This window comes from Mus musculus, chromosome 3 (genome assembly GCF_000001635.26).
Source record: "Mus musculus strain C57BL/6J chromosome 3, GRCm38.p6 C57BL/6J".
NCBI classification, from domain to species: domain Eukaryota; kingdom Metazoa; phylum Chordata; class Mammalia; order Rodentia; family Muridae; genus Mus; species Mus musculus.
Window position 1 is genome coordinate 64,527,071 of NC_000069.6, and position 72,089 is coordinate 64,599,159.

The 72,089-nt window shown below is 39.0% G+C and overlaps 1 protein-coding gene and 1 pseudogene across 2 annotated transcripts; both read right to left on the bottom strand.

Moving 5' to 3' along the window:
• Positions 1 to 10,430: 10,430 nt before the first annotated feature.
• Positions 10,431 to 38,364, bottom strand: Vmn2r6 (vomeronasal 2, receptor 6). 2 transcript variants are annotated; one of them, XM_006501896.1, is made up of 6 exons: positions 37,987 to 38,364; positions 32,473 to 32,764; positions 28,938 to 29,807; positions 20,172 to 20,402; positions 12,815 to 12,938; positions 10,431 to 11,473 (listed from the first exon to the last, which is right to left on the bottom strand). In XM_006501896.1, the coding sequence occupies exons 1-6, from the start codon at positions 38,232 to 38,234 to the stop codon at positions 10,491 to 10,493; spliced, it is 2,748 nt and encodes a 915-aa protein (XP_006501959.1). In that variant the 5' UTR covers positions 38,235 to 38,364; the 3' UTR covers positions 10,431 to 10,490. The 2 variants fall into 2 exon arrangements, with proteins under 2 accessions (XP_006501959.1, NP_001098089.1); NM_001104619.1 differs by lacking the exon at positions 37,987 to 38,364 and having other exon boundaries at positions 10,491 to 11,473; positions 32,473 to 32,748.
• Vmn2r-ps9 (vomeronasal 2, receptor, pseudogene 9) lies at positions 64,538 to 65,825 on the bottom strand (annotated as a pseudogene).

Here is a 72,089-nt window from a genome sequence, read left to right on the forward strand (position 1 = left end):
GGAAAAATTGCTGAACAGAACATCAATGGCTTGTACTGTAAGATCAAGAATTTAAAAATGGGAGGCAATAAAATTTCAAAGCTTCTGTAAGGCAAAGGACACTGTCAATAAGACAAAAAGGCAAACAACAGAAGGAAAAGGTCTTTATCAATCCTAAATCCCATAGAGGACTTATACCCAATATATACAAAAAACTCAAGTAGTTAGACTCCAGAGAGCCAAATAACCCTATTAAAAATGGGATACAGAGCTAAACAGAGAATTCTCAACTGAGGAATACCAAATTGCTGAGAAGTTCCTAAAGACACGTTCAACCTCCTTAGTCATCAGGGTAGGCAATTCAAAACAACCCTGATATTCCATCTCATACCAGTCAGAATGGCTAAGATAAGTTATCAACAGATGCTGGCAAGGATGTGGAGAAAGAGGAACACTCCTCCATTGCTGGTGGGATTGTAAGGTGTTACAGCCACTCTGGAAATCAGTTTGGCAGTTCCTCAGAAAATTGGACATAGTATTACAGGAGGTCCCAACAATACCACTTCTGGTCATATACCCAGAAAATGCTCCAACGTGTAATAAGAACACATGCTCTACTATGTTCATAGCAGCCTTATTTATAATATCCAGAAGCTGGAAAGAACCCAGATGTTCCTCAACAGAGGAATGGATACAGAAAATGTGGTACATTTATACAATGGAGTACTATGCAGCTATTAAAAACAATGAATTTATGAAATTCTTAGACAAATGGTTGGATCTGGGGGATATCATCCTGATTGAGATACCCTAAATCATGAAAAGAACACACACAGGATATGCACTCATTAATAAGTGGATATTAGTCCAGAAGCTCAGAATACCCAATATACAATTCACAAAACATATGAAACTCAAGAAGAAGGAAGATCCAAGTGTGGATCATTTTTCCTTCTTCGAATGAGCAACAAAATACACTTGGAAGGAGTTACAGAGACAAATTGTGAAGCAGACACTGAACGAATGACCATCCAGAGACTGCCCCACCTGGTGATCCATCCCATAATCAACCACCAATACTAGACACTATTGTGGATGCCGTTATGAGCTTGTTGACAGGAGCCCTATATAGCTGTCCTGAGGGGCTCTGCCATTGCCTGAAAAATACAGAAGTGGATGCTTACAGCCATCTATTGGACATAGCAGAGGGTCCCCAATAAATGAGCTAATGAAAGTTCCCAAGGAGCTGAAGGGGTCTGCAGCCCTATAGGAAGAACACCAATATGATCTAACCAGTACCCCCAGAGCTTCCTGGGACTAAACCACCAACCAAAGCAAACACATTGTGGGACTCATGGCTCTAACTGCATATGGAATAGAGGATGGCCTAGTCTGTCATCAATGGGAAGAGATGCCCTTTTTCCTGTGGTGAGCTAATACCTAGTTATTGTCATATGTGTTTAATAATAATAGGAAATATATATTAATAGCAAGAATCTTTTCTTAAAATTTATTCCTAGGCCTTGCCTGTTGGAGCTTTGTTGGAGATATTACCTAACGTGATGTTATTTCAGGAAGATCACCTGCTAGTTATTAGCTTGTAGTATGATGGCTCCTGACACATTAAATTGTGTAATTACACAAACGATTGTGTCCAATTTTTGTATTTTTGCAATGCTCTCCATTTGATGAGAGTAACACTTACCTGTGAGCATAAAGATAGGATCAAGGATTTGGAAAGGTTTTATGCAGGTCTAGCAAAGAGGCAATAGTATATTATTTCCTAGGTCCATGATCTCACTAACCCTGAAAAGTTGGCTAGATTTCTAGTGCCAGCAATCCTTTCACCCCACTGAGTGAGACTTAAGTCCAAATAGATAGCTCTTAGTTACCACCAACATGTGACTGACACTATTATACCATTAGGTATATATAGATGTGTAGTTTCTAAGTCTTTTTTTTTTTTTTGATTTGTATAGAAGGCTTCTGACTGCATATATACAATGATATTTTTTTCATGGTATGTCTTTAATGTGAAGATGGAGGGGAGGGTATAGGCTTGTACATGAGTATTCCTGATGGCTTGATGTATTTTTTTCTGCTAGACACTTAAATGTTTTTATAGATATTTTTCTCCCTCCTTCATAAACAGGAATAATTTAAAATCTGCTGGAGTTGTACTTCATTTTCTTTTATATATTTTTATTAGAAAAGTGTCTAGTGTATTAATCTGCAGAAATCAAATAGAAACACTGATTCCAAAGAGTTACATATTTAAAATATGATACAGATGATCTACAGTTTTTCACAGCAAGAAAATTAACTGGAAATAACAAATTACCCTAGTGCTGGGCAGCTATGTCTAAACCCAAGATATTAGTGAAGCTCAAAATCGTGTGCAGCCTTATTTTTATTATTATTTTATTATTGGTTACTTTATTTATTTATGTTTCTAATGTTATCCCCCTTCCAAGTTTCCCCTCTTCAACTCCCCTATCCCATCTCTCCTCCCCCTGCTTCTTTAAGGTTGTACCCCAACCACACAACCACTCCTGGTTGGCTGCTGTAGCATTCCCCTACACTGGTGCAATGAGTCTCCACAGGACCAAGGGCCTCCCCTCCCATTGATGCCAGATAAGGCAATGCTCTGCTATATATGCAGTTGGAGCCATGTGTCCCTCCATGTGTACTATTTGAACCTGGGAGTGATAGCAGAGGGGGAAGAAAAAGGGGGCAGAATCAAGTGTGGGAGGAGACAGGGGAGAAGTACAGAGAGTTAGGAAAAAGAACAGAGGTGTGTAGCAGTGAGAGATGGGAAACTGGGGTAACTAGCAGAAAGTCCCAGATCCCAGGAAAACAAGAGAATACCAGGATTTAACAGGAATGAGTTTAGCTGAAATTCACAACAAAGAGGAGAGAGAGCCTGTAGAGACCATATCCGGAGCTTTGGCACAGCCCGTTGATGAGGGATAGGGCCACCTGCCCATCTCAGAAATATTAATCCAGAATTGCTCCTGACTAAAGAAAATGAACATATATGTAAAAATAAAGAAAGGGGGCATGAATTTGAAACAAGGACACAGTGCAGCGGTATATGAGATATTTTTGATTGATAACAGTGAATGTTAGAATATATTATATTCTCAACAAGTATTAAAACACTATCTTTAGCATTCTGACACAGAGTGGCATTTTGGGGGTATTTGCTTGGTAGTTACATAAAAACAGGGTCCAATGCATTAGCATTGAGCAACCAGCAATGTATATGGAAGGCAGACAGTAAAATCAGAATCTATAAGGTGATGTTTTGTGTGTTTGTTTTTTTTTTTCCAATAAATGTACTTACTCTTCCCATTACATACAGTTGAGATCCCCAGCAGGGAATTCTACCTTCCATGGTGGACAGAACTTCCTATCTCAGTTAATGCAGAGAGAACAATCTCTCTCTCTCTTTAAAAGTTTGTTTATTTATTTATTTATTTATTTGTTTATTTATTTATTTATTTTAAACTCCAGATTTTCTTCCCCTCTTGATCCACCCTCTGAATGTTCCATATCCCATACCTCCCTTCTAGCCTTCTATCTCCATGTTGATGTCCCCCCCCACATACCCCCCCCCCACACACACACACCTCCTACTCCAACAGACCTCTAAACTCCCTAGGGCTTTAGGGTTAGGTGCATCTTTTCTGAAGACACCCAGATCTGACATTCGTTTGCTTAAGCTGAGGGCCTCATATCAGCTTGTGTATGCCACCTGGTTGGCATTCCAGTATCTGATTTATTTTTTCGTTTCTTTTATTTTATTTTATTTAATAATATATATATATATATTTAATAATATATATATATATATATTATTAAAGATCGATAAATTTTCAATGTTAATTACAAAGCTTTGGTTCATAAATTAACAAATAATATGTAAATAAACATTGTGTAGTCATCTCTTTTTTTTTTTTTTTTTTTCCATTTTTTATTAGGTATTTAGCTCATTTACATTTCCAATGCTATACCAAAAGTCCCCCTTACCCACCCACCCCCACTCCCCTACCCACCCACTCCCCCCCTTTGGCCCTGGCGTTCCCCTGTACCGGGGCACACAAAGTCTGCGTGTCCAATGGGCCTCTCTTTCCAGTGATGGCCGACTAGGCCATCTTTTGATACATATGCAGCTAGAGTCAAGAGCTCAGGGGTACTGGTTAGTTCATAATGTTGTTCCACCTATAGGGTTGAAGATCCCTTTAGCTCCTTGGGTACTTTCTCTAGCTCCTCCATTGGGAGCCCTGTGATCCATCCTTTAGCTGACTGTGAGCATCCACTTGTGTAGTCATCTCTTAAAGGTATGCTCAGAGTTTGTTCCAGATTCTGTCACGTTGAGAACATAAACCATCTTTGTGGGGGGCCAGCCCCCAGCATGGGTTTCTTTTTTCTTTTTGGTTCTTCTTATTGAGACAACAGAGGGGAAAGAGTGTCAGCAGAGGGTAAGACTTTGTCTTATGAAATATTTATGGTTGCTGTATAATAAAAAGTTTACTTATCTAAGTCTAAGTTACTATGCTTATGTAGGTGACATGCCTTCTCTGTTCTTCTGAGTCCAGAGACTGCAGTCTCAGTCACTTAGCACCTCATCCTAAAACAGCAGCAGATTAAGTAAAGGATTAATTCTTAGAGCTTTTCCCTTTTGTTCAGATGTCTCTTGCTTGTTGGGCTAGGGGAGAGTTTGGAGCAGTAAACTTTTATTGAACCAGGAGAAGAGAATAACATTGACAGACAAAACACTTTTACATAAGCAAACATGCATGATCTCACATAAAATCATATACAGACTCATGCATGCTCATTTCCATTCAAACCAGTTAGACCCAGATTGCCTGCATTCTCACAATTACATACTTACACATACATGTGCATACATGCTCACAAATACATACTTACACACACATTCATACTTACATATGCACATGAAGCAAAAGACCAAGCACTGGTGCAGAAAGAATTCACTCATTCTAGATGAAAAATGAGTTCCAATCTTTATTGCATAGAGAAATAAAAAAGCTTCTACCCTTTTAATACTAAATGAATTAAACCCATGTTTGTAAGAAAAACATAGCTTTTTTTTCCATTTAATAAGACTAAGCCTGCTGTGTTATTTAAAAAGGACCTGTTCTGTCCCACGGTCATAAGTCTGCCTGCTCCTTCTGCTCTCTGTAGTTGCTTCTTTTTTCCACTCTTCCTCTATATTCTCCACATTTTTCTGTTAGCTTTTTATGTTAACTATAGTTTTTAAGTTATTCCATTCTACATTCCCCTTCTAATCTTTTTCTCTCCCCCTGCTCTGAAGTCACGACAACGTTCTTACTCTCAATGCCTTTTCTCTGAAAGCTATACTTATACTTCTAAGTTCTTCTTGAGTTCAGTTCTGTCTAAAAAGTGTTCTGTCTAAAAACTTATCCTCATCTCAGTTCCCTTCCACAGCTCAGTTCTTTTCACCTTAGTCCCTCACTCTTCTCTTTGTCCTCAGTACTTAAACATCTTTCAGAATATGTGATCACAAGTTTACACAAAAAGTCAAGTCATAAATTGAAACAGAAGTTTACAACAGAGAATGTTTACATGCATAACCATTAGTAGTTAACATCCACCACCTGTCTCCACTCCACAGATTCACTGGTTATTTAAAACCATAACTAAGTTATTAGTGAAATTTTGTATAGATAAACCCAGAGAATATATGTATATATATTGGGTTTTTTTTTTTTTTTGGTTTTGTTTTGTTTTGGTTTTTGTTTTGTTTTGTTTTGTTTTGTTTTGTTTTGTTTTTCGAGACAGGGTTTTTCTGTATAGTCTTGGCTGTCCTGGAACTCACTCTGTAGACCAGGCTGGCCTCAGACTCAGAAATCTGCCAGCCTCTGCCTCCCAAGTGCTGGGATTAAAGGCATGTGCCACCACCACCCAGCTGTAATAAGACATGTGTTTCATCAACAAAGATGAGATTGACTCTATTTTAGCTAAAAAAGTTTACTCTAAGACTCCAAAGTTACACATGAAACTATTACTACTATTGCTTATGTGAAATAATAGACAGATTATTAAACACATTATCAATGTTGGTCAGTATTTACAGAAATTGTATTTTAACCACTTCTTTCTATCATCTATCAGTCCATCTACCTATCTATCTATCATTTATAAAGTATCTATACCTATATGCCATTTATCTAGAAGATTAGGACACTGAATACATTTTATAACATTGCACAGTGCAATTAAATTCTACTTTACTCTACAAAATTTCATGTCAAATATCCCTGAATTTTTTCCTCCAAACTAGCATCATTTTTTTTGAAGAGACTAGATTTATTTGTCATTTTCAAAGTTTAGGAATATCCAATAACAAAAATTGAAATTAATTTCCTGTCATAATTTATATGAGAATTGAACAAATGTGATCTATTAAATACTTCTAGAGATTCACAATTAATCATACAGACTTCTCAGATGATTTGGCAAGTTCCTAAGGACATGTAGCTCTCAGAGTCAATAGTCTTTGGAACATTCTAGGAGGTAAGCATATCACATCCCTCCTCCCTACCCTTCTTCTACCTGTCTTCCTGTCCCTGTACCCCTCAACTATCCATTCTTCCATTCTTCTTGTGCAAAGTCTACAAATGGTAGGTTTAATTGTGACAATTCCATGTATACAAATAACGAATTTATTTACCGTTTCATTTTTAAATTTTTTAATTAATTAATTTATTTATTTATTTATTATTTTTATTAGGTATTTTGTTCATTTACATTTCCCATGCTATCCCAGAAGTCCCCCATACCCTCCCCCCTACTCCCCTTCCCACCCACTCCCAATTCTTAGCCCTGGTGTTCTGCTGTACTGAGGCATATAAAGTTTGCAAGACCAATGGGCCTCTCTTTCCACTGATGGCCAACTAGGCCATCTTCTGATACATATGCAGCTAGAGTCAAGAGCTCCAGGGGCTACTGGTTAGTTCATATAGTTGTTCCACTTATAGGGTTGAAGATCCCTTTAGCTCTTTGGGTACTTTCTCTAGCTCCTCCATTGGGTGCCCTGTGATCCATCCAATAGCTGACTGTGAGTATCCACTTCTGTGTTTGCTAGGCCCCGGCATAGCCTCACAAGAGACAGTTTGAACAGGGTCCATACAGCAAAATCTTGCTGGTGTATGCAATGGTGTCGGCGTTTGGAGGCTGATTATGGGATGGATCCCTGGGTATGGCAGTCTCTAGATAGTTCATCCTTTTGTCTCAGCTCCAAACTTTGTCTCTGTAACTCCTTCTATGGGTGTTTTGTTCCCAATTCTAAGAAGGGGCAAAGTATCAACACGTTGGTCTTTGTTCTTCTTGAGTTTCATGTGTTTTGCAAATTGTATCTCATATCTTGGGTATTCTAAGTTTCTGGGCCTAATATTCACTTATCAGTGAGTACATATCATGTGAGTTCTTTTGTGATTGGGTTACCTCACTCAGGATGATGCCCTCCAGGTCCAAATCTCTGCTTTTGTCTCTTATAGTTCTGCTTTCCTGACATTAACCCTGGCCAAACATCACACTCATCAAACTAACATCCCCTTACTTGTTCTGGGAAAATAACTGTAAGCTTTCTTTGAAATAAAGACGTTTTCTATAGAAGAAACTACTGCTATGTTGTAATCTTATTTCCCCTTGTTTTTGTTTCTTACAAGAATGTTTTCAAACTGACACTTTTTAACATGGAAAAAAATGGAAAACACAGGATTTCCTATAAAATTCCAGATCAGGGAGCATCCCTTTGAGAAATTTTCTATCAAGTTACCTGTTAAAGAAGGATATAAGTGTGTAAAATATCTTCCTGAAGTCCCATTTATCAATTCTTGATCTTAGAGTATGCACCATTGGCTTCTTTAAGGAAAAAGATATAGTCAATAAGACAGATCAGCAAACTACAGATTGGAAAAAAACTTCACTGACCCCACATTTAATAGAGAACTAATATCCAAAATATATAAAGAACTCAAGAAACTAACCACCAAACCCCCTCCCCCAAAAAACCAATCAAAGAATGGGGTATAGAACTAAATTGAGAATTCACAATAGAGGAATCTTGAATGGCTGAAAAACACCTAAAGAAATGTTCAAAGTCCTTTGTGATCAGAGAAATGCAAATCAAAACAACCTTGAGACTCCCTCTTACACCAATCTGAACAACAAAGATAAAAATCTCAGGTGACAGCAAGGATGTGTGCAAAGAGAAACTCTATACAGTTGCTGGTGGGATGGCAAACTGGTACAATTACTCTGGAAATCAATCTGGAGTTTGTTCAGAAAATTGGAAATAGAACTACCTGAAGACCCAGGTGTTGCAGTAAATCTCTCCATCCCAAGTATGCCCCAGTAATGAAAACAGGACTCAGTTAATATGATTACATGCTGTGCACCTAGAATGGACAAATCTACTGCTAAACTAGTATCTTCCACATCTATGAGACCCCTTAGAACTGCAGTTTCTCCAGGCCATGCGCTTCTGCTCTGCTTTTCTTCTTCCTCCTCCTCTTCCTCTGTGTCCTCTCCCTGGTCCATTTTCTCCTTCTTCCTTCTCCACACTTTCTACTTCACCTTCCTTTTTATCTGCCCAATCGTCAGCTTTCCTTTGTTTGAGAAATTAAGGTAGGAAGCAGGTTTACAGGAAGTCACCTGAGTGCTGACTCATTCCTTGTTCAAAGCCTCTCACAGGAGAACAGTATTAATATCAAATATAATTAGTCCCAGGGCTATCCCAACACCCAGAAATACCACTCTTGGGAATATACCCAAAAGATGCCTCACCATGCCACAGGGGCACATGTTCCACTATGTTCATAGCAGCCTTGTTTGATATAGCCAGGAACTCGAAATAGCCCAGATGCCCCACAACAGAAACATGGATACAGAAAATGTGGTTCATTTACACAGTGGAATACTACTCAGCTATTAAGAATGATGACATCCTGAGTTTTGAAGGCAAATGGATGGAACTAGAAAATATCATCCTGAATGAGGGTAACTCAGACCCAAAAGGAAAGTCATGGAATGTACTCACTATTAGTCGATACCCCCCCCCCAAAAAGTACAAAATAACCAAGATACGGTCCATAGAATTCTAAAAGTTCAACAAGCTGAAGTGTCCAAGTAAGGACACCTCAGTTCTACTTGGGAGGGAGAAGAACGCAACCAAGAGGGAAAGAGGGAAGGAGGGAGGGAACTCGGAGGCAAAGGGGATGGAGGGGAGAGGGAAGCATGATCTGGTATTTTTTGGGGGAAAAGGACTAAAGCCCTGAGGGCCAGCAGAAAGAATAGAAACAGGAAATCTAAGAAGGTGGGAGGATGGGGGACTCTCAATAATGTACCAGAGACCTGGGAGGTGAGAGACTCTCAGGACCCAAAGGGAGGGAGCTAGATAAAATGCCCAACAGTAGGCAGAGGGAACTTATAGATGCCCACCTTCAACAGGAAGACAGGGCATCAAAAGAGGGAGGGGGTTACCATCCCTGAGTCACAAATGACTCAATTGTTCCTGTCTTAAAGAACTTCAGGGATGGAAATAGAGAGGAGACTGAGGAAAAGAAGGTTCAGCAACATGCCCAAAGTGGGATCCAGCTCAAGGGGAGGCCCCAAGACCTGACACTATTACTGAGGCTATGGGGCACTCACAAAAAGGGACTTAGCATGGCTGCACTCTGAAAGACCCAACAAGCAGCTGAAAAAGTCTGATGCAGATATTTGCACCCATCCAATGGACAAAGGTTGCTAACCCCTGTGTTTGAATTAGGGGAAAGTTGGAAGGAGCTGAGGAGGAGAGAAACCCTGTAGGAAGATCAGCAGTCTCAATTAACCTGGACCCCAGGCCTATAAGACCACCAACAGGGCAGCATATATCAACTGATATGAAGCTCCCAACATATATACAGCAGGATTTCCAGGTCTGGATTTAGTCAGAGAAAATGTACATAAACCTCAAGAGACAGGAAGCCCTAGGGAGTTTAGAGGTCTGGTGGGGTTGGGGATGGAGGGTAGGGACACCCTCGTGGAGACAGTGGTACAGGGAGGAGTTATGGGATATGGAATAGGAGGAGCATGGACAGGGAAGGGAATACAATCAGAAGTTTAAAACAAACAAACAAACAAACAAACAAACAAAGTTTTTTTAAAAAAACTAAAATAAATATCTTCCTGAATTTTATTTCTCATTTCAAGTAATATCTGTCATGTCCTCTACTATAAACTTATCATAAAATATTCTATTGAAATGGTTTCCAATTTCATTGATGTCATATTATAATCCATGTCAAATGGCATTTAACAGAATAAGATTTTATTTACTATGCTAAGATTATATTATAAAAGTCCAAACCCCCAATATTACCCATGAGCATCAGCAGCTGCTTGAAAAACAATGTTCAGAGGAAGATTGAGCTATGCCATTATCCAGCTTTGCATGTCACATGGATCTCACTGCTCTACTCATCCAGGACAGTGGACACCGTGGTGCTGTTAAGCTCACTGCTCACAGAAGCTGAGGTCAGCTGGATGCTCCTGTCAACAGTGGGGACTCTTCCACCAACAGTTTCATCAGTGTTCCTCTTTGGCCTCAGCAAGATAATGAAACACTTGGGAAGAAATACACAGCCTAACAAGCCATAGCTGGATGCCAAAATGGCAAATATTTCCACAGCCACATTGAATTTGCCTTTGGTGCCCAAGTAAGCAGGGACAAAAGAGATCCAGACAATGAAAAAGACCAGCATTCCAAAAGTGATACATTTACCTTCATAATAGTTATCTGGCAGCTGGCGAGCCACAAAGGTGGTAACAAAACACAGCAGAGCCAAAAGAACATCAAACCCAAAAATGGAGCACAGAAACTCTATAGAACCTTCATTGCATTCAAAGATGATCTTTACATTTTGAGGTTCAATGTTCTTGAACAGGCTTGGAGGCTCCAACACTAAGTAAGTTGTGCATACACCAATCTCCCCTACAACACAGATCAGCACAATGAGTTTACGAAAAATGGGGTGCATGGATATTAGCCGAGTTTTAGATATGGAAATCCTGTAGGCAAAAAAGAGTGAAACAGTCTTTCCAAGAATGGAAGACAAACAAAGGCAAAAGCCCAGTGCCAGAGTGACCTGACGGGTCTTGCAGGACCAGTTGCATGGCTTGCCTATGAACAACATGGATGATAGCACTGTGATTCCCAGAGACACCTGAATGAGGAAGCTCAGCTCCCGGTCATTGGCTTTCACCAATGGAGTGTGCCTGTGGATCACATACACAACAGTGACTGCCAAGACCACAAGAGCTCCAAAGATGGAAAGGATGACAAGGGTGAACCCCAGGGCCTCCTCATAAGCAAGGAATTCCACATGCTTTGGCACACACTTGTTCTTCTCCGCATTGGACCAGTCATTTTCCCCACATGGATCACATAGCCTTTGACCTATTGTGAAAAAATAAAACCTGCATAATTGACTATTGACTTCAAAAATTTGTCACATTTAACTGTGAACAGTCTGGTTCAGTTAAAGACCTCAACAGGATTTACTGGAAATCTATTATAAAATCTATATAATATCTTAAAATTACAATTATAAAAGGGGCCTTGGTGCAGATGATGTGACAGATTCAGAGTTGTTTTAAATATCAGAAAATGATCACACCTCAACTTGAGCTGTTCTTGAATTTTTTTTCTATTGGTGATGTCCTTTCTTTCTTCTCTATCTGTGGAATAGTGGACTGTGTCTTTATCAAATCGAGATCAGCCCAGGAATGAGAAAGTCACAGCTTTTGATATGAAGCAATCAAAAGGACTGACACACATCGCGTTAAAACCCTAGCATTTTCATTCTCTCAGGTAATATCCCTTCATAGAGGAGACTCGTGAATTTGCCTACTCAAATGTGCCCAACTCTAAATGCTCATTCATTGAGTGATGAGGATGATGATAGGAAGGAAAACAACATCAATCCTGGTCTCTGAGTGAAGAAGGCTACATCTGGAGGGAGGCTCTAAAAGCATGCATTGGTGAAGAAGGAAAAGCTAGTTGAGATGAGGTTATGGCAGATGATGGAATGGTTTGACTCAGTGTTAATTAAAGACCAAGGTCAAACCACATTTACTTTCAACTCCTCTGTCTCCTGGTCTGGACTGTTCTGGATGGAATTCTTTGTAGAGACTGTGGGACCTTTAGCAAGGGAGTTGTGTAGCTTATAGTGTGCTTCATTCCATCCCAGACCATCTTACCATTTTACATGATTACTCTTGTGGGTTATGTGACAAAAGACAAGTGATTTTTTAGTTTCTTCAACAAAACTGAATAGAAATGTAAACAAACCTACTCTAACATTTTTCTAGAAACCAAACCTGTCTATGTCACCTCTACTGAGCAAGCTGTCACAGCAGTCCAAGTTTTAGTCATTGTGCAATGCATGTGCCTTCAGTGCTTGGAACCTTAGGACAATTTGAGGACTATCTCCTAGTTAGTTTTCAGTATAGTTCAAAAACATGTACTTAGAAGATTTTATGATTTTATTCATATTTCCCATTTTATGTGTTTTCATTGGTATTTCCTTATGCACATTGTTGTAAGTCTTTTCCAACTGCAGTAAGAAAAACTATTATTCTTCATTCACACTGCAAATAACATTTAATAACTTGATAGATGTTAATTACTTTGCCTTGCATTGCTTATATCATTAATATAAAAGGATTTCAAGGATGTCTTTGTCAGAAAATAAATAATCTACCTGCATTACTATTTATAAAAATTTACCGTCTCTACCTGGTTTCTCTGACACATATCCATCAGTACATGGGATGCAATCAAAGCAGCATATGGGCTGTCCCTGGTGAATCCCCTTCCGAGTCCCTGGAGGACACACTTTTGTGCAGACTGAATCTGGAAGCTAGAGAAGAAACAGAAGGTGGACATAACAAGGCCTTGAAACATTTCCAGTTTTGAAATGGAGAAAGTTTTGATTTGTATATCCATGGAGACATGTTTCCCATTACAAAGGATACTAAGTGCAGGATATAAGCAAAGATAGCAGACAAATCATGATAATATGGAGAGCCTGGAAAGAACTTCATCTAAAGACAGTCTTGTGATTGACTCTGGAAATGCCAAACTATCTCTAATGAGAGTTGTTCATCACCTTGATGATCAAGACCAAACTACTATCACATGAGATGCTTTAGATGGGACAGTTTCATAAGACTGTTCCTGATTTGATGAGACCTATGACACTAATAAATGTCTTCAGTTCCTGAAGGATATTTTCTTCAGCAATTGCATCCCAAAATATTTTCTTTGTAGTTAGACATCTATCCTCAGTGGCTAGCAGAAAATGAAAAACATGAAATACCTTTTCTGTGTGAACTATTAATGAAGACAGATAATGTAAGGAAAGTTTAGCTTGGCATGTTTTATTGCTCACTACATTTAGAAATCTCCGTAACAAGTATAGGCCTCTTTGTATTTTTATAGTCTACATTAATGTGCACGTGAAATTCAGAATAAACCAGGAATTTACTTATCAATCTGGGGAGATAAATATTTACAAACATATAAAATATGTTTTGTGATTCATGCTTAGTGACAGCTTTAATAACTTAGTAAGACCTCAGCTCAGAAAACAAAAGCAAAACCAAAGAAACAGGAACCAAAATCAAAATCAAAACCTAGAACAGTGACGCCTACATCACTGTAAACCATTTAAGACATAACACACATTTTTGTGCTTTTTATAAATTTTAAACTTGTTTGAATTACATATAAATCAGCTTCATTATATGACTATAGTCTCAATTGAGTCCTCTCTTGAACTCCATAGCCTGAAGACAATGGTAGAAAAAGACTCCTCCTCTAGAGAGGAAAGCTCATAGCACAAAATGCCTTGATGAAAGTAGAAAGATGCCATGATAGTAAATTAACAGCATACATGAAAAATTCTAGCACAAAAAGAAGTAAATGAACCCAAGAGGATTAGAAGGCAGAAATAATCAATATGAGGGCTAAAATTAATAAAACAGAAACAAAGAGATGAATACAATGAATCAACAAAATAAAGAGTTAGCTCTTTGAGAAAATACACAAGACAGACAAACCTTTATCCAAACTACCAGGCAGAGAGAAAAAATTTCTAAATAAACAAAATCAGAAATGAAAAGGGGAACATAATAACAGACACTGAGAAAATTCACTGATCCCTGTCATACTTTGAAAATGTGTATTCCATAGAATTGTAATATGCAAAAGAAATGCACAAATTTCTTGATAGATACCACTTATCAAAATTAAATCAAGACCAGATAAACAATGTAAATAGACCCATAGACCCTAAGGAAATATACATGCTCATTAATGTTTTCCATCTGGAGAAAAAGGAAAGGAAAGAAGGAAGGAAGGAAGGAAAGAAGGAAGGGAGGGAAGGAGGGATGGAGGAAGTAAAGGAGAGAGAGTGAGAGAGAGAATGAGAGAGATAGAGATGGAAGGAAGGAAGGAAGGAAGGAAGGAAGGAAGGAAGGAAGGAAGGGAGGGGAGGAGGGATGGAGGAAGTAAAGGAGAGAGAGTGAGAGAGAGAATGAGAGAGATAGAGATGGAAGGAAGGAAGGAAGGAAGGAAGGAAGGAAGGAAGAAAGGAAGGAAGGAAGGAAGGAAGAAAAGGAAGGAAGGAAGGAAGGAAGGAAGAAAGAAAGAAAGAAAGAAAGAAAGAAAGAAAGAAAGAAACAAACAAACAAAGAAACAAAGAAAGAAAGAAAGAAAGATTAGGTCCAAAAGATTTCAGCACAGAATCCTACTTAAGTTTCAAAGAAGAGCTAATGGTTACTCCTGAAATTATTCCACAAAATAGAAAATGGAAACCTTGATACCAAAAACAAAGAAAGAAATACACACAAATATTCTTCATAGACATATGCAAAAATACATATTACATTATTTGCAAACCAAATTATTTGCCAGTCAAATACATCATTTACCATGAACAAGTAGACTTCATCCCAGGGATGAAGGAAGGTGTTTTAACATGTGAAAATCTGTCAATATAATCTACCATGTAAACAAATTGAATGAAAAAAAAAACAACATGTTCATCTAATTAGATGCTGAAATGGCCTTTGAAAGAGTCCAACACACCTTCATGATAAAAGTGTTGGAGAGATTTGGGATACAGGGACATACCTAAACTACAAAAGTCAATATAGAGCCAACTAACACCTTGCATCAAATTAAATGGAGAGAAATTCAAAGCAATTCTTCTAAAATGAGGAGCAAGACAAGGCTCTCTCTACTCTCCCCATATGTATTTAATATAGAACATGAAGTTCTAACCAGAGCAATAATACAACTAAAAGAGATCAAGAGAATAAAATTTAGAAAGAAAGAAGTCAAAGTATTGTTATTTGGAGATAATATGACAGTATAAATAAGTGACCCCAAAAATTCTACCAGAGAACTCCTACAGCTGATAAACACCTTATGCAAAATGTCTGAATAGAAGGCAACTTAAAAATAAAATCAGTAGCTTTCCTATATAAAAAAGACAAATGGCTGAGGAAGAAATCAGGAAATAATACACTTTATAATAGCCACAAATAATATAAAATATTTTCAGGGAACTCTAACTTGCTTTCTCTATCTCCCTCCCTCCATCCTTCCCTTCCTCCCTTCCTTTCTTTTTTTCCTACAGATGGAAAACATTAATGACTGTGTTTATTTCCTTACAGTTTATGGGTCTATGTAAATTGTTTATCTGGTCCTCATTTAACTTTGATAAGTGGTTTCTATCAAGAAATTTATGCACTAGATAGATAGATAGATAGATAGATAGATAGATAGATATCAAGAATTTGTGCACTTTCCACCATAAATCTATTGTCATTCAAAAAAAATTGAAGTCTGTGTAAAAAGAAACACAAGAAGATATCAGAAGATGGAAATTACTGCAATGTTCATCAATCAGTAGGATCAATACAGGAAAAATGGCCTTCCAAAAGGCATTCTCCATAATACTAGTACATTGCTCAATTATATTTATAGTACCTTTATTTGAAAAAGCCAGAAACTGAAAACAGCATAGATTTTCCTAAACCAAAAAATGGATTACAAAAATGTGATAGGTCTACACAATGTGATTATTGATGAACCATGGCACATTTGTAGAAGAGGACTGACTTGTCTGGTTTGAATGAGAGAGGATACTCTTAATCCTGTAGAAACTTTATGCCCCAGGAAAGGAGAATACTGGCATGTGTGGGGTGGGGTTGTGTGGTAGGATGGGGAGCTCTCTTTCAGAAGCAAAAGTTATGGGAGATTGGGTGAAGAACTCAGGGAGAAGAACCATGGAAAGGAGCAACACTAGAATGTAAATATATAAAATAATTTAATAAAAAAAACAATGACTATAAAATTTGCAAATGGATTGAACTTGAAAAAAATCATCCTGAGTGTGGTAAATCTAAACAAAATGGCCCTCATGATATATATTCCCTTATTAGTGAATATTAGCTCTAAAGTAAATGATGACCATGCTATAGTCCAAAGACATAGAGAGGCTACAGAAGAAGGAGAGCTCAAAGGAGTTCCTATAAATATCCTTGGGAAGGAGAAATAGAGAACATCCCTGATGTGTGGAGGAAGGTGGGAAATGGGAACAGGAGAGTTTATGTTCAGTAAGGATGGAAGGAGAAAATACAGAAACAGAAAAATGGAAATGTGGACCATTTGGGGAACAAGCTAGAAACCCAGTGCAATAGAAATTCCTAATAATCTAAGATAGTGATCCTAGCAGATGGGATTATGAAGCCTTAACTGACAATATCTTTTAACCAGGAGAGACTTGTAGCAGAGGAATTAGGACCCCAAACTAGATACATAAGCTTCAACCTACAATTTGGCCTACCTATAAGATGGTCTGGGTTAAAGGGTGCACAGGAATTTGTGGGAGTGACCAAATAATTCCTAGTCCTGATTGAAACCCATGCCACAAGAGGAATCCCATACCTGATACTGCCTGAAATGCCAGGATCCAGAGGGTGGTGAGATCAGAGACCAGGGATAAAACCAAACAAGATTGGCACCACTCCCCCTCCGAAAAAAAATCTTGGCATTTTCCTTTCCAATTTGTATCTCTTCAACTTCCTTTTGTTGTCTAATTATTCTGGCTAGAACTTTGATTATTATATTGAATAGATTGGGAGAGAGTAGGCAGCCTTGTCTAGTCCCTGATTTTAGTGAGATTGCTTCAATTTTCTCTCCATTTAGTTAGATGTTGGCTTTTGGTTTGCTGTATATTGCTTTTATTATTTTTAGGTATGAGCCTTGTATTTCTGATCTTTCCAAGACTTTTAACATGAAAGGGTGTTGTGTTTTGTCAAATGCTTATACTACTTGAAGTTCTAGCCAGAGCAGTTAGACAACAAAGTGAGGTCAAAAGGATACAAATTGGAAAGGAAGAAGTCAAGATATCACTATTTGCAGATGAAATGATAGTATACTTATGTGACCCCAAAAATTCCACTGGAGAATTCATACATATGACAAACAACTTCAGCAAAGTGGCTGCATATAAAATTAACATAAAGAAATCAATAGTCTTCCTCTATTCAAAGGATAAGTAGGCTGAGGAAAAAATTAGGGAAACGATATGCTTCACACTAGTAACAAATAATATAAAATATCTTGGTGTTACTCTAACCAAGGAAGTGAAAGGTCTGTATGACAAAAACTTCAAATTTCTGAAGAAGGGAATAGAAGACCTCAGAAGATGGAAAGACTTCCCATGCTCATGGAGTGGCAGGATTAACATAGTGAAAATGGCCATTTTACCAAAAGCAATCTACAGGTTCAATGTAATCCCTATCAAAATTCCAAATCAATTCTTCACAGAGACTGAAAAAGCAATTCTCAAATTCATCTGAAATAAAAACAACAACAACAACAACAAACCAACAACACTAGGGTAGCAAAAAAAATATCTTCAACAATAAGAGAACTAGGGGGAAATCACTGTCCCTGACCTCAAGCTGAACTACAAAGCAATAGTGGTAAAAAACTGCATAATATTGGTACAGAGACAAGCAGATAGATCAAGGGAATAGAACTGAAGATTCAGAATTAAGCTCACACACTTATGGTCACCAGATCTTTAACAAAGAAGCCAAAAGCATTTAGTGAAAAAAAGACAACATATTGATCAAATAGTGCAAACTGAAGTGGAGGTTGGCATGTAGAAGAATAACTTGATCTATTCTTATCTCCTTATACAAAGCTCAAGTCCAAGTAGATCAAGGACCTCCAGATAAAACCAGATACTCTTAATCTAATATGAGAGTGTGGGGAAGTGCTTTGAATATATAGGCACAGGGAAATTTTTCCTGAACAGAAGACCAATGCCTTAAGCTCTAGGATAGACAAATGGGATTTAATAAAACTGCAAAGCTTCAGTAAAGCAAAGGACACTGTCAATAGGAGAAAACGTGAACCTACAGAGTAGGAAAGATCTTTACCAACCACACATCTGAGAGAGGGCTAAATATCCAATATGTACAAAGAACTCATTCCAGAGAACCAAACAACCCTGTTAAAATGTGGAGTATAGAGTTTAAAAGGGAATTCTCAACTGAGGAGATTGGAATGGCTGAGAAGCACCTAAAGAAATGTTCAACATTATTAGTTATCAGGGAAAGGCAATTCAAAACAACTATGACAGTCCACCTCACACCAATCAGAATGGCTTAGATCAAAAACTCAGGTGACAGTAGATACTGGTTAGGATGTAGAAAAAGAGGAAAACTCTTCTATTGCTAGTGGTACTGAAAACTAGATCAACCATTCTGGAAATCAGTTTGGTGGTTTCTTAGAAAATTGGACGTAGTACAGCCTGAGGACCCAACTATAACACTCCTAGACATATACCCAAATATGTTTCAAAATATAACAAGGACACATGCTCCAGTATGTTCATAGCAGTCTTATTTATAATAGCCAGAATCTGGAAACAACCCAGATGTCCCTCAACAGAGGAATAGATACAGAAAATGTGGTACATTTACACAATGGAGTACTACTCAGTTATTAAAAAACGAATTCATGAAATTTGCAAGCAAATGGATTGAACTACAAAATACCACAAATGAGGTAACCCAGTCAAAAATGTGCACACATAGTATGTACTCAATTATAGTTGGATATTAGACAAAAAGCTTGGAATACCCATGATACAACTCACAGACCATATGAAACTCAAGAAGAAGGCAAAAGTCTTGATGCTTCAGTCCTTCTTAGAAGGAGAAACAAAATAATCATGAGAGGTAGAATGAGGGATGAATGTGGGACAGAGAGAGGAGGAGGGAAGAGTGGTACATGATCAAGTGTGGGAGGAGACAGGGGAGAGAAGTACAGAGGGTTAGGAAATTGAAAGGGGTGTAGCAGTGGGAATGATGAACTGAGGGTATCCACTAGAAAGTCCCAGATGCCAGAAAAGTAAGAGGCTACACGATGCAACAGGGATGACATTATGTGAAATACCCACCGAAGAGGAGATATAATCTGTGGAGACCTTATTCAGATGTAAGGCACAGTCCCTGATTACAGGATGTGGCCACCCACCCATCTCAAAAATATTAACCCAGAATTGCTTCTGTCTAGAGGAAATGTAGGGACAATTAGTGAAGTAGAGACTGAAGGAAAGGCCATCCAGAGACTTCCTCTCCTAGGGATCCATCTCATCTGTGGACACCAAACCCAGACACTATTGCTGATGCCAAGAAGGATTTGCTTCTTATTATTGATATATCACCAATCAATTTAAATATAAAAAGTAAAAATTAGGAAACACTATTACCAATTTTTATTTCAAAAGATAATATAATTACTGTGTTCCAATGAAACATTCTCAATATATCATAATTGTACTAAATTATATCAAAGTTTTCATGTATTTTAATAAAACATGGACTCTTTACATTCTAAATAGACAAACAACAGTACAAAAAGACCATATGCTACATTCAGTAAAATGATTTGGAATATGGTGAAAGCGTTAGGTGTTTTGCATTTATTTAGTGCCTAAAATATATATATATATATTTTTTTTTCTCTCTGTATGTATAAACAAAAGTATGTCAGGCCAACCAACCCTTGAAGATTCAGTGTTCCAAAATAATGTTGAGTTCTTTGGAAGAACAAATTCATATTTTGAACTTGTGAATTTGTATTCTCCAACTTTGACAAAGGTTATTTCTCCAGTATTATCCATGTGCCAATTGAGGATATCATAAGATCCATTTAATACATCTCCATTACTGCCAAGTTCTATTTTCTTTCCATCATGGGTAATGAATTTTATTTTTGTCAAGTACAACCATAGCTAATAATGAGGAGTAAGAAAATAGTTAAAAAAGGGAAAACTGTATTTGGTAAACATTTAAATACTTAGAAAATAAATATTTGTAAAGAAAATAGATTTCATATGTAATTTATAGTATTCTCATTTTTCTAATGCTGTTTTTGTTGCCAACTCTGATATCCTCTAGCCACAGGTGGTAGTTAAAACAAAGAATGTTTTGGTAAATTGAGATATGCTGTGCATGTAATATGCATACTGGGTTACAAAGTTTTAAAAAGATTGAAACCTTTCTCATAAACAATTTAACATTATTATTTTATTATCATGACAGTATATTAAATTGTTACAACATTATAAATAGTATTTTAGACATACTGGATTAAATACTTTGTGAAATTTAACTTTATCTTTTCCCCTTACTTTTAACCTCTGGACAATTTTAATATGACACTAACGTATACTACAATTGTATGTATTTGCTAGTGTAAATTAAGCTTATACTATGGCTTAACAGTATAATACCTCTGTATCAAGAGCCTGGAAAATGTTTAGAATAATTTCATTCCCCTTACTCCATATTCCCTATGTAAAGATACAAAAGTTCACAAGTATTTCTTTCTTTTCAAAATCTCAGCCTAGTAGAGAGACTGGATGGTCAGGCTCTAAAACTTAAAAATTAAAAGTTTATGTTGCGACCTTGGGCACGGAGTCAGTGGACACCTCCCCCCCCCCCCAAGATCCCTAGAGGAATCTCCACGACATCTTAGGACCACCGGTGAGTGGAACACAACTTCTGATCCATTCCAGTCGTGCAGGACCAGCATTAGGGAAGCAGAAAACCTGGCCTGAGCAGGGTCACAAGTCCCTTACAGTTGGCACCAGCTCCGGGTCACCTGGGTGACGAGTCGGAGGACACCCCCAAGGTGCCTCTAGGCTTCTGAGGCAGACCCTGTTTCGGCTCCAGACATCTGGGCACCTTCCCTGCCAGAGGACAGTTGTCCTCCCCGCCCAGGAGGGCTTTGCCAGAGCAACTGGGGAAGCCATCTTGGTTCCCAGATCCCTCTGAGACTAGTCTGGGTAGGTGAGAGTGTGGACTACAGAAACTAACAGCTTCTGGGACAGTCCCTGTTTCAGGCCTTCATCTTCTGCCAGGAGGCAGGTCTGAATGCAAGATATCTGAGCACCTTCCCTGCAAGAGGAGAGTTGCCTGCAGAAAGTACTCAGACAACTGAAACTCAGGAGAGAGATAGTCTCCAAGGTCTGCTGATAGAGGTTAACAGAATCATGAGAAGAACAAGCTCTAACCAGAGACAACTATAATAACTAACTCCAGAGATTACCAGATGGCAAAATGCAAAGGTAAAAATCTTACTAACAGAAACCAAGACCACTAACCATCATCAGAACACAGCACTCCCACCTCAACCAGTTCTGGGCACACCAACACACCCAAAAACCTAGACCCGGATTTAAAAGAATATCTCATGACATCAAGAGGACATCAAGAAGGACTTTAATAACTCACTTAAAGAAATACAGGAGAACACTGCTAAAGAGTTACAAGTCCTTAAGAAAATCAGGAAAACACAAGCAAACAGGTAGAAGTCCTTAAAGAAAAATAGGAAAGCAAATCCAAACAGGTAATGGAATAAACAAAACCATACTGGACCTAAAAAGGGAAATAGACACAATAAAGAAAACCCAAAGTGAGGCAACACTGGACATGGAAACCCTAGGAAAGAAATATGAAACCAGAGATGCCAGCATTAGCAACAGAATACAAGACATGGAAGAGAGAATCTCAGGTGCAGAAGATTCCAGAGAACATCTGTACAACAATCAAAGAAAATTCAAAAAGATTCTAACTCAAAACATCCAGGAAATCCAGGATAAAAATGAGAAGGCCAAACCTACAGATAATAGGAGTAGATGAGAATGAGGATTTTCAACTTAAAGGGCCAGCAAATATCTTCAAAAAAATTTAGAAGAAAACTTCCCAAGCCTAAAGAAAGAGATGCCCATGAACATACAAAAAGCCTACAGAACGCCAAATAGACTGGAACAGAAAAGAAATTCCTCCTGACACATAATAATCAGAACAACAAATGCACTAAATAAAGATAGAATATTAAAAGCAGAAAGGGAAAAAGGAAAAGTAAAATATAAAGAGAGGCCTATCAGAATACACTAGACTTTTCACCAGAGACTATGAAAGCCAGAAGATCCTGGACAAATGTTATACAGACATTAAGAGAACACAAATGCCAGCCCAGGCCACTATACCCAGTCAAACTTTCAATTACTATAGATGGAGAAACCAAAGTATTCCATGACAGAACCAAATTCACACATTATCTTTCCATGAATCCAGCCCTTCAAAGGATAATAAAAGAAAAAAAACCAATACAAGGATGGAAAACACGCCCTAGAAAATGCAAGAAAGTAATCCTTCAACAAAACTAAAAGAAGACAGCCACAAGAACAGAATACCAACTCTAACAACAAATTTTATAGGAATCAACAATTACTTTTCCTTAATATCTCTTAATATCAATGGACTGAATTCCCCAATAAAAAGACATAGACTAACAGACTGGCTACACAAACAGAACCCAACATTTTGCTGCTTACAGGAAACCCATCTCAGCGAAAAAAACAGACACTACCTCACAATGAAAGGCTGGACAACAATTTTCCAAGCAAATGGTGTGAAAAAACAAGCTGGAGTAGTCATTTTAGTATCTAATAAACTCGACTTCCAACACAAAGTTATCAAAAAAAGACAATGAGTGACACCATACTCATCAAAGGTAAAATCCTCCAAGAGGAACTCTCAATTCTGAATATCTATTCTCCAAATACAAGGGCAGCCACATTCATCAAAGAAACATTAGTAAAGCACAAAGCACACATTGTACCTCACACAATAATAGTGGGAGGCTTCAACACACCACTATCATCAATGGACAGATCATGGAAACAAAAACTAAACAGGGACACAGTGAAACTAACAGAAGTTATGAAACAAATGGACTTAACAGATATCTACGGAACATTTTATCCTAAAACAAAAGGATATACCTTCTTCTCAGCAGCTCATGGTACCTTCTCTATATTGAACATATACTTAGTCGCAAAACAGGCCTCAATAGATACAAAAATAATGAAATTGTCCCATGCATCCTATCAGATCACAATGGACTAAGTCTGATCTTCAATAACAACATAAGTAATATAAATCCAACATTCACGTGGAAACTGAACAACACTCTTCTCAATGATACCTTGGTCAAAAAAGGAATAGAGAAAGAAATTAAAGACTTTTTAGAGTTTAAGGAAAATGAAGCCACAGCATAGACAAACTTATGGGACACAATGAAAGCATTTATAAGGGGAAAACTCACACCTCTGAGTGCCTCCAAAAAGAAACTAGAGAGAGCACACACTAGCAGCTTTACGACACACCTAAAAGCTCTAGAACAAATGGAAGCAAATTCACCCAAGAGAAGTAGACAGGAGGAAATAATCAAACTCAGGGGCAAAATCAACGAAATGGAAACAAGAAGAACTATTCAAAGAATCAACCAAAGGTTGCTGGTTCTTTGAGAAAATCAACAAGATAGATAAACCCTTAGCCAGACTCACTAGGGAGCACAGGGACAGCATCCCAATTAACAAAATCAGAAATGAAAAGGGAGACATGACAACAGATCCTGAAGAAATCCAAAACACCATCAGATTCTTCTACAAAAGGCTATACTCAACAAAACTAGAAAACGTGGACGAAATGGACAAATTTCTAGACAGATACCAGGTAACAAAGTAAATCAGGATTAGGTTTATGATCTAAACAGTCCTATATCCCCTAAAGAAATAGAAGCAGTCATTAATAGTCTTCCAATCCAAAAAAAAAAAAAAAAAAAAAAAAAAAGCCCAGGACCAGATGGGTTTAGTGCAAAGCTCTATGAGACTTTAAAGAAGATCTAATCCAAGTTCTTCACAAACTATTCCACAAAATAGAAACAAAAGGTATGCTACCCAACTCATTCTATGAAGACTCAATTACTCTGATACCAAAATCACAAAAAGACCAAACAAAGATAGAGAACTTTAGACCAATTTCCCTTACGAATATCTATGCAAAAATCCTCAATAAAGTTCTCGCTAACCGAATCCAAGAACACATCAAAACAATCATCCATTCTGACAAAGTAGGTTTCATCCCAGGGATGCAGGGATGGTTCAATATATGTAAATCCATCAACGTAATTCAGTATATAAACAAACTCAAAGACAAAAACCACATGTTCATCTCGTTAGATACAGAAAAAGCATCCGACAAGATCCAACACCCATTCATGATAAAAGTCTTGGAAAGATCAGGAATTCAAGGCCCATACCTAACCATGATAAAAGTAATCTACAGCAAACCGATAGCCAACATCAAAGTAAATTGTGAGAAGCTGGAAGCAATCCCACAAAAATCAGGGACTAGACAAGGCTGTCTACTCTTTCCCTACCTATTCAACATTGTACTTGAAGTCCTAGCCAGAGCAATTAGACAACAAAAGGAGATCAAGGGGATGCAAATTGGAAAGCGAGAAATCAAAATATCACTTTTAGCAGATGATATGATAGTATATATAAGTGACCCTAAAAATTCCACCAGAGAACTCCTAAGCCTGATAAACAGCTTCAGTGAAGTAGCTGGATATAAAATTAACTCAAACAAGTCAATGGCCTTTCTCTAAACAAAGGATAAACAGGCTGAGAAAGAAATTAGGGAAACAACACCCTTCTCAATAGTCACAAATAATATAAAATACCTTGGCATGACTCTAACTAAGGAAGTGAAAGATCTGTATGATAAGAACTTCAAGTCTCTGAAGAAAGAAATTAAAGAAGATCTCAGAAGACTGAAAGATCTCCCATGCTCATGGATTGGCAGGATCAACATTGTAAAAATGGCTATCTTTCCAAAAGCAATCTACAGATTCAATGCAATCCCCATCAAAATTCTAACTCAATTCTTGAACGAATTAGAAAGAGCAATCTGCAAATTCATCTGGAATAACAAAAAGCCTAGTATAGCAAAAACTCTTCTCAAGGATAAAAGAAACTCTGGTGGAAACTCCATGTCTGACCTAAATCTGTACTACAGAGCAATTGTGATAAAAACTGCATGGTACTGGTATAGCGACAGACAAGTAGACAAATGGAACCGAATTGAAGGCCCAGAAGTGAACCCACACACCTATGGTTGTTTGATCTTTGACAAGGGAGCTAAAACCATCCAGTGGAAAAAAGACAGCATTTTCAATAAATGGTGCTGGCACAACTGGCGGTTATCATGTAGAAGAATGCGAATTGATCCATTCCTATCTCCTTGTACTAAGGTCAAATCTAAGTGGATTAAGGAACTCCACTTAAAACCAGAGACACTGAAACTTATAGAGGAGAGTGTAGGGAAAAGCCTCAAAGATATGGGTACAAGGGAAAAGTTCCTCAATAGAACAGCAATGGCTTGTGCAGTAGGATAGAGAATCGATAAATGGGACCTCATAAAGCTGCAAAGCTTCTGCAAGGCAAAAGACACCGTCAACAAGACAAAAAGACCACCAACAGATTGGGAAAAGATCTTTACCTATCCTAAATCAGATAGGGGACTAATATCCAATATATATAAAGAACTCAAGATAGTGGGCTCCAGAAAATCAAGTAACAACACTAAAAAATGGGGCTCAGAGCTGAACAAAGAATTCTTACCTGAGGAATAACGAATGGCAGAGAAGCACCTGAAAAAATGTTCAACATCCTTAATCACCAGGGAAATGCAACTCAAAACAACCCTGAGATTCCACCTCACACCAGTCAGAATGGCTAAGATCAAAAATTCAAGTGAAAGTAGATGCTGGCAAGGATGTGGAGAAAGAGGAACACTCTTTCATTGTTGGTGGGATTGCAAGCTTGTACAACCACTCTGGAAATCAGTCTGGCAGTTCCTCAGATAATTGGACATAGTACTACCGGAGGATCCCGCATTACCTCTCCTGGGCATATATCCAGAAGAGGTCTCAACCGGTAAGAAGGACACATGCTCCACTATGTTCATGGCAGCCTTATCTATAATAGCCAGAAGCTGGAAAGAACCCAGAAGCCTCTCAACAGAGGAATGGATACAGAAAATGTGGTACATCTACACAATGGAGTACTACTCAGCTATTAAAAAGAATGAATTTATGAAATTCCTAGCCAAATGGATGGACCTGGAGGGCATCATCCTGAGTGAGGTAACCCAATCACAAAGGAACTCACACAATATGTACTCACTGATAAGTGGATATTAGCCCAGAAACTTAGGATACCCAAGATATAAAATACAATTTGCTAAACGCATGAAACTCAAGAAAAACAAAGACCAAAGTGTGGACACTTTGCCACTTCTTAGAATTGGGAACAAAACACCCATGGAAGGAGTTACAAAGTTTGGAGCTGAGACGAAAGGGTGGACCATCTAATCTAGAGACTGCCATATCCTGGGATCCATCCCATAATCAGCTTCCAAACGCTGACACCATTGCACACACTAGCAAGATTTTGCTGAAAGTGCCCAGATAGAGCTGTCTCTTGTGAGACTATACCAGGGCCTAGCAAACACAGAAGTGGATACTCACAGTCAGCTATTGGATTAATCATAGGGCCCCCAATGGAGGAGCTAGAGAAAGTACCCAAGGAGCTAAAGGCATATGCAACCCTATAGGTGGAACAACATTATGAACTAACCAGTTCCCCTGAGCTCTTGACTCTAGCTGCATATGTATCAAAAGATGGCCCTCAATGGAAAGAGAGGCTCATTGGACTTGCAAACTTTATATGCCCCAGTACAGGGGAATGCCAGGGCCAAAAATTGGGAGTGGGTGGGTAGGGGATTTGGGGGAGGGTATGGGGGACTTTTGGGATAGCATTTGAAATGTAAATGAGGAAAATACCTAATAAAAATTTTTAAAAAGTAAGTTTTTTAGTTACCACTTAATACTTTATTTTACCTGGCCTCTAGTTTTCTTCTGACTCTTTTCCAGTCTATTCTCAATTCCCATGAAATATGTCAAAAATCATGAAATTTTAACACATGCTGAGTCCATTAAATGTTCTACCTACTCCTTGTCAATAGTCAAGCAAATAAATGGTCAAAGACTTCTACAGTTTGACCCTTCAATTGATCAGCCTTCATACCATTTTAGTTGATTGAAAGTATTGGATGGTACTACACATTTTTCCAACATCATATAATTCTCAAGAGTTTTGAAATGCCACGTAGGTATTGGGCATGTTCCTAATCTCATAGACTGATGTATGGTTTACAGTGTAGACTTGTCTCAGGAGGAGTATGAAGAAGAGAAGGAACAGGAAATGTAAAATAAGGAGAAGGCAAAAAAGGCAGTGTAATTTAGAAATGATCAAGTAAATAACAAAATTTCAAAGCTTTTCTAGTCTTGTCTATTGGTAGGATAATCTCAAAACATAAGTAAATATGGGGTATTGCTTTGGTTTCCTTAAAAAATAATACTCTATATTGATACATTCAGTAGCTATTTAGAATCACATAATGAAGTGTGTTACTTGGGGGACTAAGAACATCCAAAGCTGAGTGCAGTGTGGGCCTACCTGAAAAGGAAAGTTAATTGGAAATGCAATGGTCCCACCCAATGTGGCCTCTGGTAAATTGACAGGGTGTTATATAAAAATAAAGGGATATTGATCAGGCAATGAAGAAGTAACAAATTAGTGATGTTAAGTGGACCTCCTGTGGGTATGACAAGACCAAAGTATTGATGATCAAATTCTTTATCTTTTGTAAATTGGAAGGATGGACAAAAACAAGCAGAAATTGAATGGATGAGCATATGTTTCAAGACTTCTCACCTTTTGCCAACTTGAATCATTTGACAGATGATGAAGGACAGGCACAGTAGACATGACTGTCCTAGATACCAGCTATAATCTTTATTCCCTGACATCCAGCCTTTTGAGTGCCTCTTGCTATATTATATGAAGACCTCATTTTCTATTCTTTCATTTAAATAGATAAGACAAAAGACATGGAGTGTAAGGAAAATTGTATATAATATTCAGGAATCATCATTACCTGAAGGGCCATAAATATCCTAGCCTAACATGAAGCTGATGTTTTGGAATCCATTTAGTGATATTAGATTTGGAGTTGTATTATTGTATATGGGGAACATACCAAAGGAGGAAACCAGAGGCAATATCTCATGCTTTACTCCTAGACACAATATATGTCATTGCTGTGAAGAATAACAGTATATTTTGTAAAGTGCGTTAATAATTTTTATGGGAGATAGGTTTGTTATCACTGACAACAAACCTAGCAACCTAGTAAGAAATGACGATTGAAAATAAATAATCAAGTCACCCAGACATGTTTTGATGATATACAATCACATGGAAGCAAATTAGCAGTTTCAGAGGTATGAACATAGGTGTAAACACTTGATTTTATATTATACTAAATCATATGGTCAAATAACATACCTTTCCAGACTCAAAGTCAGGTTTATTTTCAAGTACTGCACTTTCCCTATATTCTTCTCTTATGTCAGCTTGGCTAAAACGATCTATCGCATGAGCCAAAAGATACACAGCTTGTCTGACATTGTTTGTGATTCTTAGCTGTGATGTATCCAGATAGGTACTTTTCAGATCTTGCAGCTTCTCCTCTCCAGTGCAGAGCTGATCAGACATGTCATACAGTCTGTCTTCTTTACCAGTCATATTCACTCGGTGGTCCACATTGTATGGCACAGTGCTGTTGGGCCAGGTACAGTTAAAAGCAGTTTGCCAGAATTCAATGGTCAAGACATCATTTGGATCCTTGCTAGGGTGTACATCATAAAGGAATTCTTTTAGTCCTGGTATAACACTTCTTGGTACTGCAAATCCAATAGTTCCACCAAAATAGGGGAAATACTCAGGCTTTGCAATGAGAGCTGAGGTAATCCAGGCTTCGGTGGCTATCCATGTCCTGTCAGTTATGTTATGATGAATCACTTCCAGCACAAAGGGGCAGAGGTCAATGTCAGTTGCATAAAGCACAATGACTTTGGCAGTGGAACTCTTTACTGCATCAACAGCTATTTTCATTTTCTCATTGGAGTAGACTTTTGGAATGGTTTCAGAGAAAGCAACACAAAGGTTGGCCCTCTCCATTTCTTCCCTAAAGAATCTCACTCCATATTTTCCATAATCATCATCAGATGCAATAGCACCTACCCAGACCCAACCAAAGTGTCTAATTAAATTCACGATGGCCTCAGACTGGAATTTATCACTGGGTATTGTGCGTAGAATGTATGGAAATTGAATATCATTACTAAAAATTGAGGAGGAAGAAGCATATCCCACCTGGAATTTAAAATATTTATAGTTACTAGAAAGCTGTAGCCAAAATTTAAAATGAAAATGACAGTTTGTGAATATTTGAGAAGGAGGTGAACAGGGATCCCTTTGCCCTCACATCCTACTGTAGACAGTGACTTCCTGTTTAATCTTCTACTTTCTGGGTGTAGATGGGGACAATTTTGACAACTCTTTGGTTGCTCTATCACTAGTTTTATGGGTGGAACCACAGCAGTTTCAGGAATGTCCCTTGCATTTTCCTCCAGCATCTTTGACATTTTTCACTCCCCTGTGTCAGAATATTCAGTTTCTTCCTCAGGTGTAGCATCTGCTGTACAGAGATGATTTGTTGAGACTAAGTCTCAATCTGCTGTCACACGACTTTATCTCCTGTGTGTTCTCTCTGTCTAACCTCTGATATCTTAATTGTGTTATGCTCTTGCTTCTCTCTTATCATTTCCTGCTGTCAGGAGTCCTGAGTATGTAGGTCCCAAATCTTTTCTTGAGCGACATGAAAGAATGGAGTTCTTTAATCAGAAGAGTAAACACTCTTGTCCTACAAAGTTACCAGAAACTCTCTCTTTTTAAGGTACATGGTTATATAAATGAAAAAGATGCCTTCCTTACTTCATCAGCCGACCTCATTTGCTCTTGGCATTTAGGGAGACCTAAGCATGAAGAGCAGGTGAGCACATACCCCTGACACTCCTTCATGTATCTTTGATGTAACATACCCTGTAAGTGCTAACATATACCCTAAATATTTTACCTTCTCTTCAATTCAGTCTCATGCGCTTAAGATATCACTTCCAATGTGATGTACTATAACTCCAAATATCCAGTTGATTCCTTTGTTTATTATTCCTGTCTTCTGTTTTTCCATGTCATTTTTATTCTCTTATTGCACCTTCTAATATTTATTTTCCTGTCTAACCATACAGACAACAGATTCACTGAAGCTATTTTGTTGAAATAAACCTCTTGAGAAGGAGTGATATCAGGTTTCTGAGGTCTAGTGAATTATTTATCATATAAAATTTTGTTACTTGGACCTCCTCCATCTTTGTTTCTTCCACAAGAAAATTAACATCATGATACCTATACTTTTTAATTTCTAAATATCAGTATGTTAAACTGAAATTTTAGTTCATTCTTTTTTCTAGAGTGACTAAAAGGCTTATGAAGAAATATATCTGAAGGTTTCTATTCTATTTTTGAATTCATAAGAGTTTAAGAAAAACAGAGCTCATAGCATCTGCAGTTTGGATAAACCACATGAAGCCCATATATACCTAAGATATATGCAAAGTCACTCACCTTTCCTTTCATTCTTTTCCACCTTATTTCCCTATTCTTCCAACTCACATTTTGAGCTCTCTAAATTAAATACTGTATTTGATTGGCATTGTGGGTAATTAATGGAGAATTTGTCTACCACAAACCAGTACCTGGATTTTATCTGGAGTAGCAACAAAGAAAAGGAAAGAAAGGAATTTAGGATGATAGGGAGGAAGGACTGGAAGGATGAGGAAACAAAGAGAAAGAAGGAAAGAAAGTAAGAAGGAAAGAGAGAAAGAAAGAAAGAAAGAAAGAAAGAAAGAAAGAAAGAAAGAAAGAAAGAAAGAAAGAGAGAGAGGGGGAGGGAGGGAGGGAGGAAGGGAGGGAAGGAGGGAGGGAGGGAGGGAGGGAGGGAGGGAGAGAGAGAAAGAGAGAGAGAGAAAGAAAGAAAGAAAGAAAGAAAGAAAGAAAGAAAGAGAAAGGAAGGAAGGAAGGAAGGAAGGAAGGAAGGAAGGAAGGAAGGAAGGAAGGGAGAGAGAGAGAAGAAACAGGAAAGAAAAGATAAGAGGAGGAAATACAGGATATAGGATGGATGGAGGAAAGGTGAATGAAAAACTGCCATTATTTCAGAATCACCAATAATCTTGCTCTCATTCACATCAATACATCCTGACACTTTACTGACACAGGCTTTGAAATAATTCTAGAACTTTTTATTTTCCTAATAATTAATGTTTTTCAATTACATATTCTTATATTTACATATGTCGATCTCTCTGGGTTTAAAATAACTTATTAAGTTAGCTAATGGGAAATCTCAATCTCATTTTAGAATGTCAGTATGATGATTGTGCTTATGATTCTCAAAGATCAACAAGACTCAAAGCAAAACCTGTGCCTTATTACAGCCACCAATCAGCTACCGAGTATTTATAGATAAACTCCATCCTGCCCCACACAGTGCTCGGGGCCCATTGACCATGTTAGTCAATGAAAAGATGATTCTCCAGCAGTTTGAGCAATATCAAGTGCCTTCTTAATAAGGAGCGATATTCACATTGCCAGGGCTGGGTTGAACTGAGTAACTTTAAGAACTGGAACCCATTCTATCGTCTCTCTGTAGCTTAGTGCAGCATCTCTATACCTCATAGATAATGTCTACATGTTCCTCATATTTCTCTCTTTCTTTTCTTTCTGGTCTTTTTGAGAAAGAATTTTCTTTTGCAACAGCCCTTACTGTCTTGGCACTCACTTTGTTGAATAGGCTGTCTTTGAGTGCATAGAGATTCACCTGCCTATGCCTCCCAAGTTCTGGAATTAAAGGCATGTGCTACCCATCATGGCACAGTGTTTGTATTTCTTTCTTAGCACATAGTACACTTTTCCAAGATACCTGAGGGACATTATGAATCCCTACAATTCTTGAAACAGCAGCTGACATAGTTGATCCTCCTGCTCCAATAATTCCAACTAGAAATTTTCCAGTGCTGTTTCTCCAGTTAGATTTGTATTCGTCCTGCCCTGTTAGAAACACTGAAGATGACTCCATTGCTTTGGTGGTGGAGAAACAGTTGTCAAAGATCTGGTAGCCCAGAGTGTGATTGGGCAAAATATCCTTCCTCTCATTAATCTCCTTGATGGTGTGGATCATGGTTTTCATCCAGCGGAAACCCCGGAAATTAAACCTTGGGTTGAGAACAGATGGATGAGCAAAGAAATTCCAAGACCATGTATCCTAGACTGTAACTGCTACACAAATGCTTGAAGAATGATAGAGAGCTGGGGAGAGCACAGCAGACAGACAGGTAGTGTGGGAAGTTATTACAACTAGAGAAAGACACTAGAAGTAGAAAATCATTCAAGTATAGAAAAGATCAGTAATTTAAAGAAAGAGCCAGTGAGGAAACACAATTAAGGAAAAGCAGAAAACAGAAGAAACTGCACCTGAACATTGCTTATCATCTTGTTAGTTAATTTCCAAGTTCATACTGATGACAATATACATCTTCTAAATAAATACTGCAGTATTTTTTAAAAGTAAGATAGGATGGCTTACTCCAGCTTGTTTCTTGTCTCTGATTACCTGTGAGACCTTTTTCAGCCCATTTATTCTGAGGTAATATCTATCTTTGTTGTTGAGGTGTGTAGAGATATTAATGACCAATGATGGGAAATTCCTGCTATTTTTATGTTGGTGTTGACATAATATCTCTCTCTCTCTCTCTCCTCTCTCTCTCTCTCTCTCTCTCTCTCTCTCTCTCTCTCTCTCTCTCTCTCTGTGTGTGTGTGTGTGTGTGTGTGTGTGTGTGTGTGTGTGTTTCTTCTTTTTGTTTTACTGGTATGAAATTACTTCTTAGATGTAGTTAGCCTCATTGAAGTGTGGTTTTATTTCTTCTGCTTATTAAGGGGTTAATTTGGGGATAGATATTGTTTAAATTTGATTTTGTTATGGAATATATTGTTTTCTCCATCTCAGGTGATGTAAATATCTGCTGGGTATAGTAGTCTGTGCTGGCACATGTGTTCTCTTACAGTCTGTAAACATACGATCAGACCCTTCTTCCTACTGGCCTCAGTGTGAGAGGATGTACATATTCCTACAGTGACTTAAGGTTCCTGGTTTAATTTGGAAATTAAAATAATACCAGATGTTCCTTAAATCTTTGACAAACCAAAACAGATGTAGAATCCCACTGTCAACTTTAGTCTGAGTACTTGAAAAAGTGTGGTGGGGGAATGGTTGATGAACCTGGAAGGAATGTGGATTCCACAAGAAGACCAACACAATTAACTAATCTTGAAACCTGGGTAGTCCTATAGACTGAAACACCAACCAAAGCCCATTTAATGTCTGGATCTGGCTCCTACACATATAGAGTTTTGACTTCATGATGGTCCCCCAAGACCTGGACCAGGGGCTGACCCTGACTCTGTTGCCTGCCTGTGCCTCCAGTTTCCTTAACTGGGATGCCTTGTCTGACCTCAAGGCAAGAGAATGTTTCTAGGTATGTAGTGACTTGTTGTGCCAGGGAGGGTTATTATCTGGGATTGGGGAGCTCCAGAGGTGAGAAGATAAGTAGTGGGGGAGAAGCCTTATGAGGGGAATTCTGGGAGAAGAGGATGCATAGTGATCAGCATGTAAAGTCCATAGACAGGTAGATAGATAGGTAGATAGAAGGAAGGAAAGAAAGAAAGAAAGAAAGAAAGAAAGAAAGAAAGAAAGATAGATAATGCACATACAATATTAAGATAGATTTCTTTTTGAGATCTATAAAATATCCACATGCTTTGAGCCTATAGCTAAAATTTTAAATTAGTCAAAAATTAATTAGTTCTTCCCAAAGGAATAAAAGCTATCTGCCTCAAACTGGGTATTTAGAATATTTAAAAAGCTGGAATAATCTTCAATATCCAGTGGTAGCTTCTAAACTGTGTGGGAACATTTTCTATTTTCAAAAATCATTGAATAGAAAGATCATATAGTAGTGTAAATAGAACTGGCCTTAAAATGAACAGCGGGCCTCTTACTATGATTAAAACTGCATAGAAGGGATGGAACTACCCCCCGCCCAAAGACTAACAAAGAAAATATCTCAATGTAATTAGGTGAGATTTGGGTAGAGTTTCCTTCATTCATTAGTTTCTATTATGATCCCCACAGTACTATTACACACTGTATATCCTTTTTTCCTTCAAAAACCCCCATGTCATAAATTTAACTTGTGTGTGCCTTAAACAAAGCAAGATATAAAACGCTCTCTTCTTTGTATTATTTCATTGTAATATTTTCAGAATAATCTAAATCTTCCTTATTTATTTAGTTTAACCCATGGCCACCTGAAACTAGTATCTTGCAAAAGTTGTTCATTTCCAAATGAAATTTCTCCAAACCCCATCTTGAATTCATGAAGCAGTTACTGTTTTAGTAAATGATGACACAATGAAAGTAACATTAGATTAAATTCACTCTAGCTTCTGAATTCTATATAAAGTAGTCTTGTAAGGGGTTCTCAAACTAGGAGAATTTGCATTTCATGAAGAAAGTGTAAACTGCTTGGAGAACATTGGAACTGCATGTGACTAAGGGAACTGTGGAATGTTAATGGTGGAAATTAATTATATAGAACTAATTTTAAAGAAATATGTTAAATATATAAAACTAAAATTTATATATGTGTGTATATATATATATATATATGTGTGTGTGTGTATGTATGTATGTATATATATATATATATATATATATATATATATATATATCACTTCTTATAACCTTCACTGTGAAAATGGAAACAATTTAGAGAAATGAGGAAAGTGTTAATTAGGGACTCATCATAAATCTCATTGGTCAGCAACCATACTGAAGGTTGCTCCTTCCAGTAATAACTTGGAGCATGTATAAAAGGAAAGGATTCGTGACTGATATTGATATCATGTAAGAAACAGCCAAACAGCTATAAAGACCAAACAGCATAATGGAAAAGTCTGCTATATTAGTTACTATGTCTAATACAATTAATACCTGCCCTACCCTCATACTATAACAATCTTAAGTTTATTTTCAAAACACTCAAAAATAGACATTAAAAAATAAAAATGCAGTTTTTATGGCTATGGAATTGGAGACTAAAGTTTTGTTTTCTTTTAATTTCTGGCATTATTTTTATGTCTAATCTCTGTATGTTTGTACTTGTATAAGATACACATATTAAGAGACATTAGTCCTGTCCCAACTTTCCTTTTCTGACAATAATTGTTATATTTGAGAATTGAGAATTCCGTTTTTGATACGATAACTTTCAGGAGTCAGCAGTAGCAATAGAAGTTTTTCTGCAAGTCAGAATCCTATCGTGAACATTTCCTCAGACATAAGGCAGAGTTCCCAGAATGCACTTAATGAGCTTGTATCAGTTAACAGTGAAGCTGCAGCACATTGTGCAGCATTTGAGCTTCTCAAACCTCAGTGTTCACACACACCAACAGATGTCTTTGAACATGTAGATTCTCTTCTGCAGGTGTGGTATGCAACCCCTGATTCTATATCCTTAACTAGCTTTTAGATACTGCTGCTTCTGTTCCAAGAGAATTGGCTGAGGAGTGACTTTCTGAGAACCTTCTATAGAAAACTACTCCCACTGTAAACAGAGATTGTCAGGGCCCAGCCTTGACACAGAATAGGAGTTCTCAACTGGAAGCAGGTATATATGGAAGGTACATAATAAATATACACAAACTACCTTTTGGGTACAAACTGACAGGGAATTTTTCAAGGCTTAAAGGTTCTCTCTCTTCAATCTCACTCTCTGCTCTCATTCTCTCTTTCTTGTTCACTCACAGCTTGAGGCTGCACACACTCTGCATTCTCCTGTGCTCTCTGCTTTTCTCCTGTGTGCTTTTCTTTACTCAAACTCCCACACTCACACACACCTCTGTGCATTCTCCATTAACTCTCACAGACACTCTTAACACACGTCACACACACACACACACACACACACACACACACACACACACACACACACACATGCCACATGCACTCTCCTTTCACTCACACACAAACACACCATACACACCTCACATTCTCTCCTGACTCACTCTTCACATTCTTTCTTTACTCACTTTTCTCATGCTCTTCTCATGCTCTCTTGGCCTTTTCTTGCCCCAGTCTTTCATTGATACTCCAAAAGGAGGTAGAAAAAATATATTGTATAATCATTGCCAAATCAAATTCAAAATAATAACCACGTCCCACAAAGAATCAAGAATTACAATTGTTCCCCAAAGTTTCAAGCTTCCCTATTCCCAAGCCTTTAGCCAAAATAATAATTATAAACTTATCATTATTTAAACTTTAATTTTTAACTTGTTATACTTCAGAGCTCAGAGCTCTGAGACCAGCTACTTGAATTTTCTAATGCTACCTGAAGCTCTAATGATAAGTGACATGGGCAAAGCTGCCAAGCAGTGGCCAGAAAGAATCAACTTAGCCATTAAGTCAGTAGTTCTGCTAGCTTTCTGCTTCTGCACATTGCACACACTGACTCTCTAAGAGTCTGAGTGTTTTGACTTTGTTTTACTAATATATAATTTTATGTGTTCTATTCTTTATTATCCAGGAACCACTCTCAAATGTTGTACAAACTTCTCATAACTTCATTTCTTTTCCTTTCTTGGGATCCCTGTGTTCATTTTCTAATAATTTCTTCACACTTTCTTTGCAAGTCAAACATTAATCTTGAAAACCATTGTGCAGTTCCTACATTGTTTCCAAGATGAGAACACACAGCGTGCACCTGGGCTATTAGGATTGTGCTGTGCTGTGCTGTGCTGTGCTGTGCTGTGCTGTGCCCCTATGCCTCAATTTTTAATTGTTGAAGAATCACTACATCAAGAAACATCTAGTTTCACAGAATTCACCAGAGAAGGTGGAGAAAGAACTAAGAAAGTCAGATAAAATGGAATAATTATGCACACCAAGGCCAACTGAAAAGCAGTCATGCACAAATGATATCTATATAGCCATTATCCAGGCCAAGTTTAGGAGAAATGGAAACAACTGTTTTTTACAAAAAGCTGCTGCAGGCTACTGAGATGTCTCCATCCTGGCTTACTGAGGGCAGTCCCTTATTTCAGATGGCAGACAGACCCCTGGAGGGATGTGTCTCCTGCTTTTCAGGCTCCCAGATACCCCCATTTTTTTCACAAGGAGCTGCCACAGGCTTCTGAGATGTCTCCATCCAGCATACTGCAGGCAGTCCCTGTCCTTGTATGCTGTCCCCATCATGAGATAAAGGCAGATAGTGCCTTTATCTTTCAAAGGAAATCCAGTCTGCAAGCTACCCATTCTTTTCTAGCCACCCAAATTAATGTGAAAAAAAAAAAAAAACAAGATTTAACAATAACTTACCCCTCACACATGGGTGATTCTATTTCCTCATCAGAGTCACTTGTTGGCATGGTCCTATAGTGAACAGGAAATATTCCTCCGATAACAACAGAATGGTTTTCAACTTCTACATATCCAGTCAAATTAAATTTGCGCAACAACCTGCATGTAACATTCTGGTCAATATGAGGATATTGAGCGTATAATTCAACCCACAAAAACACAGTAAATCCCAGAATCAAGCACTTATTTCTGCTAGCCATTTTCATGTGGTGAGCTTGAGGGTGATGGAAGAATTGAAGTGACAGAGCTTTTAAGCAAACACCTTGAAGGAATGTTGGAGTGTGTATATGCTTAACCGGCTTGCTGCTCTTGACTAATTAATTTCATGTTGTAGACACAGATGTTGCAGTCACTTGCAATTTATGGATATGGAATAGGAGCTGAGCAACACTCTTAGAAGAGGAACGTGGTTATCCTGTATGTTTTGCAAAGATAAATAATGACAGAATCATGGGATTAAGTTTGAAAGTTATTTTAGATTGTAGAAACTCTTCCCTCTTGTTTGGCACTGGCAGCTTCATCAAACCACATGGCATCCAACTCCTTGGATTTTGTGCAAGTCAGGAAGGCACTCCACTGTGGTGTCACATCTGTAGCAATTTCTGCTCCCTTGCTTGCTAGGCCTCACTCAGAAACAAATTTCTTGTTTCCAGGTCAATGTATCGTGATTCCAAGTCTCCCAGTCTTCCTGTCTACTTGTTTCCAAACATCCTTCTTAACACCCTAAGAATAAAGTTCAGAGAATATTGTCAGAATAAAATTCAGTACACATTTTGGATCATGGAAAACATGTGGACCATTTGATCACATGGTTTTTCTCCAAACAACATTTTAAGGAACCAGGAGAAACCAATAAATAAATAAATAAATAAATAAACAAATAAATAAATAAATAAATAAATAGACCTTGATCGATAAGTTTTACTTGTAGTGCTGAAATTTATAACAAACTAAAATCACTGTATCAGATGTAGCTCAGGGTGTCTTGTGGAATATTTGTGGGCAGTAGTGTGAGCTCCCAGAGACTAAATCACCAACCAAAGAGAGAGCATGGCCTGGACCTAGGTTGCCTCCTTAGCAGCAGTGCAGCTTGGTTTTCAAGTGGGTCTGCCAACATCTGAAGTGGGGGCTGACCCTGAATCTGTCACCAGCCTCTTCTCCCTGTTTCCCTAACTGAGCAACCTTGTGTGGATTCAGTGGGAAAGGATATGCCTAATCCTGCTATGACTTGATGTGCAGTTGTGGAAATGGGGTAGGGCAAAGGGACTGGGAGGGACCTGATAAAAAGATGACTGCTGGCATTCTTCCCCTTCTCTAAGAAGGGAGCAGGGAATGGGGAGAAGATCAGTGTGAGAGGCACTGGGAAGAAAAGCTGACCATGATGTTGGGATGTAAAGTGAAGGAATAAATGCATTTTAAAAATCCTTGCTATACAAGTTTTATTTATAATATTAAGATTAATAATAAACTAAACGTGCTACATAGTAAACTTAGAACCAGCTATAATATAGACACATGCTGGGCTACAAGGGTCTTGTAGATCATATTCCTGAATGCATTCAATGATCCTGGCAAAATCCAAAACATTGCAAGCAAAAAAAAAGAAAGAAAGAAAACGAAAGAAAACAGACATCAAAGCAACACTTAAAATTACATTCCCAATTTCTATAATTAACCTGTATTTTCTACTTCTTCACCTCTCTAGTATCTGTAATGGGCAAAAAAAAAAAAAAAAAAAAAAAAAAAAAAAAAAAAAAAAAAAAGTAGTTACTGGGAGAAAGAAGTCAAATGAGGTGAGCTGTCCTCTTTCTCATGGTTTTACAGCCAGCCAGCTTTGTGTTTCCATATTCATGTCCAATTAAAATCAATGCTTACATAAAACACTAAAGGGCTATATTTTGGGCAAGTTTTTAATTTTCATATTTGTCTACATTATCTCATTGAATATGAGAACATGGCTTCTATTTCTACAATGTATAAAAATATTGTCATTAAAGAAAGTCCTTCCCATTTTAAAAACAGTTCTTTCACAAGTACTCTTCTTACTATAACACTAACATGTGTTTGTTTTTCACATGATATTGTTAGAATCATAAGTCACTTTGGCTACACTGCACTATGAAGTACATTAACTACCTCCACCAGATCCTCATTGAAAGATGTCTTAGCTGTTGGTAAGCATAGTCTTTCTCCCATTGACTCCAGAGTTTCCCAAAGAAACTCTGTTTATTTCTAACTTACTGGAGAACTAGGAGTCTGCCCTCATTTCCCCATCACTGGCTCAACCTTCATAAGTCACCCTGCAGTGACACTCTTGCCTTGACCAAGTGCTATCAGTGTGCCATTTGTCTCCAGAGTCTTCAACTTCCAATGCTCTGGGTCTTTTATAATCTTCCTTATATTTTCAAGGTATTGCTGACCAGTCTTAGTGAATAGCCTGATTCTTGGGGGCTCTCTCCCAACATGCTTTTCAGAGTTTGGATTCATCTAATAAAATGTCTCATTGGTTAGGGACTACTCCTCAGTGCTAATAACATGAGAATCTCTACTGAGCTTCTGGGCTCAGTCCAGAAACTTTCCAGAATGCCTCCCTTTCTTCCCAGAGGGCAGCTGTTTTGAGATAATGACTATTTCGTTGCCAAGGATACCTCTTGGCAAATTATATTTACCACCCACAGTGATTTGTTCTAATCCTCACAGGACATGGTATTCTAGAGACAATAAAATTACTAAGACATATTATTCTAAGTTATAGTTTTATTTTAAAATGGGTACTTTATACTTTAAAATGGTATCCTCATGACTTAATCTTTCTTGCATCATGAATTAGATTCAGATTGAGAACGCTTCTGATTTCTGTAGTAGCATTTGGTATCCAGTTTGGGACCCTTCATAAAAATGGTCTATTTCTATCAGCAGAACAGGGATTTCATTCTTTAAATGCCATAGAAGTCAACAAAGGTCAAGAAAAGTTGACAAAGGGCCTCCTCTATACTCTCACTGGGAGGGGGTCTTGTGAAATGCACAACTGTGGAAGCTCAATGCATCATTTCCAAGCACACCACCTCAGGTGACTGTTTTGTTTTACCTTTTATAAATTATCAGACATACACTCCCACGGCAAATGCAAGCTAAGATAGGGACACAAAAGCCCATATACTCTTTTAGTCCCATAAAAAGAAAGGACATGGGTGAAATCTGTGAGGTCAGAATCTAGGTCTAGTCACTTCACTAGTTGAAACTTTCTTCTTCTCTTATGATCCTGGCACTCCACCATTTTTTACTATGAGTGCTATAAATTCTCTGGCTGAGGTGTACATTTTCCAGAGTCAAACTAAATGCCATACTACCAAGAATGCTGCCAGAGTTAGCAGTGAGAAACTTGTGTTGTGTTGTGTTGTGTTGTGTTTTGTTTTGTTTTGTTTTGCCTACCAAGGTGAGATTGTTTCTTTCAAAGAATTTAGATCTTAGGTTTAAGAATCCCTGACTCAGGCAAATGATGCTGTTGGACCCCCTGGGGCACAGGTGTAGAGAACATGAAGCCCAGAAACACCTTGACTATAGATCACTGTAATAACAAGAGGTTTTGATTCCAGTGCAAGTGGGGTTGCTCAGCCTTGCAGGGAGTCTACACCAATTGTCTAAAATACAACAAATTTATACTTTTTTGGAGGGGCTCACACATCTATTTTATTATTGGCTAATAAAGCAACAATATAACTTTAATTTGGCAGAAAACTTTGTCAGCAATTAGCAAGGTCGAAGCAGTTTGTAGTTTTCCTCAGAATTCAGACTGAGAAGGGGTAGGAAAGTCTTCTCAAGGAAGGTCATTTCTGACAGCTGTGGTCTTTATCACCACTACTCTGTCCCTGCAGATAAGGAAGTGGCCACGTGGTCTTGAATTTGTTTACACTGGCAGGGAAAGGGAAAATTCTTTAAGCAGCAGGAGACAGGAGGAGATAGGGGAAGCAAGCTCTGCAAATAACTTTGCTATACCTCAGTTAAGCTAAAAACTAATTTTTTTCAATGCCATATGGATGTTGATAGAAGTAACCATGGTGTTTAATTGCATGTGAACACTCCTAGGTCTATAATGTGACTATATGCTCCTCCACTGTCCCTTGTTCTGTTTCATCCTTGCAAATATCTAAGAACACTGGCAATAATCAGTCTGTCCTCTAATAATAGGAAGATATTCTGTCCTGACTTGTCTTTGCCAGTAAGAAAGGAGACTTTCCTCAACACAGGCAAAGAGTATTTAAAGTTTGTACGAATTTACAAAAAAGCTCATGACCATAGTTTTGGACTTCTCATTGTGTCCTGGATTTCCTGGATGTTTTGAGTTATGATTTTTCAACAGAGGAATGGATACAGAAAATGTGGTACATTTACACAATGGAGTACTACTCAGCTATTAAAAAGAATGAATTTATGAAATTCCTAGGCAAATGGATGGACCTATAGGGCATCATCCTGAGTGAGGTAACCCAATCACAAAAGAACTCATATGATATGTACTCACTGATAAGTGGATATTAGCCCAGAAACTTAGAATACCCAAGATACAAGATTCAATTTCCAAAACACATGAAACTCAAGAAGAATGAAGAGGAAAGTGTGGACACTTAGCTCCTTCTTAGAATTGGGAACAAAACACCCATGGAAGGATTTACAGAAACAAAGATTGGAGCTGAGACAAAAGGATGGACCATCTAGAGACTGCCACATCCGGGGATCTATCCCATAATCAGCCTCCGAACACTGACACCATTGCACACACTAGCAATACTTTGCTGAAAGGACCCTGATATAGCTGTCTCTTTCGAGGCCATGCCGGGGCCTAGCAAACACAGAAGTGGATGCTCACAGTCAGCTATTGGATGGATCACAGGGCCCCAATGGAGGAGCTAGAGAAAGTACCCAAGGAGCTAAAGGGGTCTGCAACCCTATAGGTGGAACAACAATATTAACAAACCAGTACCCCCTGGAGCTTGTGTCTCTAGCTGCATATGTATCAGATGACCTAGTTGGCCATCAGTGGAAAGAGAGGCCCATTGTTCTTGCAAACTTTATATGCCTCAGTACAGGGGAACACCAGGGCCAAGAAGTGGGAGGGAGGATGGGAGGGGGGAAAGGTTTGGGGGACTTTTGGGATAGCATTGGAAATGTAAATGAAGAAAATACCTAATTAAAAATAATAATAATTTTAAAAAAACCTATGACATGGAAGTCAGACAACAGGAAAAAAAAAGGCTCATGACCCATGTATCCTGATGATGATTGACGTTGGGAATTCTGAGAAGACAGAGCATCATATATGCCATGGTGAACTCATACTGGACCACAGACTTTGGTCAGCCACAGCTTATCAGACATTCCATGCACATCACATTTCCCAGAATAGTTGTTCAGGTTTTTGACCAGTTTGAATCTCAGTTAATGATGCAACACCAGGTAATTCTTGTACCATGACAGTACATGCATGGACATAGTAATCATTACCTTGTTTCCTAAGGAGAACTCTCTGAATCAATAGGGAAATCAACAGTACACTTAGTTTCACATTTCCTAGGTGTTCTTTTTATTAAGGAAGATGTTGAGGTCAGGTTATCTCATGGTCTATGTCATTCCATGTTGTGTACAACAATGTTCTTTCAGAGTTTTCGTTGCCCCACGATATTTCTTATTGGAAGCAGATTTTCATTTTATTTGACAGTGGAAAATGACTACATGCCTGGGTTGACATTGCTAGAAAAAAAGGTATGCCATTGTTTTCTTTGGAAATATAGGTAACCTGAATCTACCCTTTTGCAATGCACTTCCTTAGGACAGAGGGTCTTGCATCCTTGGGAGCCAAATCACCCCTTGAGGGGAAGAATAGTACATAGGGATAATATCATGCTTGTGCCATTATTATGTGGCTTTACAGGGAAAGAGACCTTTGCTTCCTTTTAAAAGCAAGGCAGGAGCTTAATTACGAGGAATACTTATATTAAAAGAATGATGGCCACCATAGACAGGATGTATGTATCCTGCGTAATTTCTAAGAACTTGACACAAACTATTGGCAGCTGGGAGGAGGAAATAACAATCAAAGAATTGCCTTCATCAGATTGTATTTGGCCACATCTTGATGGTTAATTGATATAGGAGAACTCACCCCACCATAGAAGATGCCATCCTTATGCAAGTGGGTATGAGATGGTTAACATAGGTAGCTGAGCAATTCAGTGAGAGCAAGCCAGTAAGGGGCATTCCTGCCTGGTCTGTGATTTATTCTGTATTTTCATATTGATACATTGGCTTATCTCAGTGACAGCTTCTTTTTTTTTATTACATATTTTCTTCATTTAAATTTCAAATGGTATCCACAAAGCTCCCTATACCCTCCCCCCACCCTGCTCCCCAACCCACCCACTCCTACTTCCTGGCCCTGGCATTCTCCTGTACGGGGGAACATGATCTTCACAATATCAAGGGCCTCTCCTCCCATTGATGGTGACTAGGCCATACTCTGGTACATATGCAACTAGAGACACAGCTCTGAGGGATACTGGTTAGTTCATATCGTTGTTCCTCCTATAGGGTTGTCAGTGACAACTTCTAACATTTAAGACAAACCCTTTTCTTTCATTTGCCCTTTGTCATAGTGTTTACTACTACAGTAAAAAAACAAACTAGAACAGTACAACAGTATATTATGGACTAAATGAATCCTTTAATCTTACAGTGGCTCCATCTTTCCTCCTTCATGCAGACACCCTTACCTCCTCTTATAGCCCAGTACTGTTTCTGTGTTTCAAATGCCAATACCAAAGTCATTCTTTGCTGGAAAATTCAGTACCCACTCCAAGGCTGAAAGTCCAGTAGGTCATACATATAGCATTAAGTATTAAATATCAAGATGGTGCCTAACTGGAAACTTTACTCTTACTGGTACTAGAAGGTACTCTGCACACCAAGCAGGAGAAAGGTATAGACAGTAATCCAGTTACAAACACTTCTATCTACAATGGTGACCTGCCTGCATGATATTGTAGTATAATAGTGGCACAAACATTTTGAGAGTAAGCAAGCACTCTATGGTGATATTTAGGGTCAATTCTATGAGGGGAAAATCAATCCTGACACTGCTTGGGTAGTCAAGAACCTGAGAGTAGATAAGGGAAGATCAACCATTCTGCTAAAGGAAAGTAGGTGTACAATGATTTCTAATGAGACTCTGCTCTACCCATAGATCAATGTCTGACTCAGAAGATTGCCCCTGAAAGCTCATGGGAAGTCAGATAGTGACTCACAACTTGAAAATGTGCAGAGAGTGAGAGACTTTGGAACACACAGTCCTACATGAAAGGTTTTCATGAAATTCCTCCCCTTAGTGATATGGAAAGTATGTGGAAAATGAGGCCCCTAATTTGTAAGAGTCAGTGGGGATGGAAGATACCAGAGAAACAATGTGTTGATCATTTTGGAGTGCACATTGATAATTTCACAGATGTCTTTACAGAGAGTAACAGCGAGGGCGGCTTCACAGGATATAACCTAAATGAGCAGGACTGGGTTGGGGTGGTCACTCCAGCCACTAAGTTAAGCCAAAGAAGTGACTCCTCAAGCTTCTAGTAAGCAGCTCAGCTAGCCCTCTGGCTGTAATTCTGTGGAGCCGAGTTACACTTATGGTTTTCAGACCAATAACAGAGTAAGTAGATAGAAAGTAAATAGAAAGGTTTTCATAGTGGTAAACAGTGATGAATGGCAAATAAAATAAAATGTGTGTATAGGTCTGAAATAACCTGGAAATTCTAAAGTAGGGATAATTATAAATGTCTCCAAGAAATCATTTCTTTTTTTTTTTTTTCCATTTTTTATTAGGTATTTCGCTCATTTACATTTGCAATGCTATACCAAAAGTCCCCCATAGCCACCCACCCCTTCTCCCCTACCCACCCACTCCCCTTTTATGGCCCTGGCGTTCCCCTGTACTGGGGCATATAAAGTTTGCGTGTCCAATGGGCCTCTCTTTCCAGTGATGGCCGACTAGGCCATCTTTTGATGCATATGCAGCTAGAGTCAAGAGCTCCGGGGTACTGGTTAGTTCATAATGTTGTTCCACCTATAGGGTTGCAGATCCCTTTAGCTTCTTTGGTACTTTCTCTAGCTCCTTCATTGGGGGCCATGTGATCCATCCAATAGCCGACTGTGAGCATCCACTTCTATGTTTGCTAGGCCCAGGCATACTCTGACAAGAGACAGCTATATCAGGGTCCTTTCAGCATAATCTTGCTAGTGTATGCAATGGTGTCCGCATTTGGAAGCTGATTATGGGATGGATCCCCGGATATGGTAGTGTCTACATGGTCCATCCTTTTATCTCAACTCCAAACTTTGTCTCTGTAACTCCTTCCAAGGGTGTTTTGCTCCCACTTCTAAGGAGGGGCATAGTGTTCACACTTCAGTCTTCATTTTTCTTGAGTTTCATGTGTTTAGGAAATTGTATCTTATATCTTGGGTATCTTAGGTTTTGGGCTAATATCCACTTATCAGTGAGTACATATTGTGTGAGTTCCTTTGTGAATGTGTTACCTCACTCAGGATGATGCCCTCCAGGTCCATCCATTTGGCCAGGAATTTCATAAATTCATTCTTTTTAATAGCTGAGTAGTACTCCATTGTGTAGATGTACCACATCTTCTGTATCCATTCCTCTGTTGAGGGGCATCTGGGTTCCTTCCAGCTTCTGGCTATTATAAATAAGGCTGCTATGAACATAGTGGAGCATGTGTCCTTCTTACCAGTTGGGGCATCTTCTGGATATATGCCCAGGAGAGGTATTGCTGGATCCTCCGGTAGTACTATATCCAGTTTTCTGAGGAACCGCCAGACTGATCTCCAGAGTGGTTGTACAAGCCTGCAATCCCACCAACAATGGAGGAGTGTTCCTCTTTCTCCACATCCTCGCCAGCATCTGCTGTCACCTGAATTTTTGATCTTAGCCATTCTGACTGGTGTGAGGTGGAATCTCAGGGTTGTTTTGATTTGCATTTCCCTGATGATTAAGGATGTTGAGCATTTTTTCAGGTGCTTCTCTGCCATTCGGTATTCCTCAGGTGAGAATTCTTTGTTCAGTTCTGAGCCCCATTTTTTAATGGGGTGATTTGATTTTCTGAAGTCCACCTTCTTGAGTTCTTTATATATGTTGGATATTAGTCCCCTATCTGATTTAGGATAGGTAAAGATCCTTTCCCAATCTGTTGGTGGTCTTTTTGTCCTATTGACGGTGTCTTTTGCCTTGCAGAAACTTTGGAGTTTCATTAGGTCCCATTTGTCAATTCTCGATCTTACAGAGCAAGCCATTGCTGTTCTGTTCAGGAATCTTTCCCCTGTACCCATATCTTCAAGGCTTTTCCCCACTTTCTCCTCTATAAGTTTCAGTGTCTCTGGTTTTATGTGAAGTTCCTTGATCCACTTAGATTTGACCTTAGTACAAGGAGATAAGTATGGATCGATTCGCATTCTTCTACATGATAACAACCAGTTGTGCCAGCACCAATTGTTGAAAATGCTGTCTTTCTTCCACTGGATGGTTTTAGCTCCCTTGTCGAAGATCAAGTGACCATAGGTGTGTGGGTTCATTTCTGGGTCTTCAATTCTATTCCATTGGTCTACTTGTCTGTCTCTATACCAGTACCATGCAGTTTTTATCACAATTGCCCTGTAGTAAAGCTTTAGGTCAGGCATGGTGATTCCACCAGAGGTTCTTTTATCCTTGAGAAGAGTTTTTGCTATCCTAGGTTTTTTGTTATTCCAGATGAATTTGCAAATTGCTCCTTCTAATTCGTTGAAGAATTGAGTTGGAATTTTGATGGGGATTGCATTGAATCTGTAGATTGCTTTTGGCAAGATAGCCATTTTTACAATGTTGATCCTGCCAATCCATGAGCATGGGAGATCTTTCCATCTTCTGAGATCTTCTTTAATTTCTTTCTTCAGAGACTTGAAATTTTTATCATACAGATCTTTTACTTCCTTAGTTAGAGTCACGCCGAGATATTTTATATTATTTGTGACTATTGAGAACGGTGTTGTTTCCCTAATTTCTTTCTCAGCCTGTTTATTCTTTGTGTAGAGAAAGGCCATTGACTTGTTTGAGTTAATTTTATATCCAGCTACTTCACCAAAGCTGTTTATCAGGTTTAGGAGTTCTCTGGCGGAATTTTTAGGGTCACTTATATATACTATCATATCATCTGCAAAAAGTGATATTTTGACTTCCTCTTTTCCAATTTGTATCCCCTTGATCTCCTTTTGTTGTCGAATTGCTCTGGCTAATACTTCAAGTACTATGTTGAAAAGGTAGGGAGAAAGTGGGCAGCCTTGTCTAGTCCCTGATTTTAGTGGGATTGCTTCCAGCTTCTCTCCATTTACTTTGATGTTGGCTACTGGTTTGCTGTAGATTGCTTTTATTATGTTTAGGTATGGGCCTTGAATTCCTGATCTTTCCAAAACTTTTATCATGAATGGGTGTTGGATCTTGTCAAATGCTTTTTCTGCATCTAACGAGATGATCATGTGGTTTTTGTCTTTGAGTTTGTTTATATAATGGATTACATTGATGGATTTTCGTATATTAAACCATCCCTGCATCCCTGGAATAAAACCTACTTGGTCAGGATGGATGATTTCTTTAATGTGTTCTTGGATTCGGTTAGCGAGAATTTTATTAAGGATTTTTGCATCGATATTCATAAGAGAAATTGGTCTGAAGTTCTCTATCTTTGTTGGATCTTTCTGTGGTTTAGGTATCAGAGTAATAGTGGCTTCATAAAATGAGTTGGGTAGAGTACCTTCTACTTCTATCTTGTGAAATAGTTTGTGCAGAACTGGAATTAGATCTTCTTTGAAGGTCTGATAGAACTCTGCACTAAACCCATCTGGTCCTGGGCTTTTTTTGGTTGGGAGACTATTAATAACTGCTTCTATTTCTTTAGGGGATATGGGACTGTTTAGAAGGTCAACTTGATCCTGATTCAACTTTGGTACCTGGTATCTGTCCAGAAATTTGTCCATTTCATCCAGGTTTTCCAGTTTTGTTGAGTATAAGCTTTTGTAGAAGGATCTGATGGTGTTTTGGATTTCTTCAGGATCTGTTGTTATGTCTCCCTTTTCATTTCTGATTTTGTTGATTAGGATTTTGTCCCTTTGCCCTCTAGTGAGTCTAGCTAAGGGTTTATCTATCTTGTTGATTTTCTCAAAGAACCAACTCCTCGTTTGGTTAATTCTTTGAATAGTTCTTCTTGTTTCCACTTGGTTAATTTCACCCCTGAGTTTGATTATTTCCTGCCGTCTACTCCTCTTGGGTGAATTTGCTTCCTTTTTTTCTAGAGCTTTTAGATGTGTTGTCAAGCTGCTAGTATGTGCTCTCTCCCGTTTCTTCTTGGAGGTACTCAGAGTTATGAGTTTCCCTCTTAGAAATGCTTTCATTGTGTCCCAAAGGTTTGGGTACGTTGTGGCTTCATTTTCATTAAACTCTAAAAAGTCTTTAATTTCTTTCTTTATTCCTTCCTTGACCAAGGTATCATTGAGAAGAGTGTTGTTCAGTTTCCACGTGAATGTTGGCTTTCCATTCTTAATGTTGTTATTGAAGATCAGTCTTAGGCCATGGTGGTCTGATAGGATACATGGGACAATTTCAATATTTTTGTATCTGTTGAGGCTTATTTTGTGACCAATTATATGGTCAATTTTGGAGCAGGTCCCGTGAGGTGCTGAGAAGAAGGTATATCCTTTTGTTTTAGGATTAAATATTCTGTAGATATCTGTCAGGTCCATTTGTTTCATAACTTCTGTTAGTTTCACTGTGTCCCTGTTTAGTTTCTGTTTCCACGATCTGTCCATTGATGAAAGTGGTGTGTTGAGGTCTCCCACTATTATTGTGTGAGGTGCAATGTGTGCTTTGAGCTTTACTAAAGTGTCTTTAATGAATGTGGCTGCCCTTGCATTTGGAGCGTAGATATTCAGAATTGAGAGTTCCTCTTGGAGGATTTTACCTTTGATGAGTATGAAGTGTCCCTCCTTGTCTTTTTTGATAACTTTGGGTTGGAAGTCGATTTTATCCGATATTAGAATGGCTACTCCAGCCTGTTTCTTCAGACCATTTGCTTGGAAAATTGTTTTCCAGCCTTTCACTCTGAGGTAGTGTCTGTCTTTTTCCCTGAGATGGGTTTCCTGTAAGCAGCAGAATGTTGGGTCCTGTTTGTGTAGCCAGTCTGTTAGTCTATGTCTTTTTATTGGGGAATTGAGTCCATTGATATTAAGAGATATTAAGGAAAGGTAATTGTTGCTTCCTGTTATTTTTGTTGTTAAAGTTGGCATTCTGTTCTTGTGGTTGTCTTCTTTTAGGTTTGTTGATGGATTATCTTCTTGTTTTTTCTAGGGCGTGGTTCCCGTCCTTGTATTGTTTTTTTTTCTGTTATTATCCTTTGAAGGGCTGGATTCGTGGAGAGATAATGGGTGAATTTAGTTTTGTCGTGGAATACTTTGGTTTCTCCATCTATGGTAATTGAGAGTTTGGCTGGGTATAGTAGCCTGGGCTGGCATTTATGTTCTCTTAGTGTCTGTATAACATCTGACCAGGCTCTTCTGGCTTTCATAGTCTCTGGTGAAAAATCTGGTGTAATTCTGATAGGCTTGCCTTTATATGTTACTTGACCTTTTTCCCTTACTGCTTTTAGTATTCTATCTTTATTTAGTGCATTTGGTGTTCTGATTATTATGTGTCGGGAGGAATTTCTTTTCTGGTCCAGTCTATTTGGAGTTCTGTAGGCTTCTTGTATGTTCATGGGCATCTCTTTCTTTAGATTTGGGAAGTTTTCTTCAATAATTTTGTTGAAGATGTTTGCTGGACCTTTGAGTTGAAAATCTTCATTCTCATCCACTCCTATTATCCGTAGGTTTGGTCTTCTCATTGTGTCCTGGATTTCCTGGATGTTTTGAGTTAGGATCTTTTTGCATTTTCCATTTTCTTTGATTGTTGTGCCGATGTTCTCTATGGAGTCTTCTGCACCTGAGATTCTCTCTTCCATCTCTTGTATTCTGTTGCTGATGCTGGCATCTATGGTTCCAGATTTCTTTCCTAGGGTTTCTATCTCCAGCGTCGCCTCACTTTGGGTTTTCTTTATTGTGTCTACTTCCCTTTTTAGGTCTAGTATGGTTTTGTTCATTTCCATCACCTGTTTGGATGTGTTTTCCTGTTTTTCTATAAGGACTTCTACCTGTTTGGTTGTGTTTTCCTGTTTTTCTTTAAGGACTTGTAACTCTTTAGCAGTGTTTTCCTGTTTTTCTTTAAGGACTTGTAACTCTTTAGCAGTGTTCTCCTGTATTTCTTTAAGTGAGTTGTTGAATTCCTTCTTTATGTCCTCTACCATCATCATGAGATATGCTTTTAAATCCAGGTCTACCTTTTCAGGTGTGTTAGGGTGTCCTGGATTGGGCGAAGTGGGCGTTCTGGGTTCTGATGATGGTGAGTGGTCCTGGCTTCTGTTAGTAGGATTCTTACGTTTACCTTTCGCCATCTGGCAATCTCTGGAGTTAGTTGTTATAGTTGTCTTTGTTAAAAGATTGTTCCTCTGTTGATTTTGTTACCCTCTATCAGCAGGCGTGGGAGACAAGCTCTCTTCTCTGAGTTTCAGTGGTCAGAGCAGTCTCTGTAGGCAAGCTCTCCTCTCTCAGGGAAGGTGTACAGTTATCTGGTGTTTGGACCTCCTCCTGGCTGAAGGTGAAGGCCCAAAACAGAATCTTTCCCAGAAGCTGTGTTGCTTTGGCCAGGAAGGTGGCCAGTTGTCTGGAGTCGAAGATGTCGCAGCCTCAGAAGCTCTGTGGCTCTTGCCGGGAAGGTGGCTGGTTGTCTGGAGCTGAGGATGGTGCCGCCCCAGAATCTCTGCGACTCTCTCGCCCGTCCCAGAAACGGCTGGCACTCTGTATTCCACACGGTCACCCGTGCAGCCTGCCCTCCGCGGAGTCCCGGAGCCAAGAAGGCTCCCGCCGGCGCCTGTGCCACAAACCTCTCAGGCCAGGCAGACCCCCGTGCTCTCACCAGGAAGGTGGCCGGCTGTCTGGAGCTGAAGATGGCGCCGCCCAGAAGCTCTGCGACTCTCTCGCCCGTCCCAGAAACAGTTGGTATTCTGTATTCCACACGGTCACCCGTGCAGCCTGCCCTCCGCGGAGTCCCGGAGCCAAGAAGGCTCCCGCCGGCGCCTGTGCCACAAACCTCTCAGGCCAGGTAGACCCCCGTGCTCTCACCAGGAAGGTGGCCGGCTGTCTGGAGCTGAAGATGGCGCCGCCCAGAAGCTCTGCGACTCTCTTGCCCGTCCCAGAAACAGCTGGCACTCTGTATTCCACACGGTCACCCGTGCAGCCTGCCCTCCGCGGAGTCCCGGAGCCAAGAAGGCTCCCGCCGGCGCCTGTGCCACAAACCTCTCAGGCCAGGCAGACCCCGTGCTCTCACCAGGAAGGTGGCCGGCTGTCTGGAGCTAAAGATGGCGCCGCCCAGAAGCTCTGCGACTCTCTCGCCCGTCCCAGAAACAGCTGGCACTCTGTATTCCACACGGTCACCCGTGCAGCCCAAGAAATCATTTCTGATCAAACTCTTTTCTTACTGTTTCTTTGGTTTGGTTTGGTTTGGTTTGGTTTGGTTTGGTTTAGTCTTTTGACAGAGGGTTTCTCTGTGTAGCCATGACCGTCCTGGAACTCATTCTGCAGCTCAGACTGGACTTAAAAACACTGCCTCTCTATAGCCTTACAAGAGACAGCTATATCAGGGTCCTTTCAGCAAAATCTTGCTAGTGTATGTGAGGCTATGCCCGGGCCTAGGAAACACAGAAGTGGATGCTCACAGTCAGCTATTGGATGGATCACAGGGCCCCAAATGGATGAGCTAGAGAAAGTACCCAAGGAGCTAAAGGGGTCTGCAACCCTACAGGTGGAACAACTATATGAACTAACCAGTATGCCCCAGAGCTCTAGCTACATATGGAGCAGATGATGGCCTAGTCGGCCATCATTGGAAAGAGAGGCCCATTGTCCTTGCAAACTTTATATGCCTCAGAACAGAGGAACGCCAGGGCCAAGAAATGGGAATGGGTGGGTAGGTGAGTGGGGGAGGGAGGGTATGGGGAACTTTTGGGATAGCAAATGAAGCCAGGAAGGGGATAAAAGTGAAAGTACAGACACTACCTTTTCTCAATAATCAGCTGAATATACGTGTTTGTCCCTTCTAGCAATATACTTATGTTTCAGTTTTCATTGCTCTCTCCCCCGTCCCTCTATCTCTCTCCCTCCCTCTGTCTTTCTCTCTGTCTCCCCCCTCTCCCTCTCCCTCTCCCTCCCCCTTCTCTTTCTGTGTGTGTGTAGGTGTTTGTGTGTGTGCATGTATGTGTGTGTGTGTGTGTGTATGTGTTTATGCACATATGTCTCTGTGTGCACCAGCTGAGTATTCACTTATTCCAAGACATTTCCCTGAGTGTATGGATACAAACCCTATAATCTTGCTTTGTGGAGCCTGAATTGGACCCTTTTTTTGGGGGAGCCTAGTGGGTTATTTATTGCTCTTCTTTTCATGTCCCACAATTTTGAATAGCTTTAACTTTAATTTTTAAAAAATAAATTTTAATGTATTTTAAAGATACTTATTGAGGGTTTTCTTGTAGACAGTATCACTTGATGCAAAATACAGTCAATATCTCATTTTAGCTGTGGCAAGAGCTAGAAAATATTACTACTGCTATGTCAGAAAGGAGGCTACTTAAGCATGGAAGGATGAGCAGCTTGCCAAAAACCAAAGAGAGTCAGGAGCTGGCTCCCTTTAGGGGGCTGCGCTCCTCACCAGCTTGCCAAGTTGCTCCACTTAATCTTTCATTTGCTGGAGTGACATCTCTTCTTCCTCTTCTTTGTCTTTGATGCTAAACTTTTACTTTTCCCTGAGAGCCAAGACTAAAAGACAATCTATTAACCATTCTTCTAGATAGGATTAATGCTGTCTGTCAATTTCTGTATTTATAATCTAGCTTCACCTCTCATGGGACCTGTTTTGTTTTGTAGATTTTCTGCCTAGATTTCTCTCAGAAGTAGTTTGTGAATAACTCTGTGATCCTTCTTGATACTATGTGTAGAGTCTTTGGGCACTAGCGACTTTAAGAGTATTCTTTGACTTTATTTGAATAAGAGGTCCAAGTTGCTCCTGGACCAAAGTTAGTGCCAATCAGAAGTGAGAAAGTTTTCAGCACAAGTAGTATTGATTAAGGGATAATATGGACCAATCAAATGTATCTTTTGAAAGGTTATACCTGGGTTTAGGGACTCATTATCTTTTTTTTTTTAATTTGAAAAGCAGACAAATTAATAATGAAATCACTGTTCCATAATACTGATTTATGTTCAAACAGGTGTCCCAACAGTGTAGAAACTGGCGAAGATTAATGTGAGGATGCTTGAAGACCTCAGAAGTGTTAATTATGTTTAGAATAATTGAACCAAATTCTGAAAGAACCTGTAACCCAGAGTAACTGATTTTGGGCTTAAGGTATACTTTGTTGAATACTGTGGAAGAGCCTGGTTCCCTAACAAATACAGAGGTGGAGGCTTATAGTCAAGCATTGGACTGAGACGTGATCCCCAATGGAGGACTTAAGGACTGAAGGAGCTGAAGGGGTTTGCAACCCATAGGAAGAAAATCAATATAACCAACCAGTCCTCCCAGTGCTCCCAGCGGGAAGGGGAACACCAACCAAAGAGTACACATGGAGGATCCATGGCTCCAGCAGCATATGTAGCAGAGAATAGTCTTTTCAAACATCAGTAAGGAAAGAGACCCTTGGTCCTAGGAATGCTTGATGCCCCAGTCCAGGGGAATGACAGGTGCAGGTGTGTGGGTGGGAGAGCACCCTCATAGAAGCAGGAAGAGGGGGAATGGGATAAGAGGTTTCCAGTGGAGAAGCTTGGAAAGGAAATTACATGTGAAATATAAATGAATAAAATATCCCATAAAAAGATTAATATTTTCATTGCACATTTGACATGCTTCCTAGGTTAATGGCATAAAATATGATAACCAAATCCAAGTGTGTATCTGTGTGTGTGTGTTTATGTGTGTATCTGTTTGTATTTGTATATGTGTTTGTGTGTGTGTGGTCTGTATAAATAAGTATCTATTGAGTGGTAATCTGAATAGCTAAATTACAGATGCAAGGGCATATTGGATATATGTTGTACCTTGAAAAAGCTTCTGGAATTGTTCAAACAGATCAAATAAGATCTGATGATTTCCTCACCACAGGCAGAAGGACAGGAAATCTCCAGGATTAAGAAGTTCAGCAGGGAATTCTACCAAGTACAGCAGGTACTACTGACACCAGAAAATAGAGGACATTCTTATCTCTTTTTTTAAACAATTTTTATTAGATATTTTCTTCATTTACAATTCAGATGCTATCTCAAAAGTCCCTTATACCCTCTGCCCGCCCTGCTCTCCAGCCCACCTACTCCAGCTTCCTGGCCCTTGCATTCCCTTTTATTGAGGCATATAATCTTTGGAAGACCAAGGTCCTCTCCTCCCAATGATGGCCAATTAGGCCATCTTCTGCTACACATGCAGCTAGAGAAATGAACTCGGGGTACTGGTTATTTCATACTGATGTTCCTCTATAGGGTTACAAACCCCTCCACCTCCTTGGGTACTTTCTCTAGCTCCTCCATTGGGGGCCCTGTATTCCATCCAATAGATGACTGTGAGCATCCACTTCTGTATCTGCCAGGCACTGGCATAGCCTCACAAGAGACAGCTATATCAGGGTCCCTTCAGCAAAATCTCGTTGACATATGCAATAGTGTCTGCATTTGGTGGTTGATTATGGTATGGATCCCCGGGTGGGGCAGTCTCTGCATGATCCTTCCTTCCATCTCAGCTCTGAACTTTGTCTCTATAACTCCTTCCATGGGTATTTTGTTCCCCATTCTAAGAAGGAATGAAGAAGTAAGGAAGATACTCTGGTCTTCCTTCTTCTTGAGTTTCAAGGCATCTCCTGTGGGGGCATGCTTGGTGGTTACATATGTATGGACTGAAAGGCATTAGCAATGAGGAGCCAGAAATGCACTTGAAATCAGATTGTAATGTAGGAGTCTATAAAGTGATGCTGGTTTTTATCATACTTGTCCCATTTCATACAGTCTGAGATTCCCCATCAGGGAATGCTACCATCTCTGGTGGATAAAACTTCTTATCTCAATAAAAGCAGTAAAAAATATCTCTTACAGGTATGTCCAGAGTTGATTTTAGATTTTGTCAAGATGAGAACATTAACCATGATAAAGCCTCTGAGGTCATAAGGCAGATTGAGGAAACAGAATAGGCAGATAGAAAACAGCTTCATCCTTAGTAGCTGCCTGGAAGTACCCATCCAGGAAAGGACCTTGGCCAGGGGCATACACAGAGGGTTAGCATGAGATGCTCTTCTGTGAAGACCTAAGACCTACAGCATATTTGTTCCAGCAGTTACTCTATGGAAATATATGTGGCTTATACCAACTTTTATATTGTGACTTTTGTATCTGAATTTGTTTTCCAAAAGTGTCAGAGGATAATAACAATCTTCTGAAAATATTCAAAGCTGTATCTCACAAAGACTTTTACAGACATGGCTAGTGATTTTATCTTAATGATAATGTACTCTCCTTTTGGATACTACAAACACATTTTTGTTCTCAATGGTTGTCAATGAGGAGGAGAACGAAAGTTGAGAAATGAACAGAAATTATTCCCACTTCTTCAAAGAAAAACCCGGTGGGAAAATACTTGAGTGATATGAAAAACCTTTTCAAAATTCCCTCCATTTTGACTTAACCTCTGATTTTTTTTCCAGTTTCTGTCTCTATCTACCTTCCCTATCTGATGTATATACTGTGCTTGCTGACCCCACTCTCTTGGAAAGGCAGTGTTTCCCCCAAAGACTCCTCCCACCCTCATCCACCCTAGCTGCTCTGTCAATACCAAAACTTTCATCCACATTTTCCTTTGAAACATTGCATCTGTGCCTTGCAAAGAGAGTGGTTGGCCCTATTGTAACTTTTCTCGATCTTTTAAAATACAGAGCATCAATACCTTTTGTGCAAGGTATGTTTTAAGTGATAAGGTCATAAAGATAGATGAATAGAAAAAGTTAAGTGAGTTTCACAAAATATTTCCAAATTACAGTGATAGTATCAGCAAATGAGAGAAGACTGCTACAGTATAATGCAGAAAATGTCCAGACATATATAAAAAGGCAGAATCCTATAAGAGCATTAAAAAATAATAACAAAAGGTTGCCACTGCTGTCATTTAGGATTCTAGAAGCTCTAAGCAAGTAGAACACTGTATCATCTCTGCCTTCTCTCATGTGTCTAATCCTTCCTGTTCCTTAGGAATATGTTCATCATATGACCTGCAAAGCCTTCTTTGGCACTGGATCATTTTGTCTCTTGTATACAATAAAATCACTTGTAAGAGAGAACTTTGAAGAATTGCTTTAAGCAAATTGGCATGTGAGCATAGCTATGGGGCATTTTCTTGATTAATGTAAGATGGTCCAGCCTACTATGGGTGGTGGCATGCGGGGCATGTGGTCCTGGGTTGTATAAGAAAGCAAGCTGAGAAAGGTATTGGAAGCAAGCCAGTAAGCAGAGTTCCTTTGTAGCCGCTATAACACTTCCTTCTGTGAGTTCCTGCCATGATTTTCCTCAGTGATGGAGTGTGACCAGTGAACTGTCAGGTGAAATAAATCTGTCAAGCCAAAGATGCCTTTGGTCACTGTTTTCTAACAATAGAGAAGCAAACTAGGAAATAAGTAAATGACAGGTGTGTAGAAGTGCAGCTGGGTTGTGTGAAATGGTTTTTGTCCCCTGCTATCATCTTGCCAGCGAAAACGCACACAGAACACCTCCTGGTTCTCCTTTTGCAGCAAAGCTTCATTGCATCTTGATGAGGAAGACGCAGAGCCCCAAGAAGGCCCTGCTTAAATACACCTTTGTGTAGCGTGTCCGCACCCGATTGACTGCTTGCTCATTACCTCATGCTTACACCCCAGGAGGGGTGGTGACTTGGTGCGAACATACTCTTGCACATGTGCACACCACTTGTTAACTAGAAAGAGGTCGGGCTGGCACAGTGGAAGCCGGTGCCACCTTGTAATGGTGAATGCTATTGCAGCTCTCCACATCTCCCCCTTTTAGTTTTATTAGAGTGCAAGTCCCTCTTTAATGGATGAAGATAGAGTTTGAATCCCTAGTAAGACAAAAATAGAGCGCCATGTACAGAACAAGGTCCTTAGGCTTTTTTTCCCAGGGTCGTTCTGTCCTACACTCATGCCGTTTTCCTAGGGGAGGGACACTTGGACACTCAACCCTCATGCAATTCGACACTTCTTCTAAGAGTACTCGAATCTCTGAGCAACTCCTATGCAGTGCTTAGCCCAACAATCCATAAGAGTCAAAGACCTACTCACTCGTCCCTGTGCAATGAGTCTAGCCTCTAGGGGTGCAAGAGCTGAGTAGTCTAGTGCTTGTGAGGTCACTTTAGCATGGATAACCAGATTTCAGGGGAGGTGCCTTGCTCTATAGCAGCAAGTGCTTGAGCAATCACTACCTTGTCACGTCTCTGTTGAGCTCTGAGTTTGCAGACCAACCAAAGCATGAACACTAAGCCACAACATAAGGCTGCACCAAACAAAACTACTCCCACCCATTCTTTAAAATAAGAAAAATGCAGAGGTAAGCCAAGAGGTGAAGTCTCCAAGGGTCACTGGTTCCACTCTGGTTCCATCAAGGTTCAGGATCTGTATCTGCAGCTTCGTCTGCAACCTTTTCAGCTCCTGCGACCAGTTTCCCTTCAGATAATTTGATAAATCTGTACTTTTAATAAAAGAATTATTAATATACCTAATAGGAGTAAAGTACATATGCAGAGTTGATGCCACACAACTCATTTGTATGACATCCATCATCTGAACCCGGAGTGGCTCTCCTCGGTCTTTGGGTTGCCTCATGGACACTGTGGTCTGAAGTGCCCCACACATTTGGGGGTTCTGGGGACGGGGGCCCCTCACTCCGTTTTTTGGGTGTTGCACTTTAAACTGAGGTATTGGCCTTCCTGTTACAACTCTGGTTGATCTGCATTCATTTACCCAATGTCTTCCTTTCCCACATTTTGAGCAAATGCCCGGTAATTTCTTTTTAAACCTATTCTTTCCATCCTTTGTACACTGCTTTTGCACATGACCCGTTTTCTTGTGTTTGTTCATGTTATTTAGAATGACTCCAACCCGAGTTCCCAATTTTAAGCTAACTTTCTGTTACAAGCAAAAGGCTGCCTGCCCCTTTAAGAGCTCCATTTGAAATCAGCCCTCAGAAGGGCTTTTTCTGCTGTACCTGACTCCCAGCCACAGTGCTTATATCACTTTCTGCTGTGCAAATTGAGACTGCTTTTTAAATAAGTTAAAGGATGGACAGCCAGCAGATAAAGTTTTAACCAATTATATTTTTCAACATGAAACACAGAACAACAATTATTCAAACAACAAAACAAAAACAAACATGAATTGACAGACATATGGACAATTTGTTGCACCAAAAACAGATATAGACAGGGAATAGAACTTGGTGTCTCAAAGGGACCCAGATATCTTAACCAGAGCTAAGAATATCTCCATAGGAGCCAGAGAGGAAGCAGGGTGTCTTTCGTTTTCCTTCTGTCCCTAGGAGAGCTCTGAAATAGCTTATTTTCATTCTTTTTCTTCTCCTTCTGCCTCCTCTCTCGCTATCTCTCTCCTTAACTTTTCCCAACTAGGTAGCATCAGCGACCCAGTGGGGGAAAACCAAGGAGCGAGTTTATTTAAGAACCCTCTCAGTGTACTTTCATCTGGATGGTTCCTCTCCTTCTCATAGCGAGCTGCCTCCTCCTCTAAATCTTCCCTTTCTGAGGGACTGAGCCCAGTATTTGAATCTGAGCTATTGAGTCCCAGAGCCTCAAGTGCTTTTACGGGATAAAGGCTCTTCCTCTCGGGGGACTCCTTCCCCTTCTCTTTTCTCTTCTCCCCCTTATCTTTCCTTCTTTTTCTCTCTCCCTTCTCCTTTTTCTCTCCCAGGGCGTCCTTTCCCTTTTCTCTCTCTTCCACGGATCCAGAATCCTTGGAAGGGCCTTGTTTCTTAGGTATACCTTTTTTTCTTTGAGCTCCCAATCTTTTACCCGACTCTGTTTCTGACATGCTGTTTTGAACCTCCTCCAGCACTCTCTGTCCTGCCTTTACTGCCAGGCGGCATTTCTCATCTTCCAAGCATGATTTAATAAGTTTCCAAAGCGGCATAGTCCCAGCCTTCAGCTTCCCATTCTGCCTTTCCCTAGCCAAATCTCCCCGCAACTTCTCCCATGAAGCGAGGGTTAATGATCCGGAGCATGCATACCAAGTCGCTATACGATCTATCTCCTTAACAAAGCATTCCAAGGATTTTGTAGAAACTTTTAGCTTGCACTGCTTTAAGACACACGACAGCGCTGTGATCACTGAATGAGAAGTTCCCATACTGCTCCTTTATCTACAGGAGAGGCTTAAATATAGGAGAGGCACCATGGATGAAACCAGAAGAAAAAGAATGAGCACTGCCAAAACTAGAACAAAGGCTTCCACTGCGCCCTCTAGTGGGGGAGAGAGATCAAGACCAAACATACCTCTCAGAGCTTATCTCTTCCTGCAGTTCTGAATCCTCTCCGAGGGGGAGGGTCTCCTCAGTGCCAGCGATGGTGTGGCGTTTTTTTCCTGGGTTCTTTGGCACCAAATGTCGCACACTATCATCTGGCCAGCAAAAACGCACACGGAACACCAGGATCCTTCTGCAGCAAAGCTTTATTGCATCTTTTTTTTTTATTACGTATTTTCCTCAATTACATTTCCAATGCTATCCCAAAAGTCCCCCACACCCTCCCCCCCACTCCCCTACCCACCCGTTCCCATTTTTTGGCCCTAGCATTCCCCTGTACTGGGGCATGGCCAACTAGGCCATCTTTTGATACATATGCAGCTAGAGTCAAGAGTTCTGGGGTACTGGTTAGTTCATAATGTTGTTCCACCGATAGGGTTGCAGATCTCTTTAGCTCCTTGGATACTTTCTCTAGCTCCTTCATTGGGGGCCCTGTGATCCATTCAATAGTTGACTGTGAGCATCCATTTCTGTGTTTGCTAGGCCACGGCCTAGTCTCACAAGAGACAACTATATCACAGTCCTTGCAACAAAGGCTTGCTAGTGTATGCCATGGTGTCATCGTTTGGAGGCTAATTATAGGATGGATCCCAGGATATGGCAGTCTCTAGATGGTCCATCCTTTTGTCTCAGCTCCAAACTTTGTCTCTGTAACTCCTTCCATGGGTGTTTTGCTCCCAATTCTAAGAAGGGGCAAAGTGTCCACCCTTTGTTCTTTGTTCTTCAGTTTCATGTGTTTTGCATCTTGTACCTTATATCTCGCTATACTAAGTTTCTGGGCTAATATCCACTTATCAGTGAGTACATTTCATTTGAGTTCTTTTGTGATTGGGTTCTTTATTGCATCTTGATGAGGAAGACTCAGAGACCCAAGAAGGCCCTGCTTAAATACACCTTTGTGTAGCGTGTTCGCACCCGATTGACTGCTTGCTCACTACCTCATGCTTACACCCCAGGATGGGAGGTGACTTGGTGTGAACATACTCTTGCACATGCGCACACAGCTTGTTAACTAGAAAGAGGTCGGGCTGGCACAGCAGAAGCCGGCGCCACCTTGTAATGGCTAATGCTATTGCGGCTCTCCACAGTTTTGGGTATAAAGAGGAAAGCTGATGAAAACAGGAAGCAGTTTGGAGGGTCTTTAATACCTGGCTATGTCAACTCATGTTTCCATTGATGATAGAGAGCCATCTGGAGGTGAGAAGCAGAGAAGAAATGAAACTAGTGCTGTTTCAAGCAGTGTCATCTGAGATGTACACCTTCTGTTAGGCAATTTGTTTTTTATTGGCAATTTTCTTTCAAGAATTAACTACCATAGAATTAGCCAAAAAGATTAAGTAACACAAATTTAGTCTTCTTAAGTATTTAATTAACTCAAACAAAACAAAGCAACATAAAACAAAAAGTTTATCCTGCTTATATTTGGTCAGCCCTAAGAAAGATGTTTTGTTATTTTGTTTGTCATGTGACTAATCTTCACACTACTTCTCAAAACAACAACCACATAATTTTGATGCAATGCACTGAAATTAATTCTAATCTTCTCTCCAATGCCCAGTGCAATGTCCAAGCAAGCTCTTTCCTAGAGAAAGAAATTTCACACACAACCCCTCCAATTCTGTGGTTCTTTTATAAGAAAACATGTTTACATAGTATGTTTTGCCAAAGAGAAAATATCTTTTAATGCTGCAAGACATATTTTAGTATTTGATAAATCATTAATTATACATAATAAAATAACACTATGGATTAGGCTTTCATTTTTACAAGAATATATATTCAAGTATAATTAGCCTCTTTTATAACAATACACATGTACTTAATCATCAAGTGGTAACTTGACTCAATTTTAGATAAAAATCATACTCTAAGACTATAAAGTTGCACAAGAAAACAATTTCATTCATATAGGAGTATAACTGACATTTTGTTGTAGAGCCCATTGTTAGTTAGAGGTAGAAGTGAGAAAGACATGTATCAGATGAGACAGTTTTACTGCATTGTTCTGTGAGGAGTCTTTGATATTAACAGAAAGATTTCTGGAATACTCTATTTATGGACTATAAGTTCAATTATTAATCACTCAGAAAAGAAATGATTATTGAGATATTCTGAGTTTATAACCAAATGAATTTCTTAGACCTAAGCCAGCTCCTGCCTTATTTTTAACCTCAATACAGACAACTGAGGATGCTACAGCTGTATACCTGACTAAACCATAAAGGCTCCCAGATTTTCACTTATTTGTTATTCTATACTTAAAAATTTATCCTCTTTCCCAAAGTATATCTATGTGAATGAAGCATCAAATAAAAAATGAAATTAAGAAACATCCAAAGAAATCAATTTCCCTGTTCTTCAAACTATTGAACAGATTCTCATCTACTGATTATAAGAGCTGTGATGCAGAGGACTGGGGCAGTACTGGGGGCCAGGGGAGTGAACAGATGTTTGTCCAGAAAACACTAGAGTACATTTTGACTCCAACAAATATGGGACTTTTTACTTTTGTACTTTTTGAGACTTGATGTCCTTTGATATAAGCTCATTTAAATTGTAAGAAGCTCATTCTTTTTACCTGTTTTGAACTGATCATTCTGTAAAAATCAGTAAATAAGTTCCCAAGTTACTCTGCTAAGTTATGCAAACTTATTTCATGTTTTGCTCTGACATTCCTGGATAAATATGTCCAGTTTGGTTAACTGAGATTGACAAACATTATTGAAGTCTCTCAAAGTCAGGGGACTCTCTGTTCCCCTTGGCATTCTCAACTAAGATACTCACTTGTAGTTTTGATTGATCAGTTTTTCCACAAATTGTATTTTTTACCAGATTTATCTAGCTATCTAACTGGCTATCTATCTATCTATCTATCTATCTACCTACCTACCTACCTGCTTGTGTGTCTATCTTCTCTGTGTGTCATCTATAAATCAGATATCAACTATCTATCTACAATCTATCTACATTTATATGCCATTTATCTAGAAGAATATGAAAGTGAAAATATTTTATAACATTTCAACAGTGGAAATTCAATTCTACTTAATTAACTCTGCATAATGACAGGACACATATCGCTGATTTCCCCCCAAAATATAATATCATATTACCTGTTCTCTTAAAAATATTAACTTTCTTTGAATTGAAGGTTTTTAACTACAGAATATACTTAACTGCTATGCTGTCATCTCAAATACTCATGTTTTTGTTTTTTCAGAGGAATATTTTCAAACTGACACTTTCCAACTTATTCTTCTCTAGGAATTATCAGGGCAAACAACATGCCTTGGGAAAAAATTCCTTTTGCTGCTATGAGTTAAAGAAGAAATTAATTTTTAAAATTATGTTCCTGAGCATTTTCTTACTATTTCAGATAAGTTGTATCTGCCATATTCTAGACTCCAGTACCCAATGAAAAGTTTCCAATATTAATTTTAACATAATGATGTCATATTATATCCTTGCCAAGTAAGTATTTAGTAGACTAAGATTTTATTCACTGTGGTAAGACTACATTATGGAAGTCCAAATCCCCAATTGTTCCAGAGCATCAGCAGCAACTTCAGAATCAGGTGAAAAGGACGGTTGAGCCAGATGATCATTGGCATTTGCATGTTTTATGGAGCTCAGAGCTCTGCTCATCCAGAAGAGTGGACACCGTGGTGTTGTTAAGCTCACTGCTCACAGAAGCTGAGCTCAGCTGGAAGCTCCTGTCAGCAGGGGGACTCTTCTACCAAGTTTCTTCACTGTACATATGTGTCCTCAGCAAGATAATGAAGCACTTGGGAAGAAATAGACAGTCTAACAATCCATAGCTAGATGCCAAAATGGCAAATATTTCCACAGCCACTTTGAATTTGCCATTGGTGCTCAAGTAAGCAGGGACAAAAAAAGATCCAGACACTTGAAAAAGACAAGCATCCCCAAAGTGATAAATTTCCCTTCATAATAGTTTTCTGGCAACCGGTGAGCCACAAAAGTTGTAAGGAGACAGCAGAGCCAGAAGGTCTTCAAACCCAAATATGTAACACAGAAACTCTATAGACCCTTCATTGCATTCAAAGATGATCTTTACATTTTGAGGTTCAATGTTCTTGAAGATCCTCAGAAGCTCCAACGCCAAGTAAGCTGTGCATACACCAATCTCCTCTACAACACAGATCAACACAATGAGTTTTCAAAAAATGGTATGCATAGATATAAGACAGGTTTTGGATATGGAAATTCTGTAGGCAAAATAGAGTGAAATAATCTTTCTAAGAATGGAAGACAGACAAAGACAAAAGTCCAGTACCAGAGTGAGCTGGTGGGCCATGCAGGACCAGTTGCATGGCTTGCTTATGAACAGCATAGTTGACAGCACTGTGATAACCAGAGATATCTGAATGAGGAAGTTCAGTTCCCGATCACTGGCTTTCACCAATGGAATGTGCCTATATATTACATATACAATAGTTACTGCCAAAACCGCAAGCACCCAAACGATGGAAAGGATAACAAGGTAGAACCCCAGGGCCTTCTCATAAGCAAGGAATTCCACAAGCTTTGTCACACACTTATTCTTCTCTTCATTGGACCAGTCATCTTTATTGCATTGACCACAGTCCCTTTAGCCTATTGAAAAAAAAAAAAAAAAAACCACAGAATTCACTTCAAAGGAACCAGTTGTCACTTTCTACTATGAGCAATCTGAGGGCAGTTAAAGACCTGAACAATGTTTAGTGGAATCTGCTATTAAATAGATATAATGTCTTATATTTAATAGTGAAAATGGCTTTGATGCCTACAGATGTTCTTATAGATTGAGAGTTGTTTTTAGTTTGAGAGTTATTTTTTGTTTCACAGTAAATGTTTAATCTATTTGAATTACTAATAATGAAAAAGTGACCATCTCTACCTGGTTTCCCTGACACATACCCATCAGCACATGGGATGCAATCAAAGCAGCATCTGGGCTTTCCTGAGCGAATCCCCTTCGGGGTCCCTGGAGGACATACTTTGGTACAGAATGAATCTGGAAGGTAGGAAAGACAAAGACATTGCAAATAACAAATCCTTGAGACTTTGCCACTTGTGAAATGGAGAAAGTTCTAGTTTGTATTTGCATGGAGATGTATATTATATTTATAAAAGCAATGATCCCAGGACACTAAGCAAAGAAAGCAAACAAGGTATGGTAATATAGAGGATGAAGAAAGAACTTCTGCCAAAGAACAGTCTTGTGATTGACTCTAGAAATGCTGAACTAACTCTAATGACAATTCTTTGTCATCTTAGTGATCAAGATCTAACTAATATGACATGAGATGCTATGGATGAGATAGTTTTGCTCAATCTGTTTCTGGTTTGATGAGACCTATGACCACAATAATCATCTTCAGCTCCTGAAAGATATTTCTTTCATCAAAAACATCTGAAAGTAGTTTTATTATACTTAGACATAAATCTAAAATGGCTGGCAGAGAGGAAGAAAAATAAATATTCTGTTATATAAAAAGTATGAAGGTAAAATATAATATAGAGAAGGCATAACTTGGAATGTTTTCTTGCTAACCACATTTAGAATTTCAAAAGTAACCACAGGCCTTTTCATATTTTTCACTCTACATGTATGTGTACCTTGAACTCCAGAATAAACTAGTCATGTAAATATTAACCTGGAGAGATAATTATTTATAAGACCTTCAAAACTATGTTTTGTGAGCCAGGCATAGTGAAAACTTGAGCTCCATAGTGAGAACTCATCTCAAAAAACAACAAAAACAAAATTTTTTTGGTAGAAAAACATTTTTATTTATTTTATTTTTTATATATTTTTATTATGTATTTTCCTCAATTACATTTCCAATGCTATCCCCAAAAGTCCCCCTCCCCCCTCCCCTACCCACCCATTCCCATTTTTTGGCCCTGGCATTCCCCTGTACTGGGGCATATAAAGTTTGCCTGTCTAATGGGCCTCTCTTTCCAGTGATGGCCGACTAGGCCATCTTTTGATACATATGCAACTAGAGTCAAGAGCTCCGAGGTACTGGTTAGTTCATAATGTTGCACCTACAGGGTTGCAGATCTCTTTAGCTCCTTGGATACTTTCTCTAGCTCCTCCATTGGGGGGCCCTGTGATCTATTCAATATTTGACTGTGAGCACCCACTTCTGTGTTTGCATTTTTAAAAACCCAAAGAAAAGAAATAATAAACCAAATGAAACAAAAACATAGAAAAGTTAAGCCTACAAAACCATAAATCACTAAAGACATAAAACACATCTTTTTGCTATTGGTAAATTTTAAGTTTGTTTGAATTAAATATAAAATAACATCATTATATACATAGAATCCCAATTTTGCCTGCCCCCAAACTACATATAGTGACCATAAATCCTAGTAAAAAATTCTTACTCTACCAGAGTCATGGTAGTATTGGGAACCTCAGAAACCAAGGTACCTAGAACCACAGAGGCCTCACCAGTATCCAGAATCTCAGAGGTCATCCCAGTAACCCGAACTCCAGAAGCAACAGGAATCCAAAACCCAAAACCCCAGAGGTCACATGGGCCACCAAAATCTTGGTGGAGACAAACTCATTACTGTATATAGACTCTCTGCCCACCAGGTCCACAGGCCGTTCAAGCCAAATGGTCAGAAAAGAAACAGAATGCAAAGGAAAAGCATCCATTCAACACAGGTCAGAAAATTGCACCTAAACTCATTCTATCCCAAAACACAAATGACTCGAGACCAGTGTTAGAAAACAATCAAAAACTCCCAGGACAATATGATACCACCGCATCTCACCTACTCTATTACCCCAAACCCTGGATACTGCAACACAGTTGAAGTACAAGGAAAAAGACATTGAGTGAAATCTTATGTTCCATACAGACCTTTAACAAGAAAATTAACACATCCCTTAAAGAAATCCAGAAAAATACAAACAATATGGTGAAAGAAATGAAAAAAAAAATCTGTTCAAGACCTGAAAATGGAAATAGAAGCAATAAGATGGGTAATCTATGTAACTGAATAGAAACTATAGACACAAGCATATCCAACAGAATAAAAGAGAGGAAAAAGAGAATTAGGGCACAGAAGATACAATAGAAGAAATTGATACAGCAGTAAAAGAAAATATTAAATTTAAAATGTTCTTGGCAGGAAACATCCAGGAAATATGGGACACTATATAACCACCAGATCTAAGAATAATAGTACTAGAAGAAGATTCCCAATTCAAAGCTCAGAAAAAATGTTTCAACAATATCATAGAAGAAAAATTTCTTCCTGCCTTCATCAGAACTTCAAATCCTAAACCACACAGAAAAGCTTCTCTTCCTACACCCATCTTTCCTGTTCCCTGAGTCCTCAGACCAAGGCAAGCTACCATGAGAACCCTGCTATCAGCCTTATTTACAATAACCAGAAGCTGGAAAGAACCCAAATGTCCCTCAATAGAGCAATGGATACAGAAAATGTTGCACATTTATACAATGGAGTACTACTCAGCTATTAATAAGAATGAATTTATGAAATTCCTAGGCAAATGGATGGAACTGGAGGGCATCATCCTGAGTGAGGTAACCCAATCACAAAAGAACTCATATGATATGTACTCACCGATAAGTGGATATTAGCCCAGAAACTTAGAATACCCAAGATACAAGATACAATCTGCAAAACACATGAAACTCAAGAAGAACAAAGACCAAAATGTGGACACTTTGCCCCTTCTTAGAATTGGGAACAAAACAACAATGGAAGGGGTTACAGAAACAAAGTTTGGAGCTGAGACGAAAGGATGGACCATCTAGAGACTGCCGTACCCAGGGAATTAATCCTATAATCAGCCTCCAAACGCTGATACCATTGCATACACTAGCAAGATTTTGCTGAAAGGACCCAGATATAGCTGTCTCTTGTGAGACTATGCCAGGGCCTAGCAAACACAGAAGTGGATGCTCACAGTCAGCTACTGGATGGATCACAGGGCCCCCAATGGAGGAGCTAAAGAAAGTACCCAAGGAGGTAAAGGGGTTTACAACCCTATAGGTGGAACAACAATATGAACTAATCAGTACCCCCCACAGCTCGTGTCACTTGCTGCATATGGAGCAGATGATGGCCTAGTCGGCCATCATTGGAAAGAGAGGCCCATTGTTCTTGCAAACTTTATATGTCTCGGTACAGGGGAATGCCAGGGCCAAGAAGTGGGAGTGGGTGGGTAGGGGAGTGGAAGGAGGGTATGGGGGACCTTTGGGATAGCATTGGAAATGTATATGAAGGAAATACCTAATTTAAAAAAAGGCCTGCTATCTCAGGAGGAATACCATTCTCTCCACCACCCACACACAAACACCCACACACGCACACACACACACACACACACACACACACACACACACACACACACACACACATACACACACCTCTGCCCACCTTCCATCAGAATCAGACATGTGGATCTCGAACCATATATGCAGCTATCTTCCCTGCTCACTGAGTCCCATGGGGAGCCCTAAGCTGTTCTGAGCAGACTGCTATCACAATTAGACCTCCATTCTCCCACCACCTCCTTGCCCACCATCATCACATATGTGACTCCAGAATCATAAAGACCTGTCGATATGGAAATATAGAGCCCAAGGATACACATCAGAGGTAAGCCACACCAGGATAATCAAGGTTAAATACCCTCTTCATATCGTCTACAACAGGAACATATAAAAACCAAAGCAATCCAGAAGGGTAAAGGACCTGGAAAGAACTCAATCTGCAAGAGCCAGGGCAATACAATACCTTCAGAGCACAGCTACCCTACTACATGTTCTGGATATTCTAGTGTTACCAAGCACAATAAAATGTCCTTAAATCCAATCTTATAAAGATGATAGAAGCTTTTAAAGATGAAATGAATAAATCCCTTAATGAAGTATAGGAAAACACAATCAAACAGGTACAGGTCTTTAAAGAGGAAACAAATAAATCCCATAAGATTGTGATATTTTACAACATGAACCAAAATTTCTATCTGGTTTTCTCAGCCTCATACACTGTTACAAAGAGTCAAAGCCTGCACAACAGAAGAGGACCAGGAGAAGCTCATGCAAATTACAAGTCTGCATTCACTGAACGCTTTCTTGCTGCCAATTAAGACTGTAGGTGTACAGGTGAGTTATGTGAGTTCACTTACTGGGATTGAACTTGCGGTTTATTGGTTTGTTTGTTTGTTTGTTTGTTTACAAAGTTTGAATTTGAAATTACTTTGGAAAATTAAATGTGAAATTATTTTCTAAGTTTAGAAAGGTAAAATAATTTTATAGATGGTTATGGAGTGAATGAACTTAATAAGAACTGAACACTTAGGCAAAGTTTTATAGTTTTTTGTTTTGTTTGTTGTATCTTTAGTCACAGGAAAACTTTCAGAGAACCATTTACTTCACAGTTTGCTGATAAAAGGTCAGGTCCTTATTTGTTTGTACACTTAGAATATATACTGTGACTTGAGAAGCCTTTCTTTAGCTGCAAGAAGGCGTCAGATGAGTCTGTACACATTTAGTTTCTGGCCTGCAAGCATATGTGACTAAGGATTGAATATCACTTAACACAAAATCATAAGCTTATTAAAACATTGAAATTTTAGTATGGTTTGTAAAAATTATTTTTCTAGTTTTTTCAAATTAACTACTTATTTATTTATTTATTTATTTATTTATTTATTTATTGTGTATAAGTGCACTGTAGCTGTCTTCAGACACACCAGAAGAGGGCATCAGATCACATTGTAGATGGCTGTGAGCCACCATGTGATTGCTGGGAATTGTACTCGGGACCTCTGGAAGAGCAGTCAGTGCTCTTAACCACTGGGCCATCTCTCCAGCTCTATATTTCTAGTTTTGTGTGTGTGCATACATACTCATATACCACAGCATGTATACACTCATATACAACAATGTGTGTATGCGCGACTGTGTGTGTGTGTGTGCGTGTTGTAGATCAGAGAGCAGCTTTTATCCATCAATTCTCTTCTGTGTGTTGAGGCAGGGTCTCTTGTTTCTGCCACATTTCTTACTGCAAGATGGCTGGACTATGAACTGAGTGATTGTCCTTTTTCTCCTATGTCATGTAAGAGTGCTTAGATTTCACGTGTGCCACCGCACTTGCACATATGCTTATGTGACTGGACCCCAGGGATTGAATGAGGTGCTTACGCTTCCATGACCAGCTACTTTACCTGATGAGCATCTCACCTGCCTGTGGTTTTGTCCTTGTACTTTAAGTTCATGTAATTGAGGGTGAACTTTGTAGATGGCCACTATTGTGCTGTCAGGTCAAAATGTTGGATATGCCTCAGTGTTCCAAGATTTTCATTGAAGATTATCTAGGCCCAATTTTATCTCCTCTTTAATGAATGTGTCACATCTTTTAGCTATGATACACTGCGTTTTAAATAATAATTATTCCACTTTTCTAGGTATAAAACTATGTGAGGTTAATGATAGTTTGGTTTGGGAATGCTGTTGATAAATGGCCACATTAAGTTCTATAAATGACCACATTAAGTTCTACTTCATTACCCTTTAGGGAATTATGAGCTTTGCTCTGATATTTACATGCAGATAGTTGTAAATATAAAAGTTAAAGTGCAGATCTGTTTTCTTTAAACATTTCTCAGTTCTTACGTGACACATGGGGTTCAGTCTCAACACAGTTACAAGAACAGCAGTAAAAAATTAAAAATTTATTTTCAAGACCCCAGTGGTCTTTCTTTCGCCCTAGCTGTCCTGAAACTGATTCTGTAGACAAGGCTGGTTTTGAACTCAGAGATCTGCCAGCCTCTGCCTTCCAAGTTCTGGGATTAAAGATTTGTTCCACCATTTCCAGTTAAAAATTAAACTCTTAAGAAAGTTTACTAAAGAAACTTGTCTATTTGTAGCTCCTGTGAGATTGGGAGTTGAAGTAGTTTCCCACTATGTTTTATTTTCAAAGGAGTTTTTGTTAAGATCGATATTCACTTGAGGTATTTGTTTAATAATTAATTTCTTTCCAAATTTTTTTAGTGTATATTGGATGTATTGCCTGCATGTATGACTGCACCATGTGAATGCAGTCTTCCTTCCTTCCTTCCTTCCTTCCTTCCTTCCTTCCTTCCTTCCTTCCTTCTTTCTTTCTTTCTTTCTTTCTTTCTTTCTTTCTTTCTTTCTTTCTTTCTTTCCCCTCCCTCCGCCCTGCTCCCCTACCCACTGACCCTGGAATTCCCCTGTACTGGGGCATTTAAAGTTTGCAACACC

Excerpts from the sequence above, each read along its gene's own strand:
- Vmn2r6 (XM_006501896.1), bottom strand. The coding sequence starts at position 38,234 with ATGAAAATGGCTAGCAGAAATAAGTGCTTGATTCTGGGATTTACTGTG. Across the intron at positions 29,808-32,472 it reads GGATTCATAATGTCCCTCAG|GTGGGATATGCTTCTTCCTC; the intron begins GTATCTTGGAAA and ends TTTAAATTCCAG. Across the intron at positions 12,939-20,171 it reads GGAACACTGAATCTTCAAGG|CTTCCAGATTCAGTCTGCAC; the intron begins GTTGGTTGGCCT and ends TTTCTTCTCTAG.